Consider the following 72,089-nt stretch of genomic DNA (forward strand, 5'->3'; position numbering starts at 1 on the left):
GGTTGTGCATTAAAACACTCACATTGTGATCTGAACCCTGCAATCACCATGAGAATAAGCCCAGGTGAGCATCCCAATAATTGAGAGACTATGTGGACCTGATGAACGAGAAGTTCTAGCTGAGCACATTATAAACCTGCCAAGCACACCAGCCCACAGCAGACATATCAGCTAATCCTCGTCTAGATTAGAACACAGTAGATCCCATTCCAAATTGTTAGCCTGCAGAAGTGTAAGTTTAAAACCTGTTAATTTAAGCTATTAAGTTTCAGGGTAGTTTGTTATACAGCAGAAGCTGCTTAATATAATAATATACTTTACTATTTTGTTAAAACATCCAGCACGCTCACAAAGATGAGTGGTGCTTTCGACTTTAACTTTGTATACTAAGTGTACAATCTTATAGGGTCTCCAATTATTTTAATCAGTGTAATTAATGTCATCTAAAATGTATCCAAATCCCATAGAAAATTCAGGACTGGATTTTAAAGCAGAAAAACATAAGCCAACATAAATATATGTAAAACATCATAATCAATTTATTGTCATACTGAAATCTCTTCACAACTTAAGCATGGCTTTGCAAAAGGGATCCAGAAAATTGCATGTCAAAATGATAAATTTGTCAATTTGTCCAACTGCTTATTGTTATAGGCATGACACTGACGATAAAATGAAGGAAGAAAAAACATTTATCCCTGAAAGCCTCATCTAGGGAGAATATGGTGCACCTGCTCTTTATTTACATTACCTGGTGCTTCCTGAATTTTCTTAGTGTAATTTTTCTTCCCTGCCTTCAAACTTTGTATCCTTTATTCTCTTCCTTTTTCCTTCCTCCCTTCCCCTCCTCCTTCCTTCCCTTTCTTCTTTGCTCATTTCTTTCTGTTCTTGCTTCCATCCTTCCCCATCCCTCTTTTTCTTTTTCTATTCTTGTATTTCATTGTATAAATCCATGAAAAAAAATTCCACGTATCACAAACTAGTTCAGTTATGCTTTTTTTTTTTTTTCCTGTAGAGCTCTGGACCTGTTGTCAGAGCTCTTAGATGGTACTTAAATATCCTTCTTAATTATAATGAACTGCAATTTTAGTAAGACAATAATTCTCTACTTTTAAACCGGAAAATATCAATTATTGAACAGTAAGTAATTGCATCTAAACTTGATGGAAAGTAGGGGAATTTGTTTCTTTTAAAATAGAATAAAAATGTACCCAGTTTTACCGTTTAGATATGTGGCATTTATTTTCCAGTTTCATTGGAAAAGTTTCTGTGGTATTTTTTTTCCCTTAAATAATTTATTTGATGAAGATTCTTTAAACAGCTAGTTATTTACATATTCTGCACTGAGAACTGGTGATGCAGAGATTAAAAATGAAAGTAAGACCAAACACTTCCCCTGTTCCGCCTCGGACATCAGAGTAAATTAGTAGATGAATATATCAGTGATATATTAGTATTTGGTTGGTGCACAAGTAATTGCGGTTTTTGCAATTATTTTTAACCTTTTAAAGTATAATTACTTGTGCACCAACGTAATAGATGACTGTATCAGTGATAGAGGTGACTGACCACAGAGCATTGTAGAAGCAAAGTGGAGAAAATACTAACTTTGACTTGGAGATTCCAGCTGTTTGTGTAGGGACTGTGGTATTTGGAGAAGTTGCCATTACTGTGGACTGTTCTCCCTGGCAAAATCAGGGGTGGTGATAATTTAATTAGAAGAAGAGAGATTGTTCTGTCCCTGGGACTTCGTTAAAGTGACAAGAATATTATTTCCTCTAATGATTAGCATGTCTGTATGCAAGACAAAGCAGGAGCTATTAGCCTGAAGGCCATGGGAACAAGGCAGGATGGAATGAGATGGAGTCGGGGAGGCCGAGCATTTCACTCTGTTACAATTTACTCCAAAAAAACAAAACAAAACAAAACAACTATATACACACACACACACACACACACACACACACACACACACACACTAAGATAGCATCTAAAGAATGCTGTTTTCATGCAGTCAAAGGGAATAATTATCTTTCCAGGGCAATTAAATGGAACTCTCTGTTGGAATGCCCAGAAGAGGTGTAAACTGAATATGATGGAGTACATAACGTAAGTCAAGGCTCCTGAGAAGCTAGGGTGATAAATTCTAATTCTCGATAGTGTATCTCCTTCAGGTTCTGTAGGCCTTTAAAAAATTTAACTCATTCTCTATATTGAACATTATTTCAAATCACTCTCCAAATGGAATAAAAGGATAACAAGAATATTATTTCCTCTAATGGTTAGCATGTCTGTATGCTCATAATCATGTGGAATTTGTAAATTCACTATCGTGACATCCTGAGCTATAATTGCTGAAATATTCCCTAGTTCAGGGAGTAGGCTATTCCTTAGTTTTCTGGTTAAATTGAGGGGATAGAGAATGTGGGTGATCGGAATATCGTCCGTGTTACTACCCCTGGCAGTGATGGAAAACAATTCAATCAGGCAAGCTATGTGGAGAAGAAAAGTCCATCCAGTTAAGAGAATGCATTTTCTTTTGCAATGTTTTAGACTAATACTTTGTGTGTCTTTTGAATTCTATTCCTCACGATACTATGTTAATCAAATTTCCAGCCAAATTGTATAATTTTATTTTCCAGGTAATACATTAATGTTTTTATTCTGGAAAGGGAGATTTTTTTTTCCATCTTTGGTTTGATATAGCACTGGCACACGGCTGCATTCCTTAGTTTGAAAAGCATAGCAAAATGCCATACTGAAAAGCATCCATGAAACTTCCTACACACTAGATTACAATCACAAAAAATATTACTAGTTAATATTACCTAGAAATAACTAACAAAATGTTATTTAATGATTTTGAGAGCAAATTTTATACAGAAAAAAATGTGTGCTTTATTTTATATTTATTTACATATTACCTGACTCATTTTTCAAAGAGAAATGAGATTTAAAGACCAACAATAACAACAAAAAACCCTGGAACAAAATTACCTCAGAGAAATATGTCCCCTTTGTAACTGCTAGAGATTGGCTGATGGTTTGCTTTTGTTTTCTGGTGGCCAAATTAAAGAGAGAATCACAATTAAGGGTTGAAATCAACACATCCATAAAATTAAAACAAATGACTTGTACTCAAATCTTTAATTTCTTCACATATTTTATATCTGGATTTGTAGAGAGTGGGTACTATAACATGGAGAATGATTTTGTGGTTACAAAAGTTGCTTTATTTTTGTCTTCTGTTATGAATAGTTTAAGCTCTTAGAAAGATATATTCTCTATTTGCAGGTTTATTGGAGTGTTTTCTATATTATTCTGAAAGCCTCAACACAGGAATCATTCCTTTTGTTAGCTCACTCTATAGATCATATTAGTTCTGATTAGTAGTAAAGGGAAACAGAATGAAAACATAAAATATTGTTTCTGTAGAATCTCTTATATAACTACAAGTCCAAAACTCCTTTCCTTAAATTTCAGAATAAGGGGAAGTAACATAGGCCATTGAATAACAATTTCATTAATTTTTTTCACTTATTGAGTAAATGCTATGTTCTAGGTATTCTTCAAGAAACTGTGGAAATAACAGTATACAAAAAAAGATAAAGGATTTTATATATTCCTGTGGGGAGTAGATATTATATTAAAAATACATTTATACTATGTCAGTTGGTGATAAATGCTGTGGTGAAAAATGAAGTAGGCTGATAGGGAGAAGAAGTGTTAAGTGGGTATGGCTATTTTATAAGGAGTATTTTCTTTCATTGCCCTGCATGGATTATAAAGGAAAATTTTATTCACGACTATTCCAATAGGGCTCAATACTATTGCAGTACGAGAGAGATTTTGAAATCAACTGCACTGAAACAAAAAGGCAGGAGGGTTTTTAAGCACTGTGGTGAGCTAGTGGAAAAATGATTGAGGGAATTAAAGGGGAGGTTGATCAATGTGATTAGGCCATTTGTGTTTGCTCTTTGGTGCCCATGGAAGTTAGGCTTCTAGTCTGTCACAGCAACTGAGAGACAGGGACCCTATCTTTCTGGATGATTATATTTCAAAGGGATGGATGATAGATAGCAGGTCCTTGACAAAGATGTGCCTGTGTTGTAGAACCAGCAAGAGACTGGGGGAAATTTACAGCTCAAAGGGGCAGAGAAAACATTTACCATTGGAAGGTTTTCCAAGTTGACTACCCTAAAAAGGGAGGTCAGGGGCCTGTTGTCAGGAAAAAGCTTGTCTAAAGTTTGCTCAAGCTGAGGGGAATGTTTAGGCCATCTTGATCTGGAGGCTTTAGTGAGTATCCATATAAGAGATAATGATGATTTGGACCAGGTGGAGAGGACTGAATATAATGCAAAGTGGCATGCCTTCAACATGTGTTGAGTGGCATGTGTTGAGAAAATAGAAAACTAAACTTTGCCTCTATTGAGCATGTGAAGATATTTACTGACAAATTTCTGTCTGGAAAGAATCCGAAAGAGAAAAAAAAATAGTATGCTTGGAATCACAAAACATGCATATCAATCATAGAGAAATAAATGACACAAATATTTTCAACAGATTTTCTCTGATTCCTTATCACTTGTCCAGTTACGTTTCTATGTGTAAATGATGTCTTTTTTTAATTTCTTTTTAAATAAAAGTTCAGTTCAATGACTCTCAGTATCTAACATTTGTACCCCTTATTCTGACAACTAACAAGAACAGCTATTATAGATTAATTTAGAATAATTAATAGAGTATACATTTTTTCCAGGAAATATGTCATGAGAAATTAATTTTTTGCAGGTTGTAGAAAGAATTGTGTCTTATTTCTGGGTTCAATTTAATGTCAAAGACTGGACATATTATTGCTTTCTTTAAATACTCTCCACTTTAATTACTGGTCTTTTATTTATTTGCACTCGGTTATTTGTATGCAGTTTGCACTCAGATTACAATTAAATTATTTAATATAATATATTTTAGTTTTATAATTCCACTAATATATTTATAATTTATATATTTGTATTTATATGATAGATATAATCCACATAGATGTTGAAATTTTTCTGAGATCATGGTTTAGCACAGGTAACTCATAGATTAGAGATTTATTCTTTGAATTATTTTGACTTGGTATGGAGGGAACTCTTTAATTACCAGAATCTGACTTTTAATTAGATTCAGAAAGATTTCTTCAAATTTCCTTTTGTTCTTTTTCACAAATATTTTCCCTTTCTCGATCCTCTTGGTGATACACATGCTGGATTTCCATTTTCTGCCCACTCTATATTTGTTCCTTCTGTCTCATCTCTTTTATTATTTTGTCAGCCATCTTGAAGGCGAGATGTTTAGATCAGTTCCTCCATAATTTCCAAATATATTTAATGAAGTTTTATTCTATATCCCTACTACTAGTATTTCCGTATTAATTTGTTTGATTTTATTTGAATTTGTTTGATTAATGCATTTGTTTGATTTTTCATAAAATATTTTAAATCATTCTTTGTCTCATTTCATTCTCCATGTTCAAACCCTTGCAAATACCAAATAAAAGAAACATAAAATGTGGCCTGCATATCCTGGTTCTTTTTATTCTCTGTGTGCGAAGTTCATCATGCAATCATGTTTACCGTAGTATATTGGATAGAATAGAGATGAGTCCTGATAGGAAGGAGGAAATTTCTAGAACAGAACTCACATTTGTTAAAGATATTCTATATATTTTTTTCCAGACACTATATATCAACTAACCACATTAGTCCTTGCAGCCACATTTTCAGATATATAATATTAATCCTTTTGTTTATATTGGGAAATTAGATTTCATAAATATTAATTGACACTCTCACATATATATCCTATTAACCTGAATTTAAGATATAAATCCAAACACATTAAATCGTGAAAGCCATGATCTTTATAGTGATCTGTACTGAGCTTTGATTCTTTTAACTTCTAGGATTATTACATTTTGATGGACATGGCATACATGGTATTGAGAAAAATAATTTATTTCCTGTAAAACTACATTCAATAGGCAAAGACTTCAATATATTCTATGTAACTTTACATATTTTTACAAACCTTAGTTGAGTTCCTTCCGTCTTTTATATCATTTAGCTGAACTACGTATTTCATAAATGAGATCTGGGGCCAGCATTTTAAATATATATCAACCAGATAGAGATACCAATTATAATATCAAACAGTTGAATGAATAAGAAGTGAATGCTACATAAATAATTCAAGGTTCATTTTTTTGAATACTTTATTCAACAATGAACAGAGAAAAACACTTTAAAATGCAAGGTACATAATGAATTAAAGAAAAATCAATGACATAGTTTATTAATGGGTTTGGTACATTGCACTTCCAAGGAAAGGGGAACAGGAAAGATTGAATTAGAATTAATGTCTCATCATGATCTATTTCACTAAACTTCCTAAGCCATCAAGATTTTCTATGTCATCTGCTGATTTGAATTTTTTCTATACTACTTTTGGAACTGTGACAAATCAGAATTTGATATTTACAAAGTGTTTTACAATTAGTAATAACACAGTATACAAAGTCAGTGTTATTTTTACTTGATTTTAAGAATATGGGTAAAATATCTGAGTAGCCCACCACAATAACTGGTTTGATATGACCAAGTAGCTGCCCCTACCTACCCAATCTATGCTCTTATTATATTTGTTTTGTCAAATTGGACAATAGGAAAATGTATCTATCAGGCTACTTAACAATTAGAATTGATAACCTTCAATGAAAATGGAAGTTGTGAATAATTTTTGCTATACTTTTCAAATATCTATATTAATGTTGACTAGACTGTGAAAAGTATTTAAAAACATAGGCATCTTAATTTTAAAATATAAAGGTTCATGCCCCCCGCAATTGAAAATCCTCCTGAAAAATTAAATACAAGTGTGGCCGTAAGCAGGTCTCTTACTCTTCCTAGACCTCTGTTCCTCATGTTAAAATAAAATGGTTTTACCTGACCAGTACTTCCCAACATAGTCTGTACGTAGTAATTATGCAGAATACTCTGATACAAAAAGGATTCCCTGCTCAAATTAATTTTTAAATTCTCTACTTTTGGAGATCATAATGCATATTTTTTTATTATTTGATGCACCTTGTATTTCATTTATAAGTAATTATTGAATGCTAACTGTTTGCTAGACATTGTTATTTACATTATTTTTATACAAGGTCTGAGAAATACTAAAACATAAAATTAAATATAAGAAAACAAAGTGCCTTTTAAACTATGTCTCATCCAGTATTTTTCAAGATTATTTCATCACAGAAAATAGTTTTCGTCATGGAACACTTCTCCTTCCCTCCATTCTTTGATGGAACATGTTGTGAGAAATACTGGATAATCTGCCAACCCTATCCTAGTTCAAGGCGTTATGCTAAGTAATCCCCAAAGTCACCTCTGTATTGGATTTGTAACATGCAATATGATGACCAAATACAGTATAAGCTGTTTTCTTTCACCCTTCCCTTCAGAAAAAGGGTTTGATAAGTGCCAGATTTGTGTTTGTGTGATAACTTGTTACATTCTAACTCATCTGATTGTTTTTGCATTGCCATCAAGGGCTGGATCACTAGTCATGAACTCATGTCATTGTTCATAAGAAAGTAGAGTCATAGAGTACATAGGTAGTTCGAGTCCGTACGTTTTCACTTTTTCTATATTGTTTATTGTTTATCCTATTTAATTGTTTATTTTGTATTTATTATATATTTATTTATTTTTGTTTTCTTTTATATTCTGTTCACCAAAAGATTATATACTCACTTAAAATTTCATTAGTAGTTCTCTGAGCTTTAGCACTCATCCATAATTTTTGAGAGTGATGATAATAGATAGCAAATGCCATGGCTATGCTAAGGGCAAATATATTAACTCATGTAATTCTCATAATAACTGTAAAAGCCGGGTTTTGTATTAAAGTTATCTGTTTACTTATCTTGAAGAATTATTATGAGAATTTCTTTTGGGGGCAACCATACATAAAACATCCACTGTGTGAAATTCTTACCACATGGCAGGTTCTCAAATGGTGATTATGATGATGATAATTTTGAATCACTTGCTATATACCATCCTTACTTGTACGCTATTGATTCTAAAAGTGCAATTAGTTTGAGATAATCAAGTCGATCTTGGTCAGACTGATGTTAAAGGCACTTTGACAGTTGATTTCCTTGTTTGCCTTCTGTTTTTCCCAATGCTACTCCCAAAGGCTTAGAGAAATTTGTGTGAGGGAAGAGATTGCCTTCAGAACCAACGGTTAGCATTAGTTCCTTAGTAGCTTCTGAATTAAGATGATTTCTAGAGTCCGAGAATTTTTACAAGTCCATGTATGTTTTGCTAAAAACAAACAAAAAACTATAGATACACAATCTGGTTAGAGAAGAAATTTATTGACCCCAGGACAAATTGAATACACTATACTGTTAAAACATTTCTTGACTGAGTATTCTACATCTGAGTCAACCCAGACAAAGCCATCACTTTTGCTCATTTTTTTACCTGTCTTTTCTTCCCTCCTAGAATCTTTATCCGTATTCTTTCACCTGTATTTTAGTTTGAATGTTGAAGTATATAGTCTAAGCAGCAAAAACTCTCCTGTTTTCTGTACTAAAAATTGCCACCAAGAACCATTGATATTTAAATTGACCATTTGCATAACACTCACTTCTTCGCCACCCAACTCCTACTTAGGTCTTTTATTCTCTTTCTATTCATTTCTTCTAACATCTGCTAATACCTGCTTTATAATAAATACTACAGCTAGTAGCAACAAAAATAAATCCGACCTACAGAATAAACAAAATGATTTATGAATGCATATTTAATAAAGAGATATTCTGGCACAACAAGTAAGCTACCTTTTATGGGATATATACTCAAGGAGCAGGAAGAATAATGCTATTGGTTCGCAAATTGGCTACAGTACACAAAGAGCAAAGAGAGACCAAAAAATTAGGAAGACCATTCCAGATTGATGAAGGGCAAGTTTTAATAAGCAAGGGAACATACTTACAAGGCTTGTCTTGGGTGGCTGCAAGATGAGTAGATCTCTGCATCCACCCGCCAGAACCTTAAAATTTAATGTGGAGGTCTTAATGGGGTTCACGCACATATACTGTTTTTATGGTCTCAGCAACGTATTACTATCTCAACGCTGTGTCCTAGCATGGAGAAGCAAGTGGAAGGCACATTCCAAGGACAGGGGAGTGGGTGAGGAGCCTCCGATTGCCTGGGTAAATCTCCTGGGTAAAATGGCTGTCACATCCTCTCTATTACCTTCAACAAATGCTTAAAAGTAGTAAACAGAGTTCAACTTTCAACATAGGAGAATCTTCTGTGCCTTACCAGGAAACTGCTGCCTCATTTTTCATTAATTCTAGACAATGATATTGTATTGTCCCACAAATCAAGCTTAAGCATTGTTCTGAGCATATGAAAGACAGTGTCTAATTTATGGAGGCTACAACTCCCAAGAGGAAAGGGACAATCAATCAGATAATTACAATGCATTATGACATAGTTAGGTATAAAAGGTAATATGGATGCTAAACAGAGTGTATAGTTTATCATTAAGTGTAGAAACAAGAGGATGGATTAGATAAGAACTTTTCATCAAATGGCTATTTGGGTTGTATTCTTGAAATATTCATACAACTTCACCAGGAAGTAAAAGAGGGATAAATATAATGGGAACATTATTTAAGTAGGAAATCTCTTGCCATGTCTAGATAAAGGTATGTGGATTCTAAGAATAGATTTAAAGTAAGAAATGTATGTGCTGTTTATGTTGAGTATATATAATAAAATGAAGAATAGTGAATATTATTATTTCATTATATTTCTTCCAATGCACTTGAGTTAATGTATGTGAACATTAAATTCATTAATATATAAATGTTTTTAAAACAGTACCTACCTCCCAGTGTTACATAAGTATCATTGCTACAATCATTAGTGTTATTATTCTTATGAGTAATAGACTTCTATTTTTGGTTCATAATCTTGAAAAACAACTAGTGAGTATTTTTAAAACTATTCAAATTCTAACATAACCAATTCAAATTGGTTGTTGCCTCTTGTTTTTCTAAAGCTTTGGAGAAAGAATACAATATTTGTCCATGAGAATTAAAAAAAAAGTCTGCCCACTTATTTATGTAAGTTTCTACCACATACATGCTATGTAATGAGTTAATGTTTCAGGTTTATGTTTCCTAAAACTGAAGAAGTTATTTCAACATTATACAGCAGTGACTGTTGGATCAATTGAAAAATTATTTTTGAATGCCATACTGTATACGGCAGTAGGAACATAAATTAAATATTCAAGTAAAAAGATTATGGAAGACGACTCTAATAATGATATCTCGGTATGACCACTGCTTTCCTAGAGGATGCCTTTGAATTTTCTACATTATTGCAGTCTCCAGAAGAGAATGCTACAATTTTCGTCTGAGATTCATGTCATACACAAAAGCACACATCTTCTAGTTACATTAACATCGGCTAAAAGGCAGTATAATCACGCTGCCCAGTTGGTTAAAAAAAACTAAATCAGAGTCCTGAGAAACTAAACTTCTATTTTTCTATCGTAAACTCTAGTCAGCATCTTTCTATGGGAAATTTCCCAGATCATTAGCTTTATGGGTTAATGCCAGGTGGCATATTCCCTCTTTACCATCTGGAAATATCTGAAAACAGAATAAGCACAGGCTGATAGTATGGATTTGAATTAATGCATATTATCTAATTCTTATTTTGAAATGAGAAATTGTACTTTGAGAATTCCTGGGGTGATTCTCCACAATATTTGACACTTTGAGGAGAGTTCCTTCTTCATTTCAGATCAATATCATTCCAGATATCCCAGTCTCCAGAATTTTCTGACCAGGTCTTCTGGTCAGAACCTAGTTTGGGGTATTTTTAAAATGGCATCACTTCTTCCTCAGTGCTAGTCCTTACATACGAGGTCTGACAATGAAGTTTGCGAACTTGTTGCACCGATGTTGCTAACTTTTTTGACATCAGAGGGATTATTCATTATGAGTTTGTACCAACTGGACAAACAGTTAACCAAGTTTACTATTTGGAAGTGCTGAAAAGGCTGCATGAAAATGTTAGACCAAAACGACCTGAACTTTTCACCAGCAATTCATGGCTCTTGCATCACAACAATGCATCAGCTCACACGGCACAGTCTGTGAGGGAGGTTTTTGCCAGTAAACAAATAACTGTATTGGTTATTTGTACTCACCTGATCTGGCCGCCAATGACTTCTTTCTTTACCTGAAGATAAAGCAAATATTGAAAGGAAGACATTTTGATGACGTTCAGGACATCAAGGGCAATATGCTGACAGCTCTGATGGCCATTCCAGAAAAAGAGTTCCAAAATTTCCTTGAAGGGTGGCCTAGGTGCTGGCATTGGTGCATAACTTCCCAAGGGGAGTACTTCAAGGGTGACCTTAGTGACATTCAGCAACAAGATATGTAGCATTTTTTCTAAGATGAGTTCGTGAACTTAATTGTCAAGTTGTACTTGTTAAACAAGGTAACAAAGCATAAACAGAAAGACAAAATAAAAAATCTCACTAATTGCCTCATTTTCCCAATTTCTCTCTGTTTCTGTCTGTCTCTTTCTTTCTAACTCGTGATTCATAGTCCCTCTCCAGTTTTCATATTCTGCTCTACGTTGGCCCTCCAGGGGCCCATTGTCTACTGAGAGACTGAGATCCATCACAATTCATTAATCTTGTATTATTGAGAATAGCTACTCTTTGATTTCAGTGACATATAATGGGATTTATTTTCATTTCCTGTTGGTCAACATCTTTCTCTAATTTTCCACACTGAGGTCTGTAATTCGTTTAGTTACTTCTAGACTCTTCAGAAGTGTTAACTCCCCAAAGCCATATTCCCCATTTCATTGAAACATGTCCCCAAACTCATGCTTCTGGGTTTTAAGTCATGTCTTAACTGTTGTCTTATATATTGTTTATCATTCAATTTCAAAGGAAACTCAGGTTCAAAAATCACATAAGTATCATCATCATCATCATCATCATCATCATTATCATCATCACTTCTAAAATTTATTAAGTAATTACAAGCCAAACATTATGTAAAACATTCAGTAAAAACAAGTGAGGGATTACCATCGTAATGCCCATTGTACACATGTGAAAATTGAAACATACAGAGCTAAGTAACTTGTGCAAGAATAGGTACCTAACAAGAGTCTTAGTCACAAGTTGTATTCAGGTCTATGTGGCACCAAAACCTGAGCTCCTAACAATCACGGGACGTGGCTTTAGACTGCGGCAATTGTACTTTTTAACTGATAGGTTCTTTTGACCCATAAACATGTTGTCTAATCTATAGTAGACATACTTTTGTTTTTCCCCTGAAGTTTTAACACTATAAACTCTATTAAGAATAATGATCTTGTGTAACCTAAACACAAGATTTGTACCAAAGTGACTGTAAATACCCGTTCTGAAGGAATTAAATGAATTGGAACACGTTCTTATTTGAGGTTCAAAACACAAAACACAGTATATTCATTTTCAAAGTGTATGTATTACAGTTTAAATTGCTTTTAGGGATTAGAAAACAATAATAGAGAAAGATATCTTGCTACACAGGAGGTTGAAAGAACACTGGTTAATTAGTCAATTAGTACTACAGCTCTTATTTTAAAAGTTTTAGATATACCATTAGGAGAAAAATTCTTGTTGGTGAAACATATATGCTTCATTCTGAGGAGAAATGTATAAATGCTTTAACACAAAAGGAAAACAAAACAAAACATTTGTCATGAAAAATGGCGAGTTGATTTGGAAATACTGCCCATAGAAAAATATTGTGAATTTCTTAAATACGTACTGTAAACATTATATAGTACATAATAAACAACCTTAGTTTCCTATAAAGTATAAAAAGCGATTTCATACATTATTTCTTTCAATTATTGGAGCAAAAAGCTGTATGAATTACCCAATTTCACAGAATTAACAGCTCGTAATAGTGCCATGCCTCAAACCCTTTTAAAAAATCTCAATCCTCCTTCGTCTTTGACAAGAAGCATCTGAGGCAGCAGCCACTGACTGAGCACTTTCAACATAGAAGCAAATGTTCTAACTCCTTTACATCCATCATTTTTTGATGAACCTGCACAGTAGGTAGTTTATGATTAAGGAAAGTAAGACTCAGATGAATTAAGTAGCTGAGTCTGGGGTGAGTCCAATTCTCTTATCAGAAAGCCTATGTTCCAAACCATTTAAGCATATCTTCTATAGAATCTATGGGATAGCCCCCATTTGCTCAGAATGTAACTAACATAAGTTCTATATAGACACAACCAAGCAATCACACCCAGTTTTTTCTCACAAAGAGAATTTCAGCAAGTTCATCAGTGGTGACATTTTTCTCTTTTTTTCCTTATAATAAAGTAAATTTATGTCTCTTGATACTCAGTCTTAATGACTCTAATGATTTTGAATGTAACCCAGGTTTCAAAATTATATATTTTTAGGAAACATGGAGACAAAATCTTTTCTCTGCCTCTGATGGTTGAACAGCTGTATAAAATTACAGAAACCATTAACTCAGACAAGCAGATCCCATCTATCCTCTATTTTCCTGCATTCATGGCAGAATTTTTATTTCTGCATTGAAGCACTGTATTACTGATGATTATATAATTTAAGAAAACAACAAAAAGGGATGTGTGGAAAACAATTGTTGATGGAATGCTGTAATTAATTATACCTTAAAAATCAAGCATTTACACTGATGACAACAGCAGTGTCTTTTATTGAAATATATTTGCATTTCCAAATATATTGCCACTGTTCACAGTTTGTGAGTGAGATCAACCTATGTTTTAGCAGTAAACTAATTCTTAAAAGCTAGAAATATTTTATATATTTATAAAATAGGAAGATCAACTGACATGTTCCTGATCTTTAAAAAGCTGCTGAGATACACTAAATATGATTTGGGGGGTGGGGGAGGGGGAATGTATTAATCATTGTAAAATCTCTTTCCAAAATCCAAACTGATTTTTGCAAAACAAGACACAAAAGCTTAAAATTTCTCTCTAGTATGGTTCTTTTTGTGCATTTTGTGTATCCATTCATCAGTTGATGGACATTTGGGTAGATTCAACCATTTAGCTATTATGAATAATGCTACTATACATGTTCATATATGTTTTGTGTGTATATATGTTTTCATTTCTCTTGGGTGTATGCAGAGGATTGGAACTACTGAGTCATAGGATTTGATAGACTGTTTTGTAAAGTGCCTGAACCAGTTTGTACTTCTACCCACAGTGATGCTGTAATTAGGATTTTTTCTTAATTACATTGCAAATGTAAGGAAATATAATTGATTTTTGTAATCTTGTACCATCAAAATTTCTGAAAAGAATTAACTTTTAGTGTTACTAGTATTTTTATGAATTCCTTAGAAATTTTATTTAATTTTCTTTTTCTTCTTTAGTAAGTTTGTTGTTTGTTTGTTTGTTTTTAGACAGGGAGAGGGTGCTCAGGATGATGGGTAGGAACTATTTAATTACGGTTTATTTTATTTTATTGGGGAATATTGGGGGACAGTGTGTTTCTACAGGGCCCATCAGCTCCAAGTCGTTGTCCTTCAATTTAGTTGTGGAGGGCGCAACTCAGCCCAAGTCCAGTCGCCGTTTTCAATCTTTCGTTGCAGGGGGCACAGCCCACCATTCCATGTGGGAATTGAACTGGCAACCTTATTGTTGAGAGCTCACACTCTAACCAACTGAGCCATCCGGCCAACCCTCTGGAAGCTCAACGGCAGCTGGTTGTCTTTAATCTAGTGGTGGAGAGGGCAGCTCAGAGGTCCATGTGGGAATCGAACTGGTAACCCTATTGTTCAGAGCTCATGCTCTAACCAACTGAACCATCCAGCCACCCTTCTTGAGTTAGTTTTGGTAGTTCATGTCTTTCTAGGAATTTGTCCATTGCATTGAAGCTGTCTAATTTATTGTCATGAAATTGTTCATAATATTCCTTTATAATCTTTCAGATTTGCATAAATTTAATAGTAATGTCCCCTCTTTCATTTTTGACTATAGTAACTTGATTCTTTTCTCTTTTTTCCTTGGTCAGCCTAGCTAAAATTTGGATAATTCTGTCGATTCTTTTAAAAAAACAGATTTTTGTTTTATTGATTTTCTCTATTGTTTTACTGTTTCTACTTCATTAAATCTGCTCTAGTCTTTATTATTTCCTTCCTTCTGTTTATTTTAAATTTCATTTGATCTTCTTTATCCAGTGTCTTAGCATGGAAGGTTGTGCTGTTGATTTCAGATCTTCATTCTTTTGTAATATAGACCTATACAGGTATAATTTACTTCCAAGCACTGTGCTACCTGCATTCTGTAAATTTTGTTATTTTGTCATATCAAGATTTTTTCTAATTTACCTTGTGATTATTCCGACCCATTGGTTATTTAAGAGTTTATTGTTTAGTTTCCACATATTTGTGAGTTTCTTAAATTACTTTCTCTTATTGATTTCTAAATCCATTCCACTGTGGTTGGAGAACATAATTTGTATTATTGCTATCATTTTAAGTTTACTGCGATTTGATTTATGGCCTAGTTTATGGTCCATCCTGGATAATGTTTCTTATGCACTTGTGAAGAAACTATATTATGCTATCGATGGGTGGAGTACTACAGACATGTCTGTTAGGTCTAGATTTTTTTTTTTTTTTCCTCCAGGAGAAAAACACTATAAGAGATTTGGAGACTTGAATGTTGAAACCAATCACTCAAATTTAATAACGTAAAATTTACTTTTGTTTTTCTAGAGAATTCAATATGCATGCCCAAAGAATAAAGTCAAATTCCAAAAATATTGGTTAGCTCATACATTTTATGATTATTTTCTGTGATGGTGTTCATTAAATGAAGATAGCCTTTTCCATTATAAATCCCCTTTACTCAGGGAATTCACATATGAGTAGAAATAAAGACAGCTGACATAAAATCATATACATATATATAAAATTATATATGCACATATGTATATTTGCAATTGTAGACTACTTTGTAATAAGCATTCTTATCATTTCATGCACTAGAATCTTTGTATTATCCAACTTTCTCAAATTTTGGCACTTGTAAAAGTGTGGCAATATCTTTAAAAAAATGTGATAATAACTTGTATCACAATAGGTAATGTAATCTCCATTTCACAGGTGAGAAAACTAAGGCAGAGATGTTAAAGCAAATTGCTCAAGGTCACAGAGATAGAATGCAATGATAATAACATTTGAAATCCGAGGTCCCATTGCAGATCTGTAATCATAACCACTATAATATACTGGCACTTGATATCAGGGAGTACACATTCACTGTCCTGTACCGATATGAGTATTTTATTGAAAAATATGAAAATTATGATAATATGCAAGTTTTTTCTTTATGCGTGTTGAATCTGTTAATGTTTATAACTTTCTACTGGGCATATGGTTAGACCAAACTCTTCATAACTTAGCTAAAAAAAAATATTTTCAAGGAATACAGGAGTACATAAACCATTACGTTAGAATACTTTGCATTACCTAAGTTGATGATTTCACTTTCTCTACCACAATCTCAGTAATTTCATAGGCTTCATGGGACCTAAAGTGAAATCACTGCCACCAAGAGCATGGCAGAAATCCAGATCCCAATCATTTAAGGTATGCAGAGCTGAGATGTGGGGCCTCATGCCATCAATTCTAAATTTGGCAGATGACACAAAAGTAGCTTTTAAAACTTTGGGCTGTGGACTGTGGCTTGCAGGAAATGCATTTGTACCTCAGCAGTGTGGAGAAGATTTTGTCAATTGGAAAATCATTCTATTGAAATTATAGATTTGTTCTGCATAAGAAAATATGCCTTTTTATCCTAAATGTCTTTGATTGCATGTTTCTGAAGTTTTTTCGATCACCAGGAGACCTGCTTACCATAAAAAAGGTGACAAAGCCTGATTAAACATTGCTAGTAACAATTCTTAGAGACTTCCAAAATAACACTGACCAATGAAATATATTAAATATACATGTATATATGTATATGTGTATATATATATATATATATATATATATATATATATATACACACACACACACATATAACACATATATTATATATACGTATGTGTGTGCGTATGTGTGTGCCAAAAAATGTAGAGGGTGCCAAAAAAACGTATACACATTTTAAGAAAGGAAAAACCTGTATTAAAATTAAGCTGATGGTAACCACTTTGAGCACCTCTTGTAATTACAGAAGTCACACATGACTTGCAGTCATCTTTTGTTATTAGTACATATTGAGTATTACAATTTTAAAACTGTTTTCCTTTTTAAAATGTGTATACATTTTTTGGTGCTCTCTGTATGTATATACACGGGCATAAAATGAATATATTTGTGCACTCAAAGAAGCCAGCTGGTCTGGTGTCCTAATCTCTGACTTTGAGTTTTCTTTTTTGAAAAATGGGGATATTATTATTTATATAAAGTTTTGACATAGAATTCACATAGAAAAAACTTAGACAGTAGTAAGTACTTGTTTGTTGTATGAATTAACTAGGTAAATTTACTGTAGTTAAATTTACATGTAAATTCAACTTCTATGGATGTACTAGTTTACATAAGTATAAAGAAATTTACAAAGATTTTAATCATTATCATCAAGGAATAGCTAAGGCACATAGTTTAATGGCATTGTAGATACTACATGCCACAAACACTACCAAAAAATTCATCATCATATTTTTACAAACAATAACAATGAAATTTAGGGATTTTGACAATCTGTGAATAAGGCACAGAAATTATAATTCACAGAGGATGGATTTGAACTTGTGACAGTCTGATTCCCAATCTTTGTTCTTTCTAATGAACCTTTAATAACTTGGGAGTACAGGAACTGTTTTATTCATCCTCTTGAATGACCAATTTATCATAAAGTGTTCTCATGTGTATTTACATGAGTTAACAGGAATATGACTAAGGCCAGAGGTATAAAAGTCCTGAAGCATAAAATTATTCTGAAATTGTAAATGAAGCTGTCAATCCATGAGCCTTCTGTGTGTCCTAGAATAAAGAACAGGAGAAAAATTTATCTTCGACAGTTCTTTGTAGCCTCAGTGAATTCCATATTATGGTACCATAGTTGATAAATCTACCATTTACAATTCTAGATTTATTTGTTAGAGTTATCAAACTATTAGTTTCACGAATAACATTTTTGAAGTTTGTGAGTGATATTTTGGCAAGTTTAGGTCAAATTCAAATAGAAAACAGTAAGCCTAAGGGATGACTGAAATATTCTAGTTGAATTTCATGGAAGTCATCTTAATAGTAATTTTTATATTGATGATAATATGAATGAGTTCTGTAGGAACCCTTTATGTTCTAGAAAATATGCTCATATAGGCTATCTTATTTTCTCTTTGTAGCACTTCTCTGAGGCAGACAGGAATAGTTTGCCATTTTTGTTTTAAAGATGGAGAAGCTGAAGGTCTTCATGATGAGGTAACATGCCCATTATCATGGGATATTGAAATGGCAGAGCTTACCTTCCAACCCACACTTTAGCTTTATTCATTATATTGTAAAATAGTAAATTTAGGGACTAACTTGAGCCACACAGGATTTATATTCTGGTTCAAACAATAAATATGTAAATAGGGGTTTTATGTCACAGGGCTATTATATCTTAGGCTCTTTTAACTCACTGTTGCTTGTATACCTGAGAGGAAAGAACTCCCAGAGATGCTTTAATATACAAGTGGCAATCTGAGTTTCTCAAGTTGGGTCTGGGTAGAAATATACAGAAATGTAGTAGTTGACCTTACTATATCAAATGAATATATATAACTTTTATGCCTGAAATGATTGATTATAAGAAAGCAGGATTCTTCAAGCCAGGGAATTCCAGCTCTGACTATTTAGCTCCCAGGTTTCCTTCAAGTGTTTCAAAGATGAAGAAATGTTTCAAAGAAATGCATATTTAAATTAAAAAACGTTCATATGTATAATTGTTTTTAATGTGTGTAGAGAAAGAGGAAATGAATATTCTAGCATTTAATTTCATTTTTATTTATATTTATTAGGGTGACACTGGTTCATAAGATTATATGTTTCAAGTGTACAATTCTATAATATTCTATAGGACATCATCTGTATGCTACATTGTGTGCTCACAACCCAAAGTCAAGTCTCCTTCTATCACCATATATTTGACCTCCTTGACCTTCTTCATCCTTCCCCACCTCCCTTTCCCCCTGGTAACCACCATACCTTGTCTGTATCTATGAGGTATTTTTTGTTTGTCTTATTTGTTCACTTGTTGCTTTCTCTTTTATATCCCACATGTGAGTGAAATCATGTGTTCTTGTCCTTTTCTGTCTGACTTATTTTGCTTAGCATGATAGTCGGAAGATCCATCTATGTCGTTGCAAATGGTAGTATTTCATCTTTTCTTGTGGCTGAGTAGTGTTTCATTGTATATATGCACTGATATTCTAGCATTTAATTTCAGTGTGAATAGCTTTGCAGGCAGAATTTTCTTGGAATTATGGAGTTATATTAGCAAATTTTCTAAAATGCACAGTGAAGCTGGGAGTGAAAGAAGGTGGTGTGTGAAGTTTCTAATCAAATACTCATTGTATACTATGGGAAATGAGCTCAGTACTTTCACAGACCTCTCTCTAAAACCAGGGAGACTTTGAAGTTTGCATTAGTGATCCCAACTATGGGTGCAGGAGCAGGGGTATTTAAATACTATCTCCCATTACATCATTGGCTGAGGGCTGCTTCCCGTATTAAATCTCCAGTATCTCCATTATGCTAGTGTCACTAGGCAGCCATTCAGTATGTAAAGTTCAGTGAGGGGATACGAGTGAACTCTTATAGTATCTGCTACTGTCTTGACCAGATAATTCACCCTTCCCTAATTCTGTAGTTTCAATCGTTCCAGCCTTTGTTCATATTTGGAATAGCTTTCCTCACAGGATACTCTTAGAAAACCTACTCACACTAAAGCACAGGTTCTTCTAGAGTATACCACTCCCTACTTACCTATACACAGTGCCCTATTTCGCCATCAAGAGTTAAAAATGATCCTCAACTGCTTGTTCTACCATGAGACCTTTCCTCCCAGGTCCTCTCAGTTTCAAGTAAAAAATAACGTGAACGGTTACTGCCAGGTGATATCTAAAGGGAAAACGAGGATATGATCATCTAACCTCTCCCTGCTATAACCAGAAAGATGTCTGATTTCACTTCCTGAATAGTATGTTTTGGGGTAGCAGGAGTACAGAGCAGGGAGCTTATCTTCCATTCCCCACCTGGTAGAAGCCGGAAGTACTTTGATTCCCTCACCAAGGTAATGCCAGCTGGGTGCAAAAGCGAGCTGAGCTCCCTCCTGCCCCATCCAGCAGCAAAGAGACTGAAGAAGGCAGTGCCGATTGGGTCAAGTAAGCACTCTTCTTTCCCCCACCCCTGGTTTCAGCAAGGCCCAGTGGGCAACCGAGCCTCCACAGATTCAAGAAGCTGGGTGAACCCCAAATAGTCTAATTCCAAAGAAATTCATGACAAGACACCTCATAATTATACTTCTGAAACTTATAGACCAAAAACAAACAAACAAATCTTGAAAGCTGCCAGAGAGAAACGACATCTTATCTATAGGGACATGCAATTAGAATGACAGCAAATTTCTCATCTGAAATAACGGAGACAAGAAGGAAATTGCACAACATTTTTCAAAAGCTGAGAAAAGTACTCTCAACTGCATATTTTATGTCTGGCAAAAATATCCTTCAGGAATGCAGGAGAAATCAGGATATTTTAAGATGAAGGAAAACAAATTTGTTGCTAGTACACTATCTTTCAAGAATGGCTAAAGAAAGTTTTCTAAATAGTAGGTCTGTCTTCCTGTTCCATTTGGGTAATTTTCTGTATGACTGCATTATGTTAGGTTTAGTATCATGTTTCGTTCTTCATTATTGTCTCTCACCCAATATTATGTAACTTCTGAGGGGTAAGGACTTTGTATGAAAGTTTGTTGTGCCCCAAAAGTGCTGAGCATGACCTTTTCATGGTAGTCACTGGAGCTCTTTGCCAAAGTTCTCTTGTTCTCCATATTTTGGGCGTAATATATTATTGCTTTTACTGATTCCTTTGTAGCTGGGTTTGACCATGTATCATTTAGCTATTGTTGTGAAACAAACTACCCCCAATTACTGGCTTATCCCAACATACTTAGTTCATGATTACAAGAATTGACAATTTAGGTAGGGCTCCGCTGGGTGGTCTTTTTGGTCTCAGAAGGACTCACTCATACCTCTGTGGTCAGCGTCAGGTTAGCTTTGCTGTTCTTGGCTTGGATGACTCAAAGGTCTGAAATTTTGGCTGGGAAAACTGGGCTGACATATCTTTGGTCTATATGGTTTCTTATCCTCCATTAAACTCTCCAGGATTTGTTAATGTAGTGATTTCAAGGTTAAACTATTGAATTGCTGAGACCAAGTCTCTCTTTTTTTTTTGTCTGCCACAGTGACTTAAACACTTTGTGATAATGGGCATTATAGCAGCCTCCAAGGGGAAGGCAACATAGAGAAATCTTCCTGCATAGTTGAAAAATTATATTATTTAAGCCACTATTTTGTATTATTTTTTTATTGAAGCATACCTTAGCCTAGCTTGACACATATTTGCATTTAATAGGTTCCAGATAACTGTTTATTGAAGGAATGAGTATTTATTTTTCTTACCATTTCAGAGGAAATAGGCATGTAAATGAAACCTTCTTACAAAACTTTCACATTGACAATTTGAGGCTAATGAAGGTTATGTGTTCTAAATAGCAGTTTTCAAACCAGGTCTTTTGAGCTTATGACTAATATTTGCATGAAAGAAAACAAAATATTACCAAACAAATTAACTCATATTATTAGCTATTTAATTTCCAACTCTCTATTCATTCAACAAATATTTAATAACCAAGTACTAAATTGTACTTGAATATGCTTCAGTGGAACTTCTCAATGTCCTCTGTTACAGGAAAATTTAAATACATTTTTTTTCATTCCTCAAGATATCTGTTATTAGATGTCAAGTCACATTTCAATTACTTTAATAGGCAACAAAGAAGGAAAGCAAGAGAAATACTATTAATGTCAATGACTAGTTGGAGCCGATTTAATCAGATTTGAGCAAATGACACTGTTACAACCAAAACAGGTACTGGGATAACAAATAATGAACTCACTAGAAAGAACCTGATACTATATTCTAGATAATAGTTTTAATTGCACAATCATTGTGCCTCTTTTGGCATGGACAGATATCCAAAATGTTCTGCATTTGTTTATTTTATGACAAGTGATCATTTTGTACAGGGTATTTACTGATTACTCTGAAATCCAGCAGTGAGTGACAAAGCTCATGTAGTTTCTTTCCTCTCCTTCCATCTTATTTACTAGTTTACATATAAATGGTCTTGTGTCAGACAAATTTCTGTTTGAATCTGAATTGTGCTGACACCAGAAATATTTGCAAATATTTCTTGACATGTCATCAAGCATCTTGTCAATTTGAACCTTCCAAATTTATACACATACAGACATTCCAAATACTGTCCTTGTCTCAAGCAAGATGCCACAATTACTCTATAAAAAGGGTTTGTCAACTAGAGCTATGTGAGGGTTTAAAACTGTTCAAAAACCTGGCAAGGTTCTTCTTTATTTTAAAATTTTTGTTTAATTATACACTAATATTATGTAAACATTACTTTAAGAGTAATTAAAATAACATTAAAAATAAATTATTTAACTTTTTTCTTATAAATACAGGAGAACATCTTCCTTACTTAGAAATGATACTTCTTTTTAAAATTTTAGAAAAGAAATCAAACTGGGTACTTAAACTGTATGTAGTAATTTCTTGCAACTTTTCTTAAATGGCATTGCGCGTACAAGGTGTGATCAAACAATATGGTGAATGTTTAAATTAAAAATACATTTATTACAGTAAAAGGCATATTGCCATTATAATCACCCTCGCTTCAACACACTCATCCCATCATTCTTGCCCCTTTCTGAAGCAGTTCTGGAAGTCCTCTTTTCATGTCTTTACTTGCGCTGTCGTGGCTGCCTTGATGTCCTGAATCGATTCAAAACGTTTACCTTTCATGGTCATTTTCACTTTGGGGAAGAGCCAGAAGTCACACGGTGCTGGATCCGGTGAATAAGGTGGATGAAGACACACTGTAATGTTTTTTTGTTTGTTTGTTTTGTTTTATGACAGAAATTGCCATATACCAGAAATGATGTGTGACACAGAGCCTTTCACTTGTGATCAAAACATACGGTGATTGCTGCTACTGAGTGCCATCCAACAGAAAGGCAGGGATCTTCAATATGGAAAGCGGCACATGGAACCTTAGTAACAATGTGTGACAAGTTTCAGTTTGTTGGGTGCAATCAGTTGGGTGTTCGCTATGGTTGAGAGAAGGGGTGTTTTAAAGTGTGCTGTAAATCATCCTCCATCATGAAAACACTCCCTGTCATACATCACTTCTGGTATATGGCAATTTCCATCAAATAAAAACATTATGGTGTGTCCTCATCCACCTTATTCACTGAATCTGGCACCATGTGACTTCTGACTCTTCCCCAAAGTCAAAATGATTCAGGACATTGAGGCAGCCACCACAGGCAACTAAAGACACTCACAACAGAGGACTTCCAGAACTGCTTCAGAAAGTAGCAAGAATGATGGGATAGGTATGTTCAAAGCGAGGGGGAGTATTTTGAGAGAGATTAATGGAAATGTGTCTGTTTTTTAATTAAAGTTTATTGGGGTGACAATTGTTAGTAAAGTTACATAGATTTCAGGTATACAATTCTGTCTTTATCATCTATAAATCACATTGTGTGTTCTACACCCAGAGTCAGTTCTCCTACTGTCACCATATATTTGATCCCCTTTTACCCTCATCTACCACCCCTGTACTCCCTTACCCTCTAGTAACCACTAAACTATTGCCTGTATCTATGAATTTTTGTTTCTCATTTGTTTGTCTTGTTCTTTTGTTGTTTTTGGTTTATATATAACTTATATAAGTGAAATCATATGGTTCTCTGCTTTTTCTGTCTGACTTATTTTGCTTAGCATTATAATCTCAAGATCCATCCATGTTGTCACAAATGGTCCTATTTCATCTTTTCTTACTGCCGAATACTATTCCATTGTGTATATATACCACAACTTCTTTATCCATTTATCTATTGAAGGACATTTTGGTTGTTTCCATGTCTTGGTCTCTGTAAATAAAGCTGCAATGAACATTGGAGCACACTTTTCTTTATGTATAAATGTTTTCCGATTTTTTGGGTAGATATCCAGGAGAGGGATTGCTGGGTCATACGGTAATTCTAGTCTTAATTATTTGAGGAACCTCCACACTGCCTTCCATAGTGGCTGAACCAATCTGCATTCCCACCAACAATGTATGAGGGTTCCTTTTTCTCCACAGCCTCTCCAACACTTGTTACCATTTGTCTTGTTGATGATAGCCATTCTGACTGGGGTGAGGTGATACCTCATTGTGGTTTTTATTTGCATTTCTCTGATGATTAGTGATGTTGAGCATTTTTTCATATGTCTATTTGACATTGTATGTCCTCTTTGGAGAAATGTCTTTTCAGGTCCTCTGCCCATTTTTCAATTGGGTTGTTTGTTTGTTTTTGTTGCTGAGTGGCATGAGTTCCTTGTATATTTTGCATATTAGCCCCTTATTGGAGGCACTGTTTGCAAAAATCTTCTCCCATTTGATTGGTTGCCTCTTTATTGTGTTGTTGGTTTCTTTTGCTGTGCAGAAGCTTTTAAGTTTGATATAGTCCCATTCATTTGTTTTAGCTTTTACTTCCCTTGCCTTTGAAGTCAAATTCATAAAATGCTCTTTGAACCCAAGATCCATAAGTTTAGTACCTATGTTTTCTTCTATGCAGTTTATTGTTTCAGGTCTCATGATTAAGTCTTCGATCCATTTTAAATTAATTTTGGTACATGGTGACAGATAGCAGTCCAGTTTCATTCTCTTGTACGTGGCTTTCCAATTGCATTCCTATAAACTAATAATGACATCTCAGAAAAAGAAATAAAAACAAAACAAACAGGGCCGGCCCCATGGCTCAGGCGGTTAGAGCTCCATGCTCCTAACTCCTAAGGCTGCAGGTTCGATTCTCACATGGGCCAGTGGGCTCTCAACCACAAGGTTGCCAGTTCGATTCCTCGACTCCCGCAAGGGATGGTGGGCAGCACCCTTGCAACTAAAATTGAACACAGCACCTTGAGCTGAGCTGCCGCTGAGCTCGCAGATGGCTCAGTTGGTTAGAGCACATCCTCTCAACCACAAGGTTGTCGGTTCGACTCCTGCAAGGGATGGTGGGCTGTGCCCCATGCAACTAGAAAATGGCAACAGGACCTGGAGCTGAGCTGCACCCTCCACAACTAAGATTGAAAGGACAACAACTTGACTTGGAAAAAAGGCCTGGAAGTACACACTTTTCCCCAATAAAGTTCTGTTCCCCTTCCCCAATAAAATCTTTAAAAACAAACAAACAAACAAACAAAAAGAAACAATTCCTTTTGCAATTGCAGCAAAAAGAATAAAATACTTAGGAATAAACTTATCCAAGGATGTGAAAGACCTATATTCTGAAAACTATAAGACATTTTTGAAAGAAATTAAAGAAGACACAAAGAAATGGAAAGACAGTCTGTGCCCATGGATTGGAAGAATCAAAATAGTTAAAATGAGCATGTTACCCAAAGCAACATAGAGATTTAATGCAATCCCCATCAAAATCCCAATGGCATTTTTTAAAGAAATAAAACAAAAAATCATTAGATTTGTTTGGAACCACAAAAGACCCGAATAGCCAAAGCAATCTTAAAAAAAAAGAACAATGCTGGAGGTATCACACTCCCTGACTTTAGCTTGCACTACAGGGCAACAATAATCAAAACAGCATGGTATCGGCAGAAAAACAGACACATAGACCAATGGAATAGAATAGAGAACACAGAAATAAAACCACATAAATATGGACAGATAATTTTTGACAAAGATGCAAAAAACATACAATGGAGAAAAGACAGCCTCTTCAATAAATGGAAATATGTCTTTTACTGTGATAATTTTTTTTTAAATTTAAATGTTCACCATATCATTTGATTATACCTCATAATTAATGTCTTCTCATTGCTTAGTATACTATTCAGGAAATAATATTTCTCTCTTTCAAAGAAATGATGTCTAATTTCTTAATTTGGTCTTTACTTCATTAATAACATTTCTATAGGACATGTATAAATCATAATTTCAAGTATCTGGGAAATGATAGAATGCACTTTTTATGGTTGGTTATTAGCAGTCATTTTCCTTTAAGCAAATCCAATAAATAAAGTTACAGTTTTACACAAGACTTAAATTAGGGGAAAGGGACTTAAAAAGCTATTTAAATAGCAAGCGCACTTACCACTGGATTCTTTAAAACATCAAATTTGATATGTAATTTTTTATAGAAATTTATTATTATGTATTTTGTAGAACATAATAACTTAGCTCTCAATAGATGTTTGAAGTTGTTATCTTAACTGTGGTTTCCATCCTAATTATTGGTTCAGAAGTAGTGATTAATAGGTTTAAACACTTAAAAAATACTGAACTATTGTATATTATATTTTTCTAAACCATTAGTTTTATTCTTGAGGAAACTATTTATTAAATGATGCCATAACACATTTTATAATCTTATTTATTCCTTCATTATCCCAAATTTAAAATTTAGACTGAAAAAGAAGTGAAGTATTCAATCTTATAACTTTCCTTCAGCACATTGTCACTTTCCTATTGGTACTATTGTACAATATTTAATTAAGACATTTGTAAGCAGTGTGTATCTGAAAGAGAACAGTGAAAAACTCTATTGTAATTTGGATAGTCAGTTAAGTACATATCTCATGTAAAATGCCAACTTTAATTCTTTTTCAAGAAATAGCTTATTCTGTAACTATATTTTTAGAACTGAAATAGCTCATATTTAGATGCATTTAAATGAGCTTAGTAAAAGTTAACTATAATCTTCTAGTTAAAAAATGCCAAACCAGGCACATATTGCAAATACTCACTCCAAAGTGTTCCATCAAATTGTCAATAAAGAAAGTAAGCAAACAAACATAAATGCGTTGATTTTTAAAAGTAAGGATAAAAGTCCTAAGTGTGAGGGAAAAATGTAAAGGATATCATCAATTAGGGCTATCTTCAGGGTATATGGATTTTAGAAAAATATTTTTTGGTTGGATCTTTGTCATAAATAGTTTGATTTGCCAATTTATTATAAAATTCATTAGCCCATATAAGGTATCTTGATTTTTCAGTGAACAGTGATAATAATTGACAGAGAAAAGGTACTATCTCATGTGTTTTATCACCCAATCATGTCAATGTCCTCCATACTGTCCAGAACCATCTCTTACTGTTCATGTATAGGAACCCATGCTGGCTGTCTTTTATTTTTAAGTGAACTGTTGCTAGATAATATCGTGTCTCCCAGCATGTGATGTTGGGCATTGAATGACATTAACCAAATTAATATAACGAAGCCCTAACCTCCAGTATCTCAAGAGTATGACCTTAATTGGAAATAGGGCTGCTGCAGATGTAATTACTTAAGATGAGTTCATACTGGAATAGGGTGGACCTCTGATACAATATGGCTGGTATCCTTATAAAAAGAAGAAATTTGGACACAGACATGCTCATGGGGAGAACATCATGTAAAGATTTCAGTTATGCTGCCACAAGCCCAAGAATTATCAGAAACTACGAGAGGCTTGGGAGAAATCCTTCCCTAACTCCTTCAGAAAGAGTATGTCCCTGCTAAACCTTGACCTCAGGCTGCTGACCTCTAGAACTATGAGACAGTACATTTCAGTTGTGGTACTTTGTTTGGAAGCCCTAGCAAACTATTACACGTGGAAAGAAAGTAGCTAACTGGTATTATCTGCAATAACATGGCTCTTCAGATATTGTGTTTATTAACACAACATAGGCCTTTAGCTTCTGGTGTTCTCTAATACCATTTATTTAATGCTTTTTACATCATTCCTCATGATGCTACATCATGCTTCATGCTGCCAATATATATTGGCTTCCAATGATGCTCACAAAGTTTATTACTGTGCTTGGTTGATAATGACCATGAATGAAAGTCCTGGCCTGAGTATGTGGGAAAATGTGAGCAATCATTCATTTTCTATTCATGTTTTCTGTTTAGAACTTAATTGAGTAAAGGTAGAATAATTCATCTTCCAACCTCTTAAATTCTTTAGGCCAGTATTGTTGCATTATTGAATGTGATCTCTTTCATTGTCAGTTGCACCCCTGCCTTTCATACATCACCACCAGCAGGAAGGACAGTCAAGGTGTTCATTACTGGAATGATAATAGTGGTTCTGTTCATCAAGGTTCTGTTTGTCCCTCCTTTGCAAGCTTAAGATCCCTCCATGAGAGAAAAATGTTTCCACGTGGCTCGGAGGCAAGAGAGAACGTTAACTGGAGTGACCCATTGGTATTGCATTGCAAAGACTCCCAAAGCCCTTTTGAGGACAAAGGAGAGGCCATCCCTGAGGCCTGTCTGACATGTGATGTGGAGCTCGCAAGAGGTAAAAGGTGACTGTTGCCACTACCAAGGTGATGGTGGGAACATGGATAGATGAAAACCCAGTTATTGATCCACAGATGGGAAAATCAGTCATGTACCATTGGTATCCCAGATCCTTGAGCTTTTGTTGTGGCCAGTGTGAGCAACAGTCATCTAAAATTACCATGTTGCAGTCACTCTGAATCCTCATCAGTCTCAGAAAAGAAATAAGCAACTCAGTGGGAGTGATTCATTCCTTAGGCTGCCTTTCTTGAATGTGGCCATTACCAGGTCTCTGGTGCACCTTGGTCCCATGTGTGGTGGCTTGGAATAAAGAGTTAGGAAGCTTCCCAATGGATATAAATGGTGACCCAATGTGGGTTTTGTCCAGGCTCCAGGAACACTGTCTTTACAGCTCTTCCAGTCTGTCTGGTCCCAAACAATAGAGAAGGATGGTAAAACATTTCAGGGAAGACGTTCTGAAGCATAGGTTAATGGTGGGGCTTGGGCCAGGTATCCCAAATTTTCCAAGGGTAAGAGTGGTATTGCTATGAAGCCCAACAGTGTTCTTCAGTTTAAATATGGCAACACACACATCTACGCCTACCAAGTCTTTTATTTGGCAATAAGTAAAAAGTAAATAATTTTTAAAAATTACATAATAACAGTGTTATGCAAATGTAATGTATGCCATCAGTGACCCAGATCTTAAAACTATGTGAGAGAAAACAAACATATGAAATCCAATAAATAGAGAACATGTATACTAAGAGAATGGACTTTCTTAGGGAAACTGGGTTAACTGTGATCTGTAAAAAATTACAAAATCAGGGAAAACTTACTAAGATAAATTTTTATAACTGTTAATTATTTAAGTAGATGGCTGGTTAATAGTGTTCCTTTCTCAGGGAAAATCAAATAGCTAGCACGAGTGGCTAAAGCCTAAGAATTGGTCTCTACAGAGTGAGAGAGATGTGTTTAGATACAGATCCTAGAGAGGGTCATGGGGCAGAAGAGAACAGCAGAATCAAGTCTCCAGCACTATTATTTCCCTATTTTAAGAGAAAGGTCTTCCTTATTTTGCCAGCTATGGAATTGCTATTATGAAGTCCCATAGGATTCTTTCCATTTAATGCAAGTAGTGACTGGTATTTCCATTTAAGGCTGATGTTAGTCTTATGTACCTGTAAGAGAAACATGCATTACCTCCTTATACTAACAATAGAGTTCATGTACTATAAATAGGAAAACTAAACTAAAATATCACAGTAAATTTGGGGAAAATAAATAGCACGAGCAAAATGAATTAATACAAAATGCAAAACAAATTAAACAAAACAAACAAGCAAAAATAACAATAGACAAAGAGACACTTCAGGAAACCAAAGATATGCTTTAATAAAATTCTAATTGTTCTCTTCAGACCAAAAGGAAGTATCATACTTTAAAAAACTGCAAAGAGCAAAAAAGAGTTCTTATAAATTTAAATAAGTAAATACATACATACATACATACATACATACATACATACATTCTGTGATTAAAATAACCAGTATTTGGGTTGATTAATTGTTCGGTGAAAGGCTGTCTTCAAGTTTCCTCATTGTCACTGTGATGTTTTTGTCCTGTGTCAATTTACCTAACTTGGAAATATGCTTCCTAGAAATCACTTTCCTGAATGGAATTTGTCCGAGAGAAAGATGTGCATGGGATATGGAAGGTGGAAGTGAAATAGCAGCTTCCTCTGGAAAGGTTGTGCTGATTCCATGCAGCGAAACACAGACACAGACACTAACGTGTCCTCACTCTCCCTCACTATGTTCAACTCTTCTTCCCAGCTTCCCTGTCCATCGCCAGATGAAGTGGCACATTTCATAGGCTTCTTCACCAGTTCTCCTTTCTGCTCTCATTCTGGAACCTAGACAAATCTCGCGTCCTACTTTTCCTTGCAAGCTCTGACTTTTCAGCAGCATCCATGCTTCCAGAGAGCCGATTGTTGACTTCTCTGATTTTCCAGTTTCCACTGTTAGACCCTTTCTTCCCCCAGATTCTCTCACAATTGTGTAGGTCTAATTCCTATAATAAATCATTCTTTGTGTCATATTCATTGTGGTTCTGCTTGTTTGACCTCTAACTGCAGCATGATGCTCTCCTAAGTAAAATAAGCAGGTATTTTCACACTTTGATCTCCAAGTCCCAGAAAATTGCAATGAGCAGCTCAGTGACTCTCACTGTGAGTTGGATATAAACAGCCAAAATTTCATGCTTGCATGCTCTGCCTTGAACAGAGTAGCTATTTTATCTGTTTTATATTCTGGGCTTCTCTTAAGATTTCATGAGAATCAAGCAATCTGTGCCGTCTATTCCCATATTTGAAAACAATGTCTCGTTTAATTCGAATCTTATTTCAACTGGACTTAACTACAAAATAATGTTTCAGAGTCTTTCTTCTTCTGCCTGCCATCATGGCTTCCGGAATTTCACCCTCTTTACTTACAACTCTCAAAATATTATTTCTGGGGAAATCAGCTGTACTTGTGGTTTTACTACCTGGTCACTGTTGACCCTCAAATCTACAATTATAGCATAAATCCATCTTAAGTATATATAATCCATCTTTATATATATATATAAAACAACCTACTGGTGATTCTCATTATATATCATACAAGCAGGTTAAACTCAACATGTAAACCACAGAACCAATTATATATATTATTATATTACCTCTAAACATGTACAGTGTTCCTCTAGACTCTTTCTCAATAATTGGAATCACCATCACTCAGTTACTTCTCAAAACATTAAATCAGGATTATCTTCTTTGTCTTTTCCCTCACTCGCTCCCATGCCAACCCTCCACCAGCCAAGAAATTCACTGGGCCATAAAGCTGGTTACATCTGTCAACTTTCTCCATCCTCTTCTCTCCATCATTAATGTAATTGCTTTTATTCAGGTTCTCATCAGTCTTTGTTTTCTTCCTCTAAATAGCTTTATTGTGATATAATTCACTTACCATATAATTCACCCATTTAATGTGTCCAATTCTATGATTTTTAGTATATTCACAGGTATGTGCAACCATCTCCATAGTAAATTTGAAAGCATTCTCACTACCTCATAAATAAACATTAGGCACTTCATCTATCACCCACCTATCCCTTCTCCCCCAATCCTCAGCCTTGAACAAATATTAATTTACTTTTTGTCTCTCTATATATCCCTCTTCTGGATTCTCATATGAATTAAGTCATATAATATTAAGACTTTTGTGATGGTTTCCTTTCACTTACCATGTTTTCAAGGCTCATCCAAGGTGTCACACATACCAGTACTTCATTTCTTTTTAATGGTTAGATAATATTGCATTGCATGGATACCCCATATTTTATTTATCCATTCATTGGTTGATGGACATTTGCATTGTTTCTATCTTTTGGCTCATATAATTCATGCTGCTATAATCATTTGTGTCAAAGTTTTTATGTGGACATATGTTTCATTTCTATTGAGTACTTAAGTAGTAGTGTCATTATTGTGTCATATGGTAACTTTGTTTCACCACTTGAAGAACTGTTATACTGTTTTCCAAAGTGTATACACCATTTTACATCCTCACTTATCATTTCTAACTTGATTGAAATGTATACAACATGACTGTAGTCTTAAATTTCACCACCTCTCCTTCTCCCTGGCCTTCTACTCCATCCTCAAATTTGTTCTGTCTCACCCTAATACTCTGTATTAAACCCTTCAGAGTTCTTGTTATCTTCAAGTTAAATTTGAATTAAATTACAGACTCCTTGCATACATGGCAAGATCCCTTTCTTATATTGTATGTTTTTAAAAAACTACATAAATCTAGCTTTCCAGTAAAAACAAGCTATTTGAATTTGTGCAAAGGTGCCATACTTACTATGTAACTTTATGTTCTCACACTTGATGTTTGTTCAATCAAGACGTCCTTCTTCCTGTATTATCAGCTTATCTAATCATCCAAAAAATCTCTGCTCAGTAATAATATCTACCAGGGTGATAATCTAGGTCAGCCTCCTTCAACTCTGCTTAGCATCTTGTGTTCACTTCTAGAAAAGGACTCGTACTTTGTTCTAAATCCTGCTTTCTGTAATGAATACCTTTCAAAGAAATTGAAAATTAATTTAAGTCAATGGTAGTGCATTTTATATCTAGTACCAGACAGCGAGAAAACAATAACTATGTGATGGATCATTGAATGAATGAATGAATGAATGAATGAATGAAAAAGATTTTTGAGTCATCTTGAAGTAAGACTATCTGAATCATTCTAGTTATTAAAATTGAATTTTTACGCAGGATCTGCACTCAAAATAGTGTCTAAGAAAATAAAGACGTGTGTGTGTGTGTGTGTGTGTGTGTGTGTGTGTGTGTATGAATTAATTATGGTCAACATTTGAAAACAATAATTTAATTATATTCACATGCCATTATATTGATCTGATCTCTAGGGTTCTTAGTCAAATACATGTAAATTGGGGACAATATAAATTCAGCTCAGCATAAATAAGGGCACTGGTATTTGATGATATCAACATTTGGTGTTAATAGTTTGGCAACAGTGGTGAATTGCACAATGCTGAGAAAGTTTTCAGATGATACTTGGCAAGAGTACACTCTTACCAGCTAATGAGCCTTTTTTGAAATATCCATTTGACTCTGTGCAGAAAGAAAGTACACTTTTAGAGTGATCTGCAGTAACAGATGTCAGCGAGGGTGATTCTGAAATCCTGAAATACAGTTACTTAAATGCCATGCTACATATAAGAATGTATTTTTAAAGCAATCCAGGGAGAGGTCTGACTCATTTTGGAAGAATATTCTGCACGAGTCTCTAATGTTTCTGCACAATTTGTAAACAGGGACAGTAATAGACATTGTTTTACACTATCTTTACAAAGATGGTTTGTATTCTGCTCAGCTTTAAAGATGAAGTGTTCCCCATTGGAGCAAACAGAAGACACACTCACTTACCATCTAGTATTCTAAACCCAGTTTCTCTCTTTCTCTAGAGCACAGCATAGGTATGCTGACTGACTATTGTGGAAGAGTCACGTTTCCTATGCTCTCAGCTCCTCTCCCGTAACTCAACCGACTGTGTGTGCAAGTGTCACCTGGTCTCTTTGTGTGGTCCAGTTGGAATTGAGGCTCAGGGAGCCAGAACAATAACAGTCTCATATTCTCCCTCATGCTATTTCTGTGCATTATATCCCTTTGCCTCTGTCCTAGGATTTGCATGTCTTCTTCTACCAAATAAGAAACGATGTCAAACTAACTATTCAACTGGCAGGTTCCTTCACAGTTATCGATAGCTTGTTTGTCTAACTAAGCACCAAATGCCTGATTTTATAGGAATAGTCACTTAACCCAGTTAGATAGTCTTTGTGGCTGTAGTAGTCTGGCTTTATCTAAAAGTGCACCCTCAAACTAATCATTGCCAAGGATATGATCATATTTCATATATGCCATTGTTTTCATAATTATTAGCATTATCTAACAGAGTTAGGGTAAGGTTAATGGTTATTTGTTGCACAGATGATTTTTATTTCCATTTATGAGTGGCATATGTATTTTCTTCTGGACTATCACGTCTCTGTGAACAGTGAAATTGTCTAATTGGTGACTGAATTATCGGTACCTAACAGTGAATTAACACATAGCTTTCTAAGAATATAGGGTGGATTTAATATGAATGAAAAGAAGAAAACTCTGTCTCTATCAAAAGATCAACAATTAAAAAAGAAAAATCAGTAGATTAATAAAAGGAACTACTGTGTTGTAACAAAGGAGAACAAACTCGCCTTGGGCCAATGATAAGTTTATATACAAGAAGTAGTACAGTACACCTGATCTCAAGTTTTCTTTTTAAAAAAGGCATTTCCATCTTACATAGTTCTATTCTTAAATGTACAGTGAGTTGAGCTTAAAAACTATACATATCTGTGAATGATACCAGGCAACCTAATTTTACAACCAGTTCTTTAATCCATACTGTTTTCCTTTCACCCTTTCTAGTCAATACTGCCCCTGTGGGAAAACAACCATTGTTCTAATTTCAATCACAGTAGATTAGTTTTGTTCTAGAATTTCCAAAATCGGGAATCAGTCAATATGGAATCGTTATGTAAATCTGCATTTGCTCAGCAACATGTCTGTGAGATATATTTTTGTTGCATATGACAATGGCATGTTGAATTTGTGAATTAGTGCATTGGTGATACTGAAGTTCAAATCTTTTATATTCTTATTGAAAATTTAAATCTCTACTTATTTTAATAATTACTGGGAGAGGACAGTTGACCTTTAGAATTATGTTATAAATATTTAGTCAATTATGGTATCATTTAATGACATAGGAATCGGGGAATGAGGGAAAAAAGTTTGGTGATAGAACTCAAACTGGTCAGTTCAAGTGTATAAAGTTTAGGACAGTGAGACATTTATGTAAAAATATTGAGTAGGTTGCTGGAGGTTGTAGAAAATAAGTTAATGCATATAAAAAATTAGTATAGCTCTTAGGAGATAATACCTGATTAATAATTATGATGTGTTACAACTATATGACTTGAAGATTATTATTATTATTGTTATTATTATTATTATTATTTTAATTTCTGTCCTGGATTGTGAAGAATAATGATCTACTAGACTTTTTACCACTATCTTGGGGAAAAAATATCTCTTGATTTTCAATCTAGTCGTACAGACTTTTATGCAAACTTGAAAATTCTCAATGTAGGGGAACTTTTACTTAGACTTCTTTAAAAATGTGTAATTCTATATTTGAGAATAATCATTGTAGTATGTTTGGAATTATTAGGCATCTATAATCAATAATTACAGACTACATACTATTTTCAATGCATGTAGCATATTCCCCAAGCATTACCATAAAACTAAAATTTTAATAATTTTAATAGGATTAAAATAATATAAGAATATTCTTTGATGACAGTAGTCTTGAATGAGAAGTATTTATTCTTTGGGATTACTGACTATTCTAGTTTCCCGAGACATTACATATACATTCCTAACCAACCCCTTTTCTTGTTTTCTTCATATTTCTCTAATTTTGTAATTTACACATTTTGCTCTTTAGAACAAGTATCATCAAAAGGATTGTTAAAATAAGCATTTATCTCTAGATAGAGAGGCATCTGAATTCTCAGATGATGAAAAGTCCCAGAACGTGAGAATAGAAACGTGCGTAGGAAATAGAGTGGGATGAAGATGAAAGCTGTGGGAAGATGTGGTTCTAGGTAAGCCAGCCGTAGAACCCACCCAGGTTGCAGGTGGAACTGGGGCATATATAGGAATGCTTGGCATCCACTAGCAACACTTCAGTGAGTCAAAGTTGATGGTCTTGTGTGATGTCTCTGTGGATAATGGGTGATGGCATGAGCTTTAGAGGAGCAGAACATTCAGGAAAGAGTGGAATGAGAATGTTTTGAAAATAGTATTGGAAAGTGACAGAGTTCATGCGAAAAATGTTATGACTTCTTCAGATAATAGAACAGTAAGATGCTGGAGAATATAGATCTGTGAATGAAATACGTTAGTCTGATTTTCTCTACCGACCTCCACCTGCACAAAACAGGAAGGACTCCACATCTTTTTTGTTAGTATTCTCTGGCAATTTGTTAGCTTCTGTAGACCTTTAGGTTTTGTAGTCCTCACAAGGAGCAAGTGTCCCTCCAAATTCAAAGTGGCAAGGGATCTGTAAATGTGTGAACAAAGACAGCTATTGTTTTTATTCAGCTCCAAAAAAGTATATGAAAGAATAAAAGGGTCAGAATCCCAAAGCATAAGACTGAGACTTGCACTCAGGTGTATTCAAATAAGTCCTTTACTAAGCTACTATGAAACCCCTGGTGTGCTGCTTCTCTGGCTTCTTTTTCATTGGATACACAAGGAAATAATGAAAGCTCTATCTCTCATAAAAACTATACTTCTTTTTTTTCTTGAAAAATTATGAAAAGTGTGAAGGACACACAATATTATGTTCTCAAAGTGAGAACAAACATTTGGATCTCTGTTGGTTCTTTTTTTTTTTATTAAAGTTTATTGGGGTGACAATTGTTAGTAAAGTTCCATAGGTTTCAGGTGTACAATTCAGCAATACATATTCTATATGTCACATTGTGTGTTCACCACCCAGAATCAGTTCTTCCATCACCATATATTTGATCCTCTTTACCCTCATTTATATCCGTACCACCCTGAACGCACCCGATTTTGTCTCTGTTGGTTCTTGGTTAAAAGTCTGTATACCTGTTTCATTCTTCAGACGAACTGAGTGAAAATCTCCTGATTGAGTCCTGGAATCTGGATTTTTAGCATTTGCCCTTGAATCCTCTATGCACCCCCGTGCTTGAAATCATGAACTACTTACACAATATTCATAGAAATGTGTATTGAAGTAATTTGCTCATTTAACATCACTTGGCTTATCCCTGCAATTCTATCAGAGATTAGTTTTCTTTTACATTTAATTTAACATCTTATAAATGCATAGTAAAATTTTCCAACTTCATTGCAGAAAAATATATTTCACGATGCAGTTCAGTTAGTAAGTTAATGATTCATGAATTAAATGATTTATAGCATATGAATCACAATTGTAATATATTTGGCTTTATGGTTGAAACCATCGTCAGTTCTTTGAACCATCCATAAAAGGATAGAATATATTTTGTTAGAAAGTATCTGATGGATAAATTAATTAGGGGAAAGATTTCTCACTTGGGGGGGCAGAAAGGAGGAGGAATTGTGAAGAACAGTAATAAAATTAAAATCCAATAAGTAAATCTTAAGTTTAGTTAGGTAAATATTAACAAATTCATTGTAAGTTCAAGAAGCCAAAGATAATGATTTATTTATTTATTTTTTGAAACAGCTCTCCTCATATTAGGTATTCGCTAAGAGAATTAAATTTAATATTATATAAAGGAGGGACAAAACCTGCAAATTATATTTCTAAACCACTATAAATAATGTTCATGCAGTGTTGAAAATATCTGAGATTGTGAAATATAGTTTACCCTTGAACAACACATGGGTCCACTTATATGCAGATTTTTTCAATAAATACTGTAAATTTATTTTCATTCCTTATGATTTTCTTAATAACATTTTCTTTACTCTAGCGTACTTTATTCTAAGAATACAGTATATTATGTATATAACATATGCAATATATGTTAATTGACTATTTATGTTATCAGTAAGGCTCCCAGTCAACAGTAGACTATTAGTAGTTAAGTTTTGGGGACTCCAAAGTTATACACAGATTTTTGACAGTGAGGAGGTCTGTGCCCCTAACCCTGTTATGTTCCAGAGTCAACTACATATGACTGCTATTCTTATTTTCAATCTATATTTTGCAGACCGATGACTGTAATATTCAAAAGAGGCAAATTCGAAATTGGTTATGTATTCACTTCCTGTTTGTGAGCATTTCCAGGAGGAAACAGTGATCCAAAATAGGTCAAACAATTCATCCTTGATGCTGAATATAAGTAGGTCAACTAGTCAAAATATAATTGGACTCTAGCAACATTTATGCAGGGGCTCTTTTGATTTACTCTTAGAAAATTATATAAATTTGGAGAAAGCACAAAGTAAATTAAATACATATTTAGCTGACTAAATCTCAGTAACAGAACTGTGCTCATATAATAAATTTATGCCAACAGATAAAGAATTCTCTACTGACATATTGTGTCTACTGTCAACTATTCCCTAATAATTTATTTTTAACTAACTTACATAAAAATAGAAAATGGATTTTTGAACAAGAAATTGGAAAGAGTATGTTGTACAGTAGACTTGAGATCCAAAATATATTTGATTGGTTGGCAAATGGGCTAAAATTTAACAAGATGACATAGTAATTTTCTCTTTATTATTCTGTCACAACTTATCCCACGAAGTAGTGGTTTAAAACAATATGCACTTATTATCTCACACATAATTTGAGTCAGGACTTTGATCAGGGCTTAGCTTCATCCTCTATATTAGGGTAGAGCTAAATACAAGATAAAATACAAGGCACCAGCTAAATTTGAAGTTCAAATAAACAACTTATTTTTTTGTATCAAATATCTTATGGGACATATGCATACCAAAAAAATTATTTGTGTTTTATATAAATTCAACTGGACATCTTGCTTTTTGTCTGTTTCATTCTTTCTTGTTTTCTAAATTTGGCAACCCCACTTCAGATTCTGTCAAATGACTACAATCAGAGTATCAGCCAGTGATAAGGTTTCATCTAAAAGGTCGAATTTCAAGGTCAGTTTCTAAACTCATGTCGTTGGCAAAATTCAGTTGACTGACAATGTTTGGACTGACGGTCTCAGTTCTTTACTGGCAGTTAGCCATAGGTCACCCTTAGTTCCTTGGCAAGTGGTTTTCTCCAATAGGCGATAATTAGCAGAAATGTATGAGAGCTCCTTTCCTAGGAGGCTTCCAACCAACTACACAGGTTCAGAAGGGATCTTGGAAGAGCATGGAGAAATATTCCACGAGTTCAGGGATTGTTTCCCCCCAATGGTTACTTTAAGATAATTCAATAATATTATTTGACCACAAAAGTAGAAACAGGACATCCATAAGAGAAATTAACATTTTTCTCCACTTTTTCCTCGGTAGACCACAACCAAGATATTATGTTCTGCTCTGAACACCATGCTTTTAAAGGACTATCAACTGAAAAGAGCCAGATTGGTAAAGGAGCTATATAGAATACAAGTCCCGAAAATTAAGTTCAGAATTTGTTACAATGATGTTGCCACCTTTTTTGGTATCAGAGGGATTATCTGTTATGAATTTGTTCCAACAGGACAAACAGTTAACCAAGTTTACTATTTGTAAGTGTGAAAAGGCTGCATGAAAAAGTTAGACAACCTGAAATTTTTGTCAATAATTCATGGCTCTTGCATCATGACAATGCACCAGCTTACATGGCACTGTCTATGAGAGAGTTTTCAGCCAGTAAACAAATAACTATTGGAACACCCTCCCTACTCACCTGATCTGGCCCCCAGTGACTTCTTTCTTTACCTGAAGACAAAGGAAATATTGAAAGGAAGACATTTTGATGACATTCAGGATATCAGGGGTAATACAATGACAGCTCTGATGGTCATTCTAGAAAAAGAGTTCCAAAATTGCTTTGAAGGGTGGACTAGATGCTGGCGTTGGTGCATATCTTCCCAACGGGAGTACTTCCAAGGTGACCATAGTGATATTCAGCTATGAATTATGTAGCACTTTTTCTAGGATGAGTTCACAAACTTAATTGTCTGACCTTGTATATGTTTTCTTATCATGAATATTGGAAATTCTTTGGCATGATTCCCTAAGTGTAGAAGATTCAGGGGTAACATGATAAATATTCTCAAAACTTTGATAGTCCATTACATGGTGAAGGAACTGAAATGCAACTGCATGGCTTTCAAAGGAAGAAAAAAATAAGTGGGTGGAAAATATTGAAGGGAAAATTTCAACCTAAATCGTGGAATACTTTTCTAATATATCTAGCTCAAAATTAAATGGGCTATATTGAGAATTAATGCTTTCAAAATCTGTTTCATTGTTCAAGTTTATTTTGTAAAAATTCTGTAGAAATTTAGTTGTTAGATTAGTATTTTTAGATAACTTTCAGATTTATTCAAACTCTGAAATTTTTTAATGCTGGAAATCTGTTTTTTTCTTTATTTAATTAAATTTATTGGTGTGATATTGGCTAATAAAATTTTATAGGTTTCACGTGTATAATTCTATAATACATCATTTAGATATTGCATTTTGTGTTCACTGCCCAAAGTCAAATCTCCCTCTGTCACCATATATGGAGGTAGTAGAAGTGGATAATCGCTGTAGTAGAGGAAAAACAAATCAATAATAAATTGAATGAAAAATATTTTGAGGATGTAAAATGAAATTTTTCAATGAAGAAAAAATAGGAAAACAATATCCATTGTTTTTGTGGATTCTAGGTTTTATAAAATGAGCAAAATAATAAGAAACTGAGACTATTTGGTTTATAGCAGCATTTGTTTAGAACCAATTAGGTTGAATAATTTTTTTCCCATGTTCAGTTTTTTACATCGTTCCCTGACTTAGCCCATCAACAGAAGTTCCCATTAGATATTGTTCATAGAGTCTCTCTCTTTGTTCCTAATTGAGCTAAGTTTAAAAAAAATACATAATTAGCAAAAATATATAAATATCAAGATATCAAGGACCACGTTTAGCACACGCCACTTTCAGAGGAGGGTCCAAGTTTTATGGGGCCTGAAACTTATACAACTTGAGGACTAAGGAAACAATACAAATTTACAACTACAAAATCAGGTTTAAATATTAAATATTTCATTATTGTGTTAAAATAAATCGTATCACATTAAAAATGTTTAATACCACTAGCAACACAAATTCATAAAATTATTATAAAATGCTAATTAACTTCCTGAAACATTTCTACAAATACTGTTTTCCTTCATTTTTAGTGGCATAGTCTTTTAATATCTCTCTACAGTTCACTATTTTTGTAATATTATTTACACAAAGAAAATAAAAAAAGATAATCATTCCTCCAGCTTAGCTGCTTTTAATATATTTCTTTTTTTTTTTCAGGTTCACAACTTTTTATTGGTAATGTCCTATAAATGCCACAACAGTCTTATTAGATCTTAAAATATTTTAGATTTTCAAACCTTATAAAAATCTGTGTCCATGTGAAAACATTGTTTGAGCATCTCCCAGGGCCCTGGAAGATGACTGAAACAGGGAAGAATCTTGAAAGTTTTCTTTCAAAAAAAAAAAAGAATGTTTTCTTTCCATCCCATTTACTGCTTGGAAAATGCTCTGGTCAAATTAGTCTCAATAAACTGTTTTCAGGACCGACTTTTGCAGGACATAAGAAAAAGGCAAAAGGGAGTAGGGTGGGAGATGGAGACTCAAGTTCAAAAGAAGAGAGAAGACTCAGGTCAATAAGACTAGAGCCGGAAATAAGGGCAATATCAGATAGAGTTGGAGTGCTTTGGGCTCGCAGAGGAGGGAGGAACTACTTCCAGCATTGATGTAGTCAGTAAAATATGCTGAAGCAATGGGTAATGGTGGAATGAACTAGATTCATAGCTGTATCAGAATAAAAGAAAGAAAACCGAGACACTCATCCAGAAAAACACTGTGTAATCAACATTGGAATTGGTCAAATAGAATAAAATGATCAGATGGAATTACATATGGTTTGACAATGTCTCATGAGAAGAAAAGGAGCAGGGAGGGAGATTTCTCATATGGGAAAAGACCAATATAGTTGTTTTACAATCCTGTAGGAGACACTTCATTTTAATACATCCTGTCAATTTTTGTCAGAGGCATTAGATTAAAAACATATACTTTCATAAGAAAGTGCTGTATTCAACGTGGATGACAGTTTATTAATAATTAGAAACATTCTGAAATAAATGTATTATATAGTAATAATGATTGTTGACATTTATAAACTCTTGCTTTAAATTAGAAAATGTGTTAGGCATTTTTCATATACGTATTATCTGACTTACTCTTCCAAACAGTCCTATCAGGATATCAATTATTGCTTGAATTTACAAATGATGATGATACAATCAGGTGTGTAACATTTACAAATGATGATGTTACAAGTGATAATGATACAAAAAAGGTTAAAATAATTGCCTTGTGAATTAAAGAAATATATATTACACCAAAACAAATACAACAAATGAAGCAAGACCTCAATTTCAGTTCATTTTCTACAATTCAACTTGCCCACACAGAACCTATGGGATCTACTTATTTCTGGTCTTCACAGTTAGACTTCAGTTTGGTAATCACCTTTGTTCTTCTTTATTGTGAGGTTTTTATACAATCAATCAGCTATCTTACATCCTCTCTGTGGTCCAGCCTCTAGTTCTTATATTTACAGGCCTCTGTTATAAGCCTGAAGCCCCATGAAGCCTGAGACCACTACCTTTGGGTCTGTTTAACCCCGTATTTCACCTTATCTTCAGTTAGGATTTGAGTTTATTTTATTCTTGACATAACATTCACCCCAACTGGAGAAGGGCATGGGCAAGGAATCATATTGAAGCTGTGAAAAATAAAGCCTTGAAATCATGTGATTCTGTGATACAAACCTGAGAGCAGAAACATTATGCTTAGGCTGTCGCTTCAAACTCCATCTTTAATTGGACCTTCAGTGTATGGGTTTTTTGGTTGTTAACTTGAGTACATATTTGGATGATTTGAAGGCACCTTTTTTTGTGTGTAACTACTTAACTAATCAATTTAAGTAGTAAACATATTCCATCTTTATGAATTTTCTTCTGTGCTTTACCTAGCTGGGCCAATGCAATTTGGAATGGCATAGAGCTCAAATCAGTTTTGAAGCAAAAAGTTCTTACCACATTTTAAATTAGGAACAAAAAAATAGTTAAAGTATTATTTTCCTTCCATTCACAAAAATGAAAAGATAAGTCTTGAACTGTAAATGTGTTAAAAATCATAAATTATATTTTGCATAGTTTGATATATTCGATATTCCATTCTTTAAAAGCATTAGTTCCAGGAGATAAGAACATTTTCTATGTTAAAAATGTTGGGCCACACAAGGTGAGGAAAGATAAGTATGTTTTGGTAAAAAGTATTTGATAAAGTAGCAATTCATTCAAGCAACAAGTATGAAGCACCAACTGTCTTTTCAGGTGGTATGTCAGCATCCTTATTCAGGTAAGCAGCTAGAGTATGATACTAATACAAGATTTTAATTGAAATCTTAGATTAGTTTTGCACTTGTCCTCAGGTTCATAATATATACTTTACACTTGGGTCCCCTACAGTGCCCCCAAGACTTGATGAATTTAAGAGAGAGGAAATCTCAAGTCAATTCTTAGATTTGGCCATGAAACTCATTCAGAGCAATGACTGGGTCACTAGGATAACTTCTGTGTATAACAGACAGCTTTAGTAGAGATTGCAGTGAGCATTTGCTTCCTAAGTTTCTTGATGGACCTCGATTCCAAGTTTCATTCTTACTACCACACAAGTAATAATTGTTTTATTTGTATTTTATGCAGACAATTTAATTAAAATATGACTTCATTTCTCCATCTTTAAAATTTCACTTTTTCCCATCATGTTACTTGGAAAATATGTCTGAGCATTTTCATGACTCAATGCACTTTTATCCAGTACCTTTACCCTCTGCTCCAAAGTACACTAAGTATACTTTCTTTCTCTCTATGTGTGTAAAGTCTAATTTGTTTTTACCTCTTGGCTCTCAGTAAAAGTTGATTTTCCTATGGACCATGTTGTTTTAGTGTGAGGTATTGTATGAAGTAATATCTGACAAATTGTGTTTGTTTTGTGTGCGCATGCATACACATGTATGTGACCTTGGAAATGTCTGAGAACTGGAAAGTAGTTGAAAAAGAGCACTTATCAATCTGAATACAATGAACAATTAGTTTGGAAAAGCCATTAAGGATGAGATGTGTTTTCTTGAGAGCATGATTTTTTTTTCCAATTCAGTCATTGTTGCAAAACCTGAAGCTCATAGAATTTGATTAATCTCTTTTCAGTATAAACTAATTGGATTTATGGTATAAAGTATTCTGCTAAGAAAAAAATGGAACTTTGTATTTTACTCTTTTATTCTCATTTAATGATTTATTTTAACTTGTTACATTTACTTGGCTCTATTTTGTATCTATGGGATAGACACTGCATTGAAACTATATAGATTAGACTTTCAAATCCGTATATTATGATAAATTTTTCCATGTAGGAATTCTTTATTCTTGTGAGTTGCACTATAATTGTTAGCACCAAAGAGAAAGTAACTTTCAAGATGTAATACAATAAATTATTTTCACTTTATGACTTTGAAAAAGATGATGAATAAACACTATAAGAGAAGTACATACTCTGGAACTTTCTGATTAATGTTTTCAATACCAGCTGTCTCTCTCTTTCACACACATACACACATATGCACACACAAACACATACATTTGGATGTGTGGGTCTTATGAGCATTACTCAAACTCTTTGAAATAAGACCGCCTGGGTTAACAGTTTGACCTTATCCTTCTACTTGCTGTATGAACTTAAACAAGTCACTTAACTTTTTTTTTTTTTTTACTTTAGTTGCTTATCTATATTATATAGGAAAAACAATAGTATCAAACTCACAGGTTTGTTGTGAGGTTTAATTTAGTGAATACGTGTAAAGGATTAGCTCAACACACATTAGATGATCAATAATAAGTATATGATGACCCTCATTCACTTTATTCCATGGAGAGGTGCTTTTGTTCAACAAATCCTAAAGCCCTGTGGTGTCTCAATCACACTACTTTTTATCATTACTATCGTGTTTCCCTGAAAATAAGACCTAGCTGGACCATCAGCTCTAGTGCATCTTTTGGAGCAAAAACTAATATAAGACCCCATCCTATTTTACTTTAATATAAGACTGGGTCTTATATAATATAACATAATATAATATAATATAATATAATATAATATAATATAATATAATATAATAAACAGGTATAATATTATATAGTATAATATAATACCGGGTCTTATATTAATTTTTGCTCCAAAAGACACATTAGACCTGATTGCCTGGCTAGGTCTTATTTTTGGGGAAACAGGGTAATAAAATAGATGAATGGGGAAACTATGGTATAATCTTGTTATCATCTGAGGTCAAGGAAAAAACATACTTGGTCTCATTTCTGGTTCTAGGGAGGAGAAGTATAATCTTGCAGATCAGGTCAGAGAGATGCCTTAAGATCTGATCACCAGCAGATCGGCTTCAGTTCCATCAGGTTTTATCTAACAGATTCTGACATCGTTGTCTCAGTGTATTGCTCAGATTGAGTATTTTATTATATGCACATCAGAGAATTCCCTAATTTATTTCTAATACCAACTTACAACTTTAGAAACATGCAAGCAGAGTTCAGCATCACTGAAGAAGACTTCTCGAGCTAACATTTTGGATAAGTCTCTGGGAGTGCTGCTAAAACTTGCTGAAACTATGATTTTTAGGTAATTCTCAGGAAGACAACTGAAAAGGGAACTGCCTAAGCATATACATTATTAAAAATACTGACTCACAGGGAGGCCAGTTAGCTCAGTGGGTTAGAGTGTGGTGCTCTTAACAACGAGGTTGCTTTTTCAATCCCGACATGGGCCACTGTGAACTGTGCCATCCACAACTAGATTGAAACAACCACTTGATATGGAGCTGATGGGTCCTGGAAAAACACAATTAAATAAATAAAAGTTTAAAAACAGATTCCTGAACTAGTTACACATGTAAGTTGTAAGACTAAATAGAAAGAAAATAACATAAAAAAATACTGACTCGGGCTCAGACCCTGAAATCCTAAGGCCTCAGCCTTTTCCTGGAGGGAGAGTTATGTTATAGCTTATAGCATCAGAGTCAGATATAGCAGAATTCTTTTATCCCCCAAATTGATGCTGTCACCACTTGAGTGAGGGCCAATATTTTATTGGAAACATTGGAAAAGTATTACTCATCAAGTATAGTAGCAGTTCAGAAACAAGAACTGAGAAAGTTTCTGGGGTGATCGTCTACTCTTAGGGGAAGATGCTTTTAATATGGCTGGAACAGTTTACTGAGATACTAGAAAGTGTCAGGTACCGAGTAGCAAAATGAAAGAACTTGTTATGAAATGTGAAGTCATTTGTATTCTGTGGGTGAACAGTACTTCAGGAGAAGTGTCCTGGAGTTTAGAGATTTAGAATGGGATTGGAGAGTGTTGAGAACCATAGATTTGTGCAAGTTAAATTACTGCTCATCAGAGGGAAGATGCTTATCTACAGCGGCTCAGAGGAGTAATTGAAGTTGGTTGCTAAGGTAGCAGTGGTTCAGGGAGTGTTTTCAGAGCCTGTTTTCAAACAGCTTAGAGCAAGCACTCATAAGTGGGACACTTTGAGCGGTACCCCAATATCAGTCAGTGGGCATGTTCTTTGTATTTCCAAGGAAACTACACTTGAGTCAATGAGAAGTGGAAAACCCAAGTCAGAAATATGAGAGAGGATGAGGAGGAAAGGGAGAACAAGCCCTCCGGAAATGTATGAAAATAAGGACCCAGTGAAGATGTGAAGAATTTTTACTATAACCTTGTAAGATTCCTGTGGGGAGCATGGGGGGAGTGAATATAGGTGTTTCTTTACAAGGACTAAAATGGACAAGAATGGGAAAAGGGGATAAGCAAGTAGCTCAAATGATAATAAGCCTTCTTAAACTATTACAGATGTAAGCGTGCGTGGACGCATACAAAAAAGTTATTATCAGGATGACCTGAGGTATTTACAATGTAAAAAAAAAATATCCAGAGGGTAAGGGGGGTGGGGGGTGGGAGATGAGGGTAAGGGGGATCGAATATATGGTGATGGAAGGAGAACTGACTCTGGGTGATGAACACACAATGGGATTTATAGATGATGTAATACAGAATTGTACACCTGAAATCTATGTAATTTTACTAACAATTGTCACCCCAATAAATTTAATAAAATTAAATTAAAAACAAAATATCAAGGATATTGTGAAATAGTAAAGAAATTCGATTCTAAAAATCCCCAGCTATCAAGATAACAGAATCAGGATAGACAAAGGTCAATACCTAAACCACTTCACTTAGTAATTGATGAGACCCAGGTTAGATTTGAAAGGAAAGGGGGATTGTGGACTGGTGTTCAGTAGTACCTGACACCATACATCACAAGTGACAGTTTGTTATCGAATTTATACATAACACCAAAGCTGCCTCTCATTAAATAATGGAATTGACCAAAACTGTGTAGTATAGATTCAAAAGTTTGCCAGTTAAAGGTGATACATGGCTTTAAAGCTGTGTGGTGTAATCATGTGACGATGATTGCACACAGAAGCAAAGAATATAGTAATAATTTAGTGCATTGAAAAGTTTGTAATACTAAATTAACTCATTACATAATCCCCATAGCTCATCTCATGCTGACAGTGTTATCAATCATTGGAAGTCTTAGGCATTAAATTAATAGTTCCCGAACTTTGATAAAATGCTGAGTGAGAATCACCTGTACAGCTTATGAACAAACAAGGAAGCAAACAAGAAGATTGGGTTCCTGATCTCCACCCCCAGAGCATCTGTCTGAGTAACTCTATTATTTATAAGGGATTCTTAAGTTATGGACACTTCCCAGAGACTCTGGTGATCAATTAGTTTGTTGAATCACTAATATTCTTATATAGTACTGATTTTGTTTAATGCAGATGCTTGGAAATATGCTAATTATTCCCAAACTATAAATCCCTGAAGTTATGGAATATGTATTATTCATCTAATTATTCTAACATTTAAATAATGTCAGGTACAAGCAATTAAATTTTTACAAAACTCAGGGCATGAATTATTTTATTGATTTAGAGAGTGTTGAGATTGTTGAGAGTCTCTGTCTTTCTCATGCTAGTTTAGAACCATTGAGATATGGACATGGGCTGGAGATCAAAACATGACGTATATTACTGATAGAGCCACTGAAAGATGACACTTAATCTGTGGCTAAGCAGGCTTGTTAATACTTCACCATTAAATTGTACACTATTACACACATCATTGTTGCTCAAATAGCTTGGCCAATTTCAGGACTCCTCTAAAAGGCAAATTGTAAAAATGCATTGCAGATAGCAAATCCAAACACCTAATGCCTGCTGGTTGGCAAATGTCAAAGTGAATACAAGGGGACAAATTGAACAGATCTTCTGTCAGTTCATTCTTCCAAGTTCATCATATTAGTCACCTTTCTATGTGTAAGGGGGATGATTGAGGGACAGGAAGAGAAGCCAAGGGTGTTGATTTTCATAGAAATGGACCCTCTTTTGAAAATATCAACACAGATGTCAGAATGGGCTCAGAAAACTAGTAAAGTATAAAACCAAACTCAGTGGTTTGGTTTCCATCCCAACATTTTTTCCAAAAACGAATTTAGCAGAGAAAGTCATGATATTGACAGTTTTAATCTCTGCACTCTCATTATCTGGTTCATTTATTCAATACTTTTCATTAAACTTCTACTTTGGACCAGAACATGAGTTGGGGAGGGAAAAAAAAACACAATAAAAACAGTGAATGCAACTCATTGTGGCTCACAATCCAGAGTCACAAATAAATAATATAGCACACTGTAATAAGTACAATATGGTAGATACTTTGTAGGTTGGTATTCAGGGAAGAGACTAAGGGTACTGTGCCTGCATGGCAAACAGAGAAACAGTCATGAAGGAAATGATTCCTGAGCGCAATCTCAGTAGATGATTGGGAGATAGCAAGTTAAATGTAGATGTGGAAAATTGGGCATTAAAGAAAGCATGGAAAAAGCGCAGAAACAGGGAGAAAAGAATGACCATGATATATAGGAAATTCTGGATGATTTGTTGACTGTAATACTATGTACATGGCAGAGAATGGTGGGAGTCAGGCTCGAGGGATAGACTGTGGTCAGATTATGAAAGGCTTTAAATGCTTCCAGGTTGGAACCTTAGAAGTTATAAGTGATTGAGAGCCTGAATGAGTTAGATTTCTCTCAACTGCAAAGAAAAGAAACACAGCTAAAAATTATCCAGTTCAATAAAGAAAATGTATTGGCCCACATAACTTTGAAGTACAGTGATGGATCTTCTAGAGGCTCATATTGTTACCAAGTCAGATAAAATAGCAAGAGCAGGAGCAACATTTTAAACTCATGAGTGAGGTATTGAAGGCAGAATGTTAGAAAAAAAAAAAAAAGAAATACAAAGAACCTGGATTCTTGACAATTGGAGACATTTTATACCCTGGACTACTTATGCTCAACTGCTATAGGAGAAAAAAAGAATGAACCCTTATCTTGTTGAGAAACCATGTTAATTTGTCTTATGTTGCAGCACAGAATCCGTATTTTAACAAATTTATATATGTACGTTGAATCTTCAACTATTTTCTTCTCTGCAGTGATGACTTCAAAGACAAGTTAGAGAATATTGGTCTAAAACATTTAATTATTTAAACTCACTGTGACAACATCAGAAGGAAATAAAACTTGTTTGCAGTAACTAGGAATTTTCCAAAAGTTCAGGCTTAGTTTTATTCTTTTATTTATAATCCAAGGTCATTTTATAATCAACTCATCTTTTGTTTATCATGCAATTTCTTTTCAGATACTTCTCCCCAACTTCCCCTGACTGAAGTTAGTTCCTCCCACTTTGATAATAAACTTGAATTTCAGGTGACTTTTACTGTAAAATTGCCATCATAGAGGAGAGACTGAGACGTTGACAAAACTACAAAGATTTTGGTCCAATGGATCCCAGTCTCAGTTATAGCCCCAATTCCACTTTGAAAAATTCACCTTTTCACAGGACTCACATGACTTTTATTTCTCCAAGAAGAAAATAGTTTGCAGTCTACTACTCATATCTTGTTTCTGTTCTCTGTTTGATGACCTGACAGTGATCCCCCAATATGGCTGCACACATTCTTTCTATCGAACATATATAATACGTTTCCTTTCTCCAGACTAATAAACACTATCTCTCCCTATTCTAATCAACGTTACCCTACTTACTATCTGATTGTGAATATGATTTTCTATATTTTTATCTCTTCTGAAAATAAGCTTATAACTTTAATGTTTTTACTTTTATTTTCCTTTCTGACTAGTATTTACCATCAATTTCTTATCTGATCAACTTTTCCAGAATCAACAACAATAAATAATGAGCGTATAGTCTATTTCTGACAACTAAGTGTTGAATAAGTTATTTTGAATTACTTTATTCATATCAACCTCCTTGTCTTTAACCAACTTTCATTAAGGTATAAGTTGCACAAATCCTTATACATGTAGTTTTGAGATGAAAAATATGCAATTTCTTTCTATCATTGTAGAAAACTATTAAAAAATGAAAACACATTGACAACTATATTATTCATGAAAAGAGAAAGGAATGGGGTCAAATAAACACTAATAATCTGCTTAACTATTTATAGTAATAAAAATAAAGTAAAATTTAAACTACTTGGAATATGAGTTATAATTTAGATCTTGATTAGATTTTTCGAAAGGCAGCTCTAAAATATGGATACGTCCCCTACGTAGTAAGATGTTCATGTAGTTATTGCTGATTTTTAGATACCCAAATAACCAGTCAATTATTTGACAAATACAAAAACAAGACACAAAAAGTCATGGCATCCTGGATTACAATTAGTTGATTCACAATGCCGTTGAATACATATTCTATTTATTTTAAGCACCATGGAAAAGAATTGAATTAGAAGTCAGAAAAAACTGAGTTTTAATAATGCTCTGCTGCTTATCCATGGTATCAGTTCTGATTCTTTCAGCTTCAAGTTACAAAGAACCCAACTTAAAATGATAAAGGTGAGGAAGTTCAGTTTTTCACATGTAATACAACTTTAAAATATATTTTTTCACTTGTAACATAACAATGGAGACACTAAAAACTTTATGATTCTCTCGGTTCTTTGTTCAGGCTGGCTTCTGCCGTAACTGAAAATGACTGCCAGTATCAGCAAGGACATTTTTCCTCTTATATTCAGTACAGTGGAGTAGATTATTTATTTCACCATATAATAGAAAATACTTCTCTTTATTCTGATTGAATGAATGTAAACTATGTGCCTCCTCATGGACCAGTAATTATCATCAGGGAATACCATATGTTGACTGCTTTAAGAGAAGGCTTCTGAGCTATCATTGGTAAGACAGATGGAGTACCATAATTGGCTTAGACTAATAAAGATGAACTCTGAAAACAGTCAACATAACCTAAGTCAAAGAGATTATTTGAAGGAGAGGTGGATAACTTAACGTATCGTTGAATACACTCAACTATGTTGTTTGAATGCTTCACTTTTTTCTACAAGACAGTGTTTTATATTATTTTATAGTTCTCATGGTCTTAAAGTAGAAAAGCAATACTAGCCAAGCATATGTCCCTGAGTAATTGTTTGTTCAAGTATCCTTCCTTCAAGAAGACGATCCTTCAAGGTAATCTAATTCCTAGGAGTAGTGAGAGAAATGAACTTAACTCCACCTGCCACCAACATACTTCTCTGCAGAATGTCCTCAATCACCTATGGAGAAATAGTGTAACAGTAGAAGAGTGTCTTATTTCATAGAAGAACTAGATTGGGAATATACATAAGCAGTCCTGTGAATAGAAAGATATATAAGTGCAGGAACCTTTCATTTATCGCCACTATTATCATATCTGGGTATATAACTGCCATATTAAATAAATGTTCCATAAAATTTTGTGAAATAAAAGACTCTTTCTTAAAAACATAAATGACCCTAGATTAAGTCTCCAGGAAAAATAATTTTAAAATTATGATCATTTTCAGTTACCCCAACTTTTTTAACATGTGGCCTATATCATGGCATGCCAATTAATTTCTAACAATGTGATAAAAATTTCTGAAATATGTCTGTTTTACTAATATTTTATTGTATTTTAAATTATATGCTGCTTTACTAGATATTAGACTCATAGGGAAAAATATTGGTGTGAGTGTTCATTTTTACTTTTCCTAAGACTTCTAAAAGAAAATTAATGATTCTAAAAAAACAATTAAAAAATAGGGTCTTTATTTTCTTCTTTCATCCAAAATTCCCTTCTCTTCATTATTCTTAAAAGATATTTTATTTACCTAACTTTAAGCAAAGCATTATTAACATTACAGCAACAATTATAATGATTTAATCAAGTCTTTATATTCATGATATAAATCTATGTACTATTTGAACGTTTTAAATGATTATTGAATTTTTCAAGACTGTTAAAAAAGCAGCATATCCATATATCAACCGAAAAATCACTTTCATCTGGTTTTGTAGTTTTTAGCTATACGTTTTCATTAAGAATATGCATTTTGTTGTTGTTCAAATGTTTTTGCTAATTGATTTTATCTGCTTATATACTACGAAAGGTTAAACGTTGATAGTTGAAGGTAGAAGTTCCTATCTGCTGTGTCATATTAAGTTGCATCAATTGCATCCTATTGTGCATAATTGCCCAATCCAATGTAATAAAAGTGCTGCAACTTGAAACCCTTCAGCTCCAGTAGCGCCTCACCTCCTAGGAAAATGAAAAAAAAAAAAGAAAGTTAGCTGGTACTTTTCAACTAACTCTTTTACAGTAGCTATGATATTCGAGGAACCCACTGCTTTTAAAATCTAAAATCACCAGAAACCATCCAGAAGATCTTGCTTGACTTTGTGTACCTAAAATATCTGGGGGAGGGGGTGTCTAAGAATCTTCCTACAGTTTGAGTTGGCAGGAGACCAGGTTTGGATCTACGAGGATTTCAGGTCAGACTGCTCCGTACATACTACACAAAGCATACTGTAATCTCTGGGGGTTAATTACTCTCCAAACCATCAACAAAACAGAGCTAAGGCACTGACAGGTAGGCCTCATGCTTACTAAACTGTATTGGCAATACTGTCCAGGGAATAGCAATGCCTCAAGAACAATTCAAAGGTGACATAAGAGGAAATGTAATGAGCTTAATATACTAATAATTGAGGCTACTTTGTAATGGCTACTGTCAGTAAACTGTTGGAAATTTACTCCCAACTGATTTTATCTAGCTTTGCCCCTTCCAGCAATTTAGAGAAAAAACTATTTAGAAAATCATATTGAGGTATTTTAGTATTCTTCACAAGTAATTTATTATTGCTTTTTCCATAATAACTTCCTGGATATATGACTAGCTATCTTTAAATAAAATGTCATATTATAGCAATATCTCACCTCTCCAGAGATCACATGTCCATGAAATATTGTCAAGAAACTGAAAAACAAGAATCCTCTGAATCACTAAAATAGATATATGTAAAAAATGGATTTTTACATGCATCAAAATATTCTATCATTGCCTAATATCTTTTAAACATTAATTCATGTACCATGGCTACTGATTGAATTCCACCACAGCTCTGAATCTATACCTAATGAACCAAAGTCTGATTATATTTTTACTTCTTATGGGTGCTTCTCAAAGGAAGGATGTGTTGACTAGTAGATAAAAGGGCATTCATTATTGGTAATAGATAATAGTTCAAATTTATATGAACTTGAGTCAATTCCTGAGTTATGTTGTATCAAAAATACATAATTTCCAAACTGTCTTGCACATTTGATAGGCGAGAATCTTATTATTCTTTAAGTTTGCCAGTGATACAGCATCAAGTCAGTGCTAACAAAATCTGTTTGTAAAGGCTCAGAGCGCATTGTAGAGGCTATACAAATTACACTGGCGAACAGTTATTCTATTAATGACGAATTAACCAAAATTCAATGTCAGTTTGCGAAACTTATTTTTGTGGCCATCTCTGGCAAAAGCTGTTAATACCTTTGTGACTTTCTTCCAGTGTCTAAGTTTGCTAGAGAATGACTCTTGACAATGAGTCATTTTATGACAATGACTCTTAGGAATCATGAAACTTTTGGATTTGTTCATCAATCACAGAAGGGTATAAATATTTTTAATATAGTTTTTTTTGTTTGTTTGTTTGTTTTTTTGCTTTTGACTGGTTCAACTTATTCTGTAAAACCAACATTAATTTCTTTTTCATTATGTCATAAAAATAAAATAATTTTAATATACTGTAGTAGTAAAATATTTAACAGTTGAACAATGACTTTAAAAATACTTTCAGTTATATAACATTATATTGTTTTAATCTCATATTTTGAAGAAGATATAGATTAACAAATACATGGGAAATTAGATACTTTTGCTGAAAGACTTACCTAAAATCATATAGCTAGAACATAATCAAGCCAGGAATAGAACCCAGGTCTCCAGTATGCAAAGGGATACTTTCTGTGTCCATGACAGCTAGTCCATCCATCACCAAATAAGACGTTAAGTGGATGGCTAAAGTTCTGATCCTTCCATCCACCAATGTGAAGCAAATATCTAAATAAGATTTGCCCACTGGCAGCTGGTGCCAGAATGATAAATGAATAACCCTTAGATGGTCACCTACCCAAGAAATAGCAAACCAAGATTTTCAAAACTATTCCTAATAAAAATGGGCAGCTTTTCTGAGAATCTCATTTTCCTCCCTAGTGAGAAAGATTTGTAAGCATCTTGTTATAACCTCTACAACTTTCTTCTTTACCCGTTATCTTTCCAATTTTTCTTTGCTAATACATTCCCTTGAAAATTAAAAATGGAAATCAAATAACTTATGCCACCTGCCTGAGGGACTAGGCAATGAAGCTAACTGACTCATAATATTTTGAGCTATTACTATATATTTAGAGTTTGGGGACAATGACACCCTGTTTCAGAAATAAATAAGCAAACAAAATATTGTAAAACATTATTTAAGTGAATTACATGCATTTGTATACAACGTATATGAGAAATTCACACATGCTGAAATAATCTCTAAGTATTTCCTTCTAAGAGAAACCGAGTTCTTAGCAAAAATAATAAAATAGGTTCTCTTATTTTTCAGTTGGCACGATTTCTCTTTTATTGTGGACTTGAAGATATTTATCCTTATATAAAGACTAATTCACTCTCGTTTAGTAACAGGGAACAATTAGTCTGGTACATTCCTTTTATTGATCACCTACTAGGTATGCTAGGTGCTTCAGCAACATGAGTGAACAAAAAGACAATAACCTTGACTTCCAGACTGTTCATTCCAGCAGGGAGAGATTAAGCAACTACAAGCAGTAAAGAAAAGCACAATGCATTAGGAAACATATTAAGAGGTGACGAGTACTATGCACAAAAAGGCAAGTTATGGTGGGATACCTGAGATTGGGGTCAAGATGGATGTGAGTTGCAATATTAAATAAGCAGTCAGGTTTGGCTTCCATTAGAAGATAGGACTTGAGAGTAAACTTGAAGGAGGTGAGAAAGTAAACAATGTAGAGAACACCTGAGCGAAATCCCTGAAGAAAGATTAAGTCTGAATTTAAAAGCAGAGCCAGGACTGTAATTATTATGGAATGAGCCAGAGGAAAATACTAGGATAAAAGGGCAGGGAGCAAAGAATGTGAGAAGATGGAATATGGAGAAGAAAAGACAAATGACTCAGGGTTTTCTACACAGTTGGAAGAACTTTAGACATTCCCTCTAATTGAAATGGAAAAAGCACTGCAAGAGTTTTGGGAGAGAACTGATATGGTCTGACTTCCCCTTTGGAAGGATCATTCTGGCTCCCACACTGAGAACAAATGTAAGGGGGAAAGAAGAGAATTATGTTACCAGTTAGAAGACTATTGCAATAATCCAGGCACAGACAGATGAGAGGACAGGAAAAGACACTGATAGATATTGTATTTCTTCCCCATTTCTTTCCCTGACTTGATAACCTTGATTCAATAAAGACTGAAGCTCCACAATCACAGCTACCACCTTTAACTTCAGAGGAAAAAATAAAAAAGTCTGTCGTGCATTTGGGAGAAGAGTCTCTTTCTATAAATAATATACCTTTGTAAAAGATGGGTTGATTAAAAGGATGAAAGACAAATCCAAGAGCAGATTCAGACAACTGTGTTAAGTTTCATTTCAATGAAGGAATTCGATTTGAGAAATAGGGCTGATTTTCCATCTAGACTCCTTAGTTTGCTTATTCAGCTTCTTAACCACCCACTGAGTATCAAAAAAGATATTCATACACTGGTTAATTCCATTGGTCCTTAATGGTTAGTATTAGATTTATGGCTTAGTTCCTAGGAGAGTTTAATGATTTTAGAAACCCATGTTAAAGAAAAAAAAATTAGAAAGGAATGACTTCTTAAGTAAAATATTATTTTTTTCCTAGACTCTAGATGTACAGTTTCACAAACTGTTTCTAAAATTGGTACATGAATTGCAATTCATTTACTTCTTACTGAGATCTACTGATAAATCATTGGTCTATGTTGTGTTTATATGAGACTAGAATAAAATTGCTATGTATACAATTTTTTTTTTTCCTGAAGCATATCTGCTCTAATTCCAGAAACCAAAGATGACATTATAGGAATTATAAAGTAATTCAACAAGTATTGACAGCATTAACCATGTGCCAATCCCATACTTGAACCTCTGAGGAAGACAGATAAAAACAAATAAAATAACACAAAATAAACATGAATGACTGTTTTGATCTTAAATAAATTAATGATCTATCAGAAAAAAATGGTATATGAATAGGTCTATAGGAAAGAATGTTTTGCTGATAAAGCCTAGTAGGTTGTCCCTTTTCCTTCTGTCACACCCTCATCGTCATTTTGGAGAAAAATAATTGTTTAGTGAATGATTAAAAAACAAACAAAATAAAATAAAATAAAATAAAAATCTGGTCATGATCTTTGCAGTCAATAGACTGACTTTTTTGTGTGTGTGGTTTTTTTTTTTTTGGTCTGAGTCTAATTAAAAGTAATTAAGCTCTATCACTCAAAATTCATCATCAAGAAATGTCATTAATGCTTGAGTTATAATTAGGAAATGTATATACACTTGCATGTAAATATTTGTATCTATGTCTGTGTGTATAGGTTATTGTTCACTATTCACAAAACTTTAAATGAAAGCAGTAACTATGAAAGTAAATAAATATATTCTATTTGTTCATTCCAATGTAATCAATTAGACAAAGGGTCAGCCAACATTTTCTTTCAATGTCTGTCTAGGTGGTAAATATTTCAGTAAATGCTTTGTTTAGAAATACAGCGTGTGAGCTGGATTTGGCCCAAACATTGCAGTTTAGATTTCTGAATTAGACTATTAGTTACTTTTTAGTAGTGCCCATACGTTAGTCATCTCTCTATGTCTAGTCCTAACACGTCTAGTACATATTAGTAATTCAATAAATATCTATTGAGTAATCATTGGCTAGTAAATGAAATTTAAAACAGTCCATGATTATGCATATAATGCTGACATCTGTAAATCCCCTCTAAGTGTTGACAGCATAAGTCAGCCAGCTATGTATTTCTCCAGCAAAATGGATTTAGTTGGGGAACAAAAAGAAATTGCAATCTGGTACAAGCAGCTATACAAGGGCTAAAACAAAGAAAATAAGAGGAAGCTCTTTCATAGAAGGGAATAGGAAGCTGGGAAGAGCTATTACAAATGGTTATTCCTGTTGTGCTTTGTAATCAATGTCAGGTGTGAGAGCTCCCCGTTCTTGCCTCCCTACTTTACTGTAAATGAGGTTTCTGTTTGTATGTTTGTTTGTTTATTTATTTACGTATTTTTACAGTAGGTAAATGAAATAGCCTACTTGGTAAATAAGACATTCTATGAACAGTTTCTAGAATGACCAATTTTTAAATCTATAAAACTCAAACTAAATAAAAGACTGCCGCCAAGTTAGCCCAGGATAAAAAGAAAGTGAAAAGTGGTCAATTACTTGAGTGAAATGGAACTGTTAAGAGAACTAGTATCTAGCCACTTTTAAAAGGGAGGAAAGAATATATTGAATTTAAAGGGCATGGAACTCCAAGAGTTAATGTTCAGGAATTAGAGATCTAGAGAGACATGCTTCCATTATCTGGCAACTGTAAGATTTTATGGTCACATTTATGTTTAATTATCATCAATAAAATCTAAAGATAAAATGACTCTATTGGTAATGCTATGACTTCATAACATCAAACATTCATTTTCATACTTTGCAATATGAATTATAAAGCAACTATTTATCAATTTAAAAGTCAGGAAAATAACACATTGAAAGAAAGTAATTTATAAATACATATTTTTTGGCACTGTTAAACTTAAACCTATCCACATAAATTAATGAGGGTTTAGACAGCTCTTTATAAATCATTTAATATTAATCTCACCTTCACAATACATCATGGAACAGTTGAAGCTGATGTCTATTTTAGGGAAGCTCTGATCTCAAGGAGTGTGTCTGAAACATGGAAAAGTGCCTGACAAATTCTTTGCTGTTTCTAACTGTTTATCACAAGGGAAAAAAAAACCAACAAAAAACAAAGCAAAACAAAGCAAAAAGACTGTATATTTTCCAAAGATTTGGGGAAATGATTTTCAATGACATTACACTTGTATTCAGAATTTTCTAAATGAATTTCTAAATGCTTTTTGTGAGTTTTTTTCCCTCTAGTATGGAAAAGTAAATGACAAAGTTAGACATCAAATGAGTGAAATTAAATATAAAATAAGGACTGCTTAAAATACTGAATAAAGAACTAAATGAAGAAAAAAACAACTGTATGCAATAGCTAATTTCATCCATGTAAGAAAAAAATGAAATCCACTAACTAGATATAACATATAGGATTATGTAAATAACTTATTCTTTTTTATTAACACAACAATGTATTGACAGTAAAGCCAGGAAGTATGGATTCTACTTTAATAATATACTAATTTTTAAAATGTGGACATCAACCCTCTATTCCTTATTCTCAATATCAGAGATAAAAAAAATAATAATAATGAAAGAATAATCACCACCCCACTTTCTTCTTTCTTTCCTCTTTTCCCTCCTCCTCCTCTTTCACCTCCTTTCCCATTTTTCCTCCTTCTCTTCTATCATCTTATTTGTTACCTTCTCTATCATCATCATCTCTTACTAATAGATTCAGTAATTTATAATTTAAAAACAATACATTTCACATGATATGCATGATTGGTAATATGTTAAATTCAAAACAAAAGAGAAGGGATGCATGAGTGATGTCTGGCTAAAAGAAGGATAAATAAAGAATAAATCAATAGCAATAATTATATAAACTACCTGAAAATCAACCACCTGCTGAAATGGAGAACATGTTGCAAGGTCTTTTGTAAGAATTGCAACCACAGCGATAACATATGTGTACACTCACTCTTCTTTTTAGACAGTCCACACTCCTAGACAGTCACCCACACTTTAGAAAATTTTTAATAGAGTTAAAAAATGCATTGGAAAGCTAGTTGTAGATAGATAGATAAATAGATAGAAAGGTCTTTTATTAAATAATGAATTTGCCTTAAAGCTGCATGTGTAATTCAACTACCAAACAGAGCCAATTTGATTCACCACGAAGTATTTGAATGACAAATAAAATCATTCAGTGAAAAAAAATTTTGCAATAGTCATCATTAATCACTGAAATACTACAATTCCCTTCTAGTGATTTGTTCAACAATTCTACTTCTCTATGTTCCACAAAAATTCTGGAATAACCTATCACCCTGTGCTAACTTTTGGAATGTACTGAAATTGAGATTTGATCTGGTCTTGGCAGTACATCAAGCAAAGAAATTGTTCATTGATTTGGGCAGTTTGATTGAAACTGTGCTGCACACGAGCCATGATCCTACCTTGTTATTTTTTATTTTTTGAAATATATAGGACAAAACCTTGGAGAAGCATATCTGTTTCAAAAAAAAATAAAAAAATGAAATGGTGTAAATTTGAGGTGGATGGAGGCAGGCACAGAAACTAAATGGTCATCCATGTGCATGGGCCACCCACTCCTATATTGAAAGTGGAATTCATTAGTTAAGGTTGTAGCCTCACTGTCTTATGCTCAAATTCATTAACAGCTTTCAAAGTTTTTGTTGTGTCAAAATCTGGAAACAAAATTAAAAAACAAAAAAACAAAAACAAAAAAACACACGTAATCCTTTGTTTGAAGTACTTATGCCCATTAATGAAATTGTTCAATTAAAAACCCTATAAAACATAGGTATAATTAATTTATCAGTGCAATCTCTTTACAACTCTATTAGGCTTTTGCCTTTAAAATTACTGTTAAGGTTATTCGACAGACATTGCCAGTAGGAAGTTTATTAATGAGAATGGAGAATTTTGCGCATTTTAAAATCAGTCTCTTGGCGTTATAAATAACCATGTAATTTGGGGTGCTTATGAGAAGTCTCTCCTGTGATTGAAAAATAGAGATAAATATGGTAATGTCTTACTTGTACTGGCAGAAAATGAGGCCCATTAAACCTTCTACTGTTAATTATTCTATGGTATCTTCAGTCTTTTTTTTTTTAATTGAAGGTAAGAACTTTAAAAAATATATCTCTAAAGCAGTTGCGGAGGATGGATGCAAAAAGTCATAGATGCTTCACTTTTTGTAGTGTATTTCAGGCTATAAAATTCTTCTACACTCTACACTTAAATGCTGTACAACTATATAAAGAAACAATAATGTGGGTCAAAGTAAAATAAAATATCTACCTTAAAAAATTTTAAAGAAACCCATCTATCTTTAAAATTCCTGTTTTGATGATCCCATTAAATAAGTAGGTTGATTACAGGTACTAGTTTTGTAAAGGTGTTAAAGATGTTACTCAACTTCTCTGATATATATTTTTATTTTTATTTTTTTGGTCAATTCTAACAGGGTTCAGAAAATTCTGACACACAATCCAATCCAAATCTGACTTACCATCTGCTTTTGTAAAGAAAGTTGTATTGAAATATCTATGCCTAGTTCTTTAAATAGTGTATATGAGTGCTTTTGAAAAAAAATAATTGAATTATTTTTTATTTCTGTAGGAAGTTTGTTTCTTTAGACAGAATTAGTGGAATATTCTATTTGAGAGAGAGGGTGAGATCACAAGAAGTAAAAATGTAAGTTTCTTTTATGAATGTGTAACCTGGCCTTTGGAAGTATTATGTACCCATGAAAGTTAACAGCTAAAAGAGCTGATCAAAAAAATGTATTTAAAAAAAAAAAAAAAAAGCAAACATGTTGAGTTGAACAGTGTAAAGATAATGATTTTTCCTTAAAAATGTTGGAATTATTCAATTATGTGTTTAGACATATTTTTAGCATAATCACCTAAGAAAAGTATTTCTATTAATTTCTATCTAGATAAGAAATCTCTTTCAATTCAATACAAAACACACGCTGTTACCTAAGATCAGGCTCATTTTATAATGTTCAATTCAGAACATTCCAGCCCTCACTTACCTAGTCCACATAATTCTGTTACACTTTTTCAGTGGAATTCAATCTGGTCAAAACATAATAAATGAAAACAATCCAAATCAATCAATTTAATTTAACAGCATTTATCTAATTTGATTTGATGAGTGAAATACTTTTTTCTTTCCTATGAATTGATTTCAATTCAATTCCACCCAGATCAGAAGTCAGACGAATTCTGACCTATTTAGTTCCATTCCAGTTTTCCAACATGATCAGATATAGTACAGAATATTCAATTCACTTGAATTTCATTTTTCCTTCTTATTAATTCTAACCTAATTTACACCCTCATTCTACAAATCTCACCCTTGATAACAGAAGAAACCTGAGACTACGGTGTTTTGTAATCAATATTCTTCTTTGGAGATAGATACCTTTAGGTTTTCCAAAAGTGAAATAAAAGAAAAAAGGTCTTTACTCATAGAACTAAATCATGTGTCTTCTTAACTACCATTAACTGCACGTTCTGCTATTTACATCCTCTATACTAGGAAAGACACAATGAGAAATACTTCACAGCATATAAATGAGTTAAAATAAAAAGAACAACAACAAAAACTGCCTTCAGCAGTTTATAATGTAAGACAAAAACAAAGAGCAGGAAAATACTGTAGTGTAGTGTGGAGTACTAAGTAGGTCACAAATAAAATATAAAGAATAGTAGAGGCCAATGATAAACAGAAACATCCACTTTGAAGATGACAAAGTAAAATTAACATTCTCCCATTATCTCCCTGAAAATCACCTCAAAGTAACAAGAAGGATGACAAATAGACACAGAGCTATTACTAAAAGACAGTAAAATCACTAAATTGCAATATAAGTGGAAATCTGCATGGAGGAGTGCGGACTGAGCAAGAGTATTTGGAAGTTGAAGCAAATCAAAAGAAAGAAATGCTACAATTATGGATTTCAGACAGCCAGTAACCTGTCTATTAGAAATGGCAAATACATTTAGAGATAATAATAATAAAAAAAAAGTCCTACATCCCTTGTTTGGAAGAATAGGGACAGTTGATTGTGCTGGAATTAGAATCTTCCGTACACTAGGTTAGGTTCTAAGCATCTGAGGAATCAGAGCTAATGAAGAAATCAGAAAGATAAACCATATTAAAAAGAAGCTCTGTGTTCCTGGAGTGGCAAGGAGGAGGAGCTATTTTTGTATCTTGGATAAACTCTAGTTGCTTATTTTCATTGGTTAGTGGCAGTAAAGTTGAACAGTCTCACCTTGGGTAATGGTCTACTCCTGAGTAATGTTGTTGTTCCTGTAAGACATGAACATGCTTCTGGCTCCTTCCCCCAGAGGAATCTGTTTCAAATAGCTGATACAGGAAGAACAGATAGCCTTCAGAAATAAAAAGTTGAAATGAAGCAGCAAAGGATCCTATAAAGATATTATGAGTCAAAAAACAGATGAGATATAAAAAAAGGATGTTAGATTTTAAATTTTTTCAGAAAATTTTTTTTCTTATGAAATGAAGGATAATTAGAACTAAGTGTGTCCTCATTATGGAATACAATAGAGGAAGAAGAAAGGAGGAAGAGGAGGAGAAAGAGGAGAAATCACTTCTATGAAATAAGAATAACAGAAACCTTAGAGCTTTTATAGAAGATGGGAATACATCAGAAGGCTATCAGGCCTGTGTTTCAGTATTGTTAAGGCACAGAAAAGATGTGGAAAAAAATTGTCCCAGAAAAGAAAGCAGAAAAGACACTAAGGATGATAAACTATGTGGAAAACATACTAGGAAACATGGAGACCAAGGTGAGGTACTCCAACGCTAATACAAGCAAGGCACAAATTTAATGTCTAATAATGTCAAGTATTACAAGAAAGTGAAAAAATTGTTTCTCTCTTTGAAACTCATCTTGGTATTATTTTACTAAACCTGAATATGAAAATACCAGCAAATATATTCCTAGCACTCAACAGAAAAGTGTACACATATTCATCAAGAGACTTGTACAAGAATCTCCAGAGAATCTTTTTGGGTCCTAATGCAGACATCTTTGAAGGGGAAATATTAACAAAAGATACAGAACAGTATGTACAGAATCCCATTGATTTTCTAAAAAAGTTTCTGGATTGTTAAAGGGCAAAGGTGAAAGGAAGACTGATTTTGATGTATGTTGACTTTTGAAAAATGTAACAGCATTCCCTGTTAAAATTTTGAAAACTACAATTACTTAATAATGAAACCTGCAGACAAAGAAAGGATAATAAGAGACTATTATGAGAACTTTATGATATACTATTTAATGGTTTGCATGGAATTAATCAATTCCTTGAAAACTGCAATTTAACAAAACAAAGAAACACAAGAAAATCTGAATATTTCTGTATCTATCAAAGAAATGCAATTTCTTAGCAAAATTTTTCTGACAAAGATGTCTCCAGGCTCAGGTGGTTTCATTTGTGAATTTCATAGGTAAATTAGTAAGAAATAATAGTAATTTTCCACAAAATTTCTCAGAAGCGTAAAAGAAGAAGACAACCCTGATAAAATAGCTTACATTGACTAATCTTTCTGCCCCAAATAACCAGAGAATCTAAACAAAATACATGAAACACCTGTCTGAAATCTGTGGAAAGGGTTTATATGGGTACAATTCATGGACTGCATTCCTGAGATAAAGAAAGCCCAGTGTGAAGAGTTGCACATTGACACTTTTTCCCTGACGACATTTGCCAGTTGGAAGTTTGGAGAATAAAATACTAGAAGAAAGCATCAGGTTTATAAGATTCAGGACTGACATTTAGAGATGACAGATTTGGGGTAGCAAAATCTTGGGGAGCAAGAGATCAGAAATGCCACTGGCAATTGATTCAACCTTCCACTTCTCTGCCCATCCCTGGAGGGGGGAAGTAATTGGAAGTCCCACCCCTCTATTCATAGTTAACTCCTTTGGCAACCAGCCCCCATTCTTAGGTGCTTTCTAAAAGTAACCTTATCAACATAACAAAAGACTTTTTTGTCCTCTTTTCTCTTAGGAAATTCCAAGGGTTTTAGCAGCTCTGTACCAGAAACTGAGATAAAGAACAAATACATGTGTATTTCTTATTATAAATCAGTGCCACAGAACCTAATTACCTATGCCTTGAATGTAAGACTGATTACATTACAATGGCTCTTTCTAATGAATAAAACATTGCATAATAGACAACATATAATTTCTGAGGCTAGATCATAAAAGTAATTGCTGCTTTCATCTTCTTTTCTTGGATCACTCTGCTAAAGAGAAGCCAGCATATGTTATGAAGGCACATTTGTAACTCTGTGGAAAGGTTCATATGTGAAGTCCATGTAGAAAGAAACCAAGTTGACAGTGATGTGAGTGAGTCAACTTAGAAGTGGATTTTCCAGGCTTAGTCAAGACTCCAGACAATTTCTGTTCCCCAAACTTCCAGTGTTTCAGCCAAGGCCCCAGACATCACAGAGCAGAGACAAGCCACCTGCATCGTGTCTACTTAAAATTACTGATTTACAGACACCAAGGGGTAATAAATATTATTATTTTAAGCCATTAATTTGGAGATAATTTGTTATGTAGTAATAGATAATGATTATAAAATGTATATGGATTTTATTTTTTTTAAATGTGTCATAAGGCTTATACTATGAGCTTATATCTCTTATTATATAACATAATGCCTTACCGATTTTAAAATAAGGGAGTGATTTAATTACACTTACCTTAAGGTAATTTTTCAATTTTTCATATGCATTTTACCAAAGCCTATATAAAAGAAAGAGATCACCAATGAAGTATCACCCTCTATAAACAATATTTAGAGAAATAGATATTGGTTTCCTTTAGCAAAAGGGATACGGATGATTCACATTTTAACTACAGCACATAAATGTCTTAAAGCCAAGCTACTGGAAAATTATAGTCCACAAATATGCAAAAATGTACATGCTCTAGGATTATGCAAACAATCCACAACATATTAAATAGATAATGATTTATAATTAAATAGTTAAAAAGTCAGCAAATGGAAATCAAGAACCAAGTCAATATATACCAATAATGCATTACTAAGAAATCATTCTTGTATAACACATAATCGCTGGCCATCTGCATGTAAGCATGTGTTGACTATTAAGTTGCTGTATTACAGGCTCAATACCTCCAATAATATGCATGTAATTTAGGAAGAGTAAATTTTAGTGGGCTTGGGCAATTTACTTAGTAGATTATTACTAATAAATCCTTAGCTATATGCAAAAAAATTATATTCAATGCTCTGTAGTTTTTCAGTTAAAAAAGCACTTGCATCTTTGAAGGACTTTGTGACTAACCAACGCGGATTTTCCATAGAAATTAGACATTGTCCCTGGTCTGGATACGGGGAGAACTCACCATCTTGTCTTTAATTACTTTTCTCTTTTTTATCCTAAACATCATCTAGCACCAAATACCTATTCTCCCCCTCAGTAAATGAATAATTTACAAAAAAAGTCTCCCAAATCCTTTGTTAGTAGCTTATGGAGAAGAGGGAACCCTTGATTACCGGTTGGTGGAAATGTAAATTTGTGCTGCTGCTATGGAGAGTGGTATGTAGTTTCCTAAAATAAATTAAAAAATAGAACTACCATATGATCTAGCAATTCCACATCTGGGTATACACCCAATGGAAATGAAAACAGGATATGTAAGAGATATATGAACTCCCATGTTTATTGTAGCATTATTCGTAATAGCCAAGATTTGGAAACAAACTAGGGCCCAGATGAGAAAAAAAATACACCCTACCATTTGAGACAACATAGATGGAACTTCAGGGAATTATGCTAAGTGAAATAAGTCAGACAGAGAAAGAGAAATATTGTATGCTTTGAAATACATGGAATCTTAAAAAAAAAACAAAAAAAACAAATTCCGAAAAACAAAACCAAACTCATAGGTACAGAGATTAGATTGCTTGTTGCCAGATGTTGAGTGTGGGAGAAATGGGAGCAGGAGGTCAGAAGGTACAAACTTCCAGTTATAAAATTAGTAGGTCATGGGATATAATATACAGCATGGTGACTCTAGTTAATGATACTCTCTTGTATATTTGAAAGTTGCTAAGAGAGTAGATCATCAAAGTTCTCATCACAAGAAAAATAATTGTAACTATGTGTGGTGATGGATGTTAACTAGACTTTTTGTGGAGAGCATTATGCAGTATATACAAACATCAAATCATTGTGTTGTATACCTGAAACTAATATAATGTTATATGTCAATTATATCTCAAAAAATGCTAACAATAGCCCGCATTTATTGAGTTCTTGTCATATGCGAGGAACTTAAATAATGTAATATTTAATCATGGCAGTGACCCTGTGAGGAATCTACTATTTATTAATATCCCCATTTAGCAGAATGCTAAACACAGGCTCAAGGTGTTTAAGCAACTTGCTGAAAGTGATACTTCTAAGTAGAGACAGAGCTGGATTTTGAGCTTAGGTAGTGTGGCTCTAATACCTATGCCTTTAGGCAATAATTTATATGCACCACTTTACAAGATATCACTGTCATATTTGCCTGAGAAAATCTTAGTTGATCTTCCTTGTGGTTTCTTCTCTGTCAGTTTGCCCCTTAGATGTCTGCATCTGTAGTTGGTGAACTCATCAAAACCCCTGGCTTTCATTACCATGTACAATTCTAATGACTCCTGAGTCTATATCTTTACTTCACAGATAGCACTACTTATGGAGCTTAATAGAAATATTTTTCTTGGATCTTCCATTAACACATCAAACCCAACATAGCAGAAAACAAAGTCATCATCTTTTGCTCCACACAAGCTTTTCTCTATGTCTCTTTTCTTAGAAAATAATAATAGCAAGAACATATTTGTCCAAAAGAAATATAAATGGGAAATACATTTGTCCTCTTTATTCTCACTTACTATCCTCTTCCATACCTTATATCTAACCATGCTCTATAGCTTCTTCTTTCACAATAATTCTTATGTTTATCCCTATCCATCCTAATTTAAGCTTATGTGTCTTAAAACTTGGATTAGCATAATAGCATAATAGATTTCCAGCCTCCCATGCAACCTATCCACAATACTACCAACAGAACAATTTCTTTAAAAATTATCATCATATTCATATTCTGTTTTAAATATTTCAGTAATTCTGCATAACTGTCAAGACCAGTTCCAGTCGCATCTCAAGTTACATTTCCATTTGTGATGTTTATCATAGTAAATGGCATGGGGTTTATTGAGGAGGGCATATTGATATCATGCTACCATGATTTCACACAGGCTAATTCCTATGCCTGATAATGTACAATTTTCACCAAAATTTAAATTTGAAAATTTAGGTAATTTAATATTCCTCTAGAAATGTAAAACTGACCCTTGAATGGAAGTTTGATGTTCCTCTTATTTCTTCCCATAACATTTTGTTCAGTCTTCTATCAGAAACACATCCTATTTTATTGTACTTTATTTTTGTCTGATCTTGCTTGGTAGACTATAAATGCATTAAGGGTGATACCACATAGTATTTAAGCTGGTATCCCAGATGCCGAACATAATGCCTTCCATTCAGTAGGTATGCAAACTCTAATCACCTATTAGATAAAATTATGGTTCATTTGTATAGAGATTGAGAAATCTTCAGGTACTCTAGAGATAACTGCTTTGGTTCCACCATGATTGGATAATAAATGTTGGAAAACAATACTTCGTCGGATTTCTGTCCTAACAATTACAAGACAGGTTTAAGTTCAGCTTATAGAGATGTTAGCAAAATACTATTTTTCCTTATGAGATATTAACAATGTTTCCATTCTTTAAAAAAAAAATACTTTTGGTTTGATATCTTGTTTTTGGAGACAGTAGTGTTTGTTCAAGTATTTGATGACTTCTTGAGTCTGGAGAGATTTGTGGTAGTTTCATTTCTAGAAGTCCTGGACAGTATGTGCTGAAATTGCAGCTGTTGAATTAATCTAGTGACATGGAGCAGGGGACAAAATATTCTGAAAGTTGCATGAAATGTAATTGTCAAACAGAAGCATCGTTATGGAGAGTAACATAGTCTTTCTACATTTATAGAAAACTTGCATAGACTGTATAAATGAAAAGCATTCAATATTTATAAAATGTCAGTGAGACTTTAACAAAGTGAATGTTGACTTAAACACTTCACTGATTGGCATATAAAGTTTCCTCTGTGTGTTTGTATGTCTCCATGTGTGAACAATGTAATGGTTCCACTTATATTTCAACGTTTTGTATCTTATGTTATTGTTTTGTAAAAGTCCTGTGTATGCCTCTATGAGAAAGAATGTAATGTAAATATTAAAATTTCACTCTGAAGTTCAGATTTCAAGCTTTAAAACCACTTGTTATTGTCTGAACATGGGCAAGTTATTTACTTTATCTTTGCTTTGCTTCTTTCATCTGTAACTTGGAGATGATAATAGTTACACCATAGGATTATTTTGAGTATTAAATTAGTTAAAACAGATAAAAGAATTTAGAAGTATAACCAACCTTTTTTATTTTTTATTTTTGCAAGTGGATCAACTAATGCTGAACATTATTTAGGCTTATCAGAATGATGATTTTTAACTCAATATTTGCTGGTGCTCACGTGCTTATCATGTGTGCAGGTCCACTAAGCCAAGTGGCTATTTCTGATTTAAATGTGTGTGTGTGTGTGTGTGTGTGTGTGTGTGTCATTGTTACTGCGTTCATGCATAATAATTCCACAATAAATTAGTTATGACCCATAATTAGGAAGCAAACTTGTTTTATAAATACTGGGACATTTATTTGTATACAGCTATGTAGATAAAGCGAGGACATATTACAGAGATCCTAAAACTGTATTTTCTGGATCTAAGTCTTGTTCAGAAAACGTTACATTGCCCTCTTTCTCTTTCTGTCTGTCTCCCTCTCCGTAAGTGCAGGAGTGAGGGTCTCCGTTCGCGCACGCATGTACATGCGCATGAGAGATAACCTGGAGGACTGTACGCTGATGGATCTTAGCTCACATGGAGAAGCTCTGCGTTTATCAGTTTTATAAATTGGTTTCTACATTAGATTTACTTTTCCCAAGACCTTCATTTATTTTATTTTTATTTATTTTTCCAACTTTATTGAGGTAAAATCGACAAATGCAATTGAATATAGTCAAAGTGTACAATGTGGTGATTTGACATATGTATACTTTGTGAAATGATTACCACAGTTAGGTTAATTAACACATCCATGATTACCTTCGTGTGTGTGTGTGTGTGTGTGTGTGTGTGTGTGTGTGTGTATGTGTGGTGTGTGGTGGTAAAAACACTTAATGTCTACTCTTGTAGCATATTTCACATACACACACTGTGTTAACTATATTCACCATGATGTCCATTAGATCCCCAGAGCTTATTCATCTTATGACTGAAGGCTTGTACCCTTTAATCAACATCTCTCTATTTCCCTCAAATCTCAGTCTCTGGGTACCACTATTCTGCTCTCTATTCAGTTGGTTTCAGTGATTAGTTTTAATGTCCATAAAAAATTATTTCATAAAACCTAGTATCCAAAGTTCTTAGTTTATTACACATATTCTGCTTCCAGGATAGTCCTATATCAATTTTCACATTAAAGAAAACTTAGTTGATAAAATGAAACCTATTTGATATTTGAGTTCAGGAGATTGAGTCCTGACTAACATAAATGTATGGGGGGAAAGGCTTCACAGTCACACAATACAATAAATCCTTTCTATTGACCGATCCTAAATTTACTTGCAGCTCCACTTTCACTCCGTACTCTCTCTATATTTTTAATAAATTATTGCCTAGTAATCTATCACTACTCATAGGCATACACAAAAAACAATGTGTTGGCTCATAGAAGTGTTAGTGATTAGTGAGTGTTCTGATTTCACAACACTACTGGCTTTCATCACAATGGAAATTTCCAATCTGAGTATTCTGTCTACTCTCTTAATGTATGAAAGATTCACTGTGAGGAAGTGTCCCAGTAGGAAGCCCACAGATTGGACTTTCAGTTTGGCCCATAGTTGTGAGGAATTGTTACTAATCATGTGCCAAAAGAAAAAGAACAAAGAAAATAAAAGAAAGAAAAGAATTTGTTCCATCCATTTCCTATTAGCAATTTGATTTCATCAGGTTTTCCATTCTGTTTTGATTTTGGGATTTTGCGTAGAAATCTTGAATTCAATATTAGTATTAAGGACTTGAAGCCAAATTGTTTTTGCTACAGTTTGCCAAAAGAACCAATCAACAGAGTAAACGTAGATAGAGCATCATTCATATTGACTGGATGTATAACATCTGTTACATGCTACCCTGTTCCAAGGCAATCACAAAGTGAGGAGCAGCCCAACCAAAATTATTTTGATAGTGACTCCTTCATTGAAGACTGAATTTATGTACATGTGTAAATATATGTGCTGGGCTGAAGAATGCCAAACCATCCACCTGAAAGCTAGTGAACATCATCATCCAGCACATAGTAAGCAGTTCCTGACAGTCTAACAATTTATCACATAGTGTGAAAATACAGAAAGAAAAATGTGGTTAATAGTCCTTTGAGAGATTAAAACACAATCAAATTATGTCTGTAAGTTATGTGAAACAAACCCGAGACTAAGTAAGTTCAATAATATAAAGATCAAGGAAGGAAAGACAGCTCTGTTGAAAAACGAAAAAGAGTAATAAAAAAATGAGATGATATCATGTGAAAAAAGCCTACAGATTTTTAAGATTTTCCCAAACTTCACTCATTTTATAATCAAAGCCTCCATCACTTGTAACAACAGGAATGAACTAGAAATAATTTAAACATAGGTAAGAGTTATTAGTTTGCATGTTTAAGTGTGCATCCAATGGGAATTATAATTATAACTTTAACATATTGCCTCCTCAAACTTGGAATAATTTGCTCATGTTAAAATACTTATTGGAATTAATAAATACTAATTATATTATGTTATACTATATTATATTATATTATATTATATTATATTATATATTTTTCTCATTTTAAAATATTTCTTGGGCAGCTGTGTAGGTTCGAATTTTTCTCTTGTCTCAAAATGAGAATTATTCCCAAGAGTTTGTCGGACATTTTAGCAAATGACTATGTACTTTTGATAACAGACTATCCAACTCTGCGGAGAATTATTATTTTGGTTCACTTGTAATTAATTACTATTAAATTATGCTTTAATTCCTCATGCTTTCCATAAC

The sequence above is a fragment of the Rhinolophus sinicus genome, linkage group LG06 (assembly GCF_036562045.2).
Source record: "Rhinolophus sinicus isolate RSC01 linkage group LG06, ASM3656204v1, whole genome shotgun sequence".
Taxonomy (NCBI): Eukaryota; Metazoa; Chordata; class Mammalia; order Chiroptera; family Rhinolophidae; genus Rhinolophus; species Rhinolophus sinicus.